At 44.7% G+C, this 72,089-nt stretch overlaps 2 protein-coding genes and 1 pseudogene across 2 annotated transcripts in view; all 3 read right to left on the bottom strand.

Annotated features, from left to right (window-relative positions):
* Positions 1-4,506, bottom strand: part of LOC139007077 (UDP-glucuronosyltransferase 2B31-like) — a 17,473-nt gene extending 12,967 nt beyond the window's left edge. The window contains exons 1-2 of the mRNA XM_070410099.1: positions 3,767-4,506; positions 2,966-3,114 (exon numbers count right to left, since the gene is read on the bottom strand). Coding sequence (XP_070266200.1) covers positions 2,966-3,114; positions 3,767-4,484 — 867 coding nt within the window. The 5' untranslated portion in view covers positions 4,485-4,506. The remainder of the gene's footprint in view (positions 1-2,965; positions 3,115-3,766) is intronic.
* Positions 4,507-15,913: 11,407 nt separating this feature from the next.
* On the bottom strand, positions 15,914-38,830 carry LOC138994575 (UDP-glucuronosyltransferase 2B31-like; annotated as a pseudogene).
* A 1,683-nt stretch (positions 38,831-40,513) lies between these two features.
* On the bottom strand, positions 40,514-67,577 carry LOC139007070 (UDP-glucuronosyltransferase 2B31-like). The gene is made up of 6 exons (XM_070410087.1): positions 66,860-67,577; positions 63,658-63,806; positions 52,508-52,639; positions 43,877-43,964; positions 42,495-42,714; positions 40,514-41,098 (listed from the first exon to the last, which is right to left on the bottom strand). Exons 1-6 carry the CDS (start codon positions 67,575-67,577, stop codon positions 40,819-40,821), a joined length of 1,587 nt encoding a protein of 528 aa, XP_070266188.1. The 3' UTR covers positions 40,514-40,818.
* Between the last annotated feature and the right edge of the window lie 4,512 nt (positions 67,578-72,089).

Genomic DNA, 72,089 nt, shown 5'->3' with positions numbered 1-72,089 from the left:
GGGGTCCCCACTGGGGTGCCTGGCCAGTCTGGGTGAGGTGCTGATGGCTGTTTCAGGCTGCCCGCACCCCCTTAGGGTGGGGATCCCCACTGGGGTGCTTGGCCAGTCTGGGTGAGGGGCTGAGGGCTGTTTTCAGCTGGCCTGTGACTGAAGCTCCCAGCCTCTCTTTTTTTCTTTTTCTTTTTATTCTGGGATTTATTTATCTTCTATAATTGAAACTTTGTTGCCTTCACTGGCGCTCCCAGCTCTGAGGCCGCAGCTGGCTGAAAGCAGGTATCTGGGGTTTGTTTAGCTTCTATAATTAAAACTTTGTTGCTTTTGGAGCTGTTGCCTTTGGAGCTTAGAGCAGGCCGCAGCAGGCGGGGAACCTTGGCTTCCTCCATGACTGGAGCAAGCAAACCTCCTGCTCGCTTCAGCTGCGTGGCTGCCGGCCACCATCTTTGTTGGCAGTTAATTTGCATATCTCGCTGATTAGCCAATGGGAAGCGTAGCAGAGGTATGGTCAATTACCCTTTTTGTCTTTTATTAGATAGGATTACTACCTAACATTAGTGAACACCTCTGTTAGGACACATAATTAACTTTTTATGTGTGTGGTGAGAACATTTAAGATCTAGTCTCTAGAAATTTTCAAGTATATAAAGAGTATTGTTGGCTATAATCACTATATGTCCTGAACTTAATCATCTTTGAGTTGCAAGTCTGTACCCTTGACCAACTTCTTCTTACCCACTAATCTCCCTTTCACCAGTCCATGGTAATCACCATTGTACTTCTGTATCTAGCGGGTTTGGCATTTTTAGATTCCACATATAAGTGATATCCTATACTATTTGTCTTTTTCAGTGTGCCTTATGTCACTTAACATAATACCTTTGTGGTCCATCTATGTTGTCCCAAATAGTAGTATTTCCTCCTTTCTTATGGCTGAATAATATTGTAGTGTGTGTGTGTGTATTTCACTTCTCTTAAGTTGTTTCCATTTATTGGCTCTTGTTTATAATGGTGCAATAAACATGGGATTATGGATATATTTTTGATATCCTATTTTTCTTACTTTTAGAAGTATACCCAGAAGTAGATTTGTGGGTCATGTGGGAGCTCTATTTAACTTCTTAAAAAACCTCCATACTGTTTTTCATAGTGGTTGCACTGGTTTTACATTCCCACCAACAGTGCACAAGATTCAGTGTTATCTTGTAGATCAGCAAGTTTCCTTAGCACAGCTATTTTCACTTTTTTATTGGGAGAATCATATATCTCCATGTCTGTATTTGTTTGCTGGAGGATTGTTGTAGAATTTGGTGACCTAATGTTTCCTTGATTTTTCATGTTCTTTGGAATTTTGCATTGCTGTTTTTGCATTTGAATTAGCAGTTACCCACTTATGTTTACTACTTTCAGGGTAGAAATACCTTTTGTCAGTACTGCTATAGGTAAAAGGCTTTTTCAGTTCTTGTATGAATATGCCTGCTCTGTGCTTTATGTTCCCTCTTGTGGGAGGATTCTGTTTGTCCTGTTTGTCCTCCCTCCATATAAAGCACCAGGCCAGATGCTGATCGCCTCCTTTTTCTTTTCCTGAAGGTGGTGCTACAGCTCAAGTTTGTGGTTCTCTCTTGTCTGCAAACTCTTGTCTGTAATTCTGCTCTTGCTCCCTAGCCTTTTATCAAATTTTACTCTTGCTGCTGCCCTTGACAGCTTCTACATAGAGCTGGCCACAGAGGGGAGGAGATATGGGTTGGAATGCAGGTCACTGTTGTTGCCCACATGCCAGTATGTGGGGATCTGTAAAAAAGGTTTTCTTAATGGTTTGTGGTCAGGCTTCCTGATGGAGTACAAAATGCAGTCAGGAGGAACCCTGTCTCTTTAACATGCTCTCTACTAATCTTCTTTGCCAGATCTGCTCCCTCTCACCAGTCACTGAGCTCCTAATTCAACACTCTGGATGCTGTGAGAGAGAAATGAGCTCTTTGGAAGCATCCTGCAAACCAGGGGAAGCTCGGCATCCACTCACCGGCTCTCTATCCCTGTGAGAGAAATCATGGGCACGGATGGGCCTTCTTTTAGCCTTACACTGAGCTCCCTTGGAGGAGGAATGATGCTGGCAAAATCACGCTTCCTCTTGCCCACACCAATGCATTCAAATTCATCTATTTTGTGTTCCAACAGAGTGCTGGAACTTCTCTTTTGGAAATCTGGACTTCCACAAACGTTCTCTACTCCATAGGTGACTGCCCAAGTCAGGGCTGTAGGTGCTCCTGGACTGCAGCTAAGAGGGGCTGGAACAATTCACAATATCCTGTAGGTGTCACAGCCAGTACTGGAGTCTCTCTGCCTATTACCTGATGCGTAGGTGGGAAAGACTCTTTCCATGTCCTTTTGCATTGGCACTTTTGTTCGTGGATAGATAACGAATTTTGTTGTTGCAAGAAGAAAATAACAAGGGATATCTCATGTTCACTTACACCAGATTGCTATTGTCACTCCTGAGGTATTCTGATCCACTCCCCTGGGATGCTCTGCAGCATTATTTTAGCATTATGCTTTTTCTTTATTATAATACTTTTCACACCATTTTTATTACTTGCTTATATGATCTCTTTCCAAGTAAAATATCTGGTGTGGGGAGTAAAACCTGTGTCTACATTGATGCTCTGTATATCCCCCCCTTGCACTGTGCTAGTCACTTAAAAATTAGTTTTTGAATTAATGGCTGATACTTTTTTATGTGTTGAATAATGAAGGCCTTAATTTAACTGACCCTATTTCCAAAGTCTCCCAAGTATAGTTTTTTATTTTGTAATGATAGTGACATTCAAATTCTTGAAATAGTATGAGTTTCTAATTGGCAGGTCACTTTACCCAGATTCCCATATCTCTCTCAGTGTGACCAGACCTTCTGAATGAAGAGCACAGAATCATTCCTACTGAAAATGCAAAGTAGAACAAACATGAATAGTTTTACCTTAGGCAGAGGCTTAGCAGGTTTGCAGTGGAGGCCTCCAACAAATTGAAAATGTGGCAAGAGTGGGCGAGGGAATTCAAAATCCCAATAGGTTCGAATAAGCCATATATCTGCTTTTTTTATTAACTCGAATAATGTAGTGGGTCTTCCTGAAGGGGAAAAAAAGAGAAAATAAGGATATTGTAATATGAATATACCATTTTGTTTTCTTAAAAAAACACACACAAAAAAACAAACAAAACTTGGAATAATGAGCCAAAGATGTTTAAAAGATCTGTGCTTTGATAGTGCAGACAACCTATCTAATAAAGAAGTAATATACAAACTGACCATCACTCCAACACACAAGATGGCCGCCCCCATGTGGTCAAAGACGGCTGGCAGTGGAGGGCAGTTGGGGGGAACCAGGCCTGTGGGGGAGGGCAGTTGTGGGGGACCAGGCCTGCAGGGGAGGGCAGTTGGGGGGAACCAGGCCTGCAGGGGAGGGCAGTTAGGCATCAATCATTCTGGCAGGGAAGTGGTTAGGAGCAATTAGGCAGGCGGGCAGTCAAGCGGTTGGGAGCCAGCAGTCACGGATTGTGAGAGGAATGTCCAACTGCCGGTTTAGGCCCTGTGGGATTGGAGAGGGTGCAGGCTGGGCTGAGGGACACCCTCCCTCCCCCAGTGCATGAATTTTGTGCACTGGGCCTCTAGTTTTACTTATAAAAGACAAATTTCTCTGAATTAAGATTTATACAAATTCACCTTTTAGAGCACTCACAAAGATAGGATTTCATGCTACCAAGTAAGCACATGACTTACCTAGTGCTTTGCTGCAAAGCTGATCCCACTTCTCACTAAATGCTTGGAACCAGAAATCAAAATAAAGCACATACATCATATTTTTTACTCGCTCCATGAATGTCATTTGATCACTTAATTCTGATAAGACAATAGGTACGTAGGATGGAGGGAATGGAAGTCCTCCACTGTACTTTTCAATTGTATAGCCAAAAGAGAAGCGGAGACTGTACACAAAAGGTATTTTAAGTAGCTCAGCCAGCAGCTCACCACAGGGTCCAGCAGGATCTGCAAGAACGACATCAAACCTTGATTCCTGTAGTTTGGTCATAAGTTTCTTGTTCAAAACTACATCTTTACATAGTGTTTGAACACAATCAGTATATTCCCAAATGATATCTTGCATTAGTGAAAAATAAGTCCAAAATGTATCTTTTGGCATATATGTCCAGTTAGAGATGATCCGCTTGAAAAGATCCTCAAAATCATCTTTTGTTAAAGATGTAGGAAAAACCTCAAATTGAATAGCAGATGGCTTATTGGGATCAACAAGAATTGAAGCTGAAGATGTCAGAACGGTCACTTCATGACCTCTCTGGACAAGTGCATCCAGGATGGTCTTCATGTTGATCCAGTGGCTGTATTCTGTGGGCCACACCAGCACCTTTCCACAACTCCCAGGGCTGAAGTGACCACTCAGCTGTAGCAGCAGCAGAACTGAAATCCACTTCATAGGCATCCTGGTGGCACACAGGCTTCTTTTCAAATGGCTGAACTCTTACCATGGCTCATGCTTACGTGCAAAGGGAAATCAATCAGGAAGTTAAAATATAACTTCTACACCCAAAGTAAAAACATTTGATAAACAGAGCATTTTATAGCGTCAGAAAATTATAAAGTAATGATCTTTTTTAAAAATACAAATCTGTGTAATATCTAAAAGTGCTATTATTTAGCTGAATCAACTTGGCAGTTTTCCTGTGATTTGTAATTTATTATAGATGAATGTCATAATTATAGGAAGTTAGAAGTAATTGTGTTTGTAATGACTTTTTGTGAAGAAAGGGAGGTAAAGCTGCCAGAAGCCAGTTCCAGCATGTCATAATTGCAAGAGTTTCATCAAAATGTTCATAGAACTTGAGGACTCAACAAGGGCTGAGTCACATATGTTATCACCTGTTGGGAATGGCTGAGGGCATTTCCCCAAACCTGAAAAGACAGCTCAGGGCATCTTAATCTACATGTTATTGCCTCCTACTGGCCAAACACCTGAACAGCCGTAGGCTAATTCTCCCCATTCTGACAATGGACTCTGTATACGAAACCCTGACCCTGTGAAGTGTATATCTCTGCCTGGCCTCAGGACAATTTGTGCTAATAAAAAGCATGGGGTACTGAGATGAGGAGATCTTAGCTCCTTTTGGTTAGGCTCCTCTGACCCCCAATGCCTTTCAAAATTATATTTTGTCACTGGACTCTTACTTAAGTTACACACAGCCTTCTCCAGATTGCTGAACCCTTCTAGATGCTGGAACAAGAATCCCGGCAAAACTATTATGCAGCTGACAAAGAATTACCTGGATGACAGTTCCAGATTTTTTATTTTATTTGTTTATTTATTTTTTAAATTTATCTTTATTGCTGAAAGTATTACAGGTGTCTGCTTTGTGTTTTTTTTTCCCTCCATTGACCACCTCCTCCCCATACTTGCCCTCCCAAGCCTTTACCACGCTACTGTCTGTGTACATGGGCTATGCATGTATGCATATCAATTCCCCGATTAATCTCTACCGCACCCCCCGCCCCCCCTCGCACACACACACACACACACACACACACACACTATCCACCCCACCGTTCCTCTGAAATTCATCAGTCTGTTCATGGTTTTGTCTCTAAATCTATTTTGTTCTTCAGTTTATTTTGTTCATTACATTCTACATAGAGTAGGTCATGTGATACTTACCTTTTTCTGACTGGCTTATTTCGCTTAGCATAATACTCTCCAGGTCCATCCATACTGTTGCAAATGGAAAGAGTTACTTCATTTTCACTCCCGTGTAGTATTCCATTGTGTAAATGTACCACAGTTTTTGTTATTCACTAAACAGCTAATGGGCACTTGGGCTGGTTCCAAATCTTAACTATTGCAAATTGTGTTGCTATGAACATAGGGGTGCATATATATATCCTTTCTGATTGGTGTTTCTGGTTTCTTAGGATATATTCCTAGAAGTGGGATCTCTGGGTCAAACGGGAGTTCCATTTTAAATTTTTTGAGGAATCTCCATAATGTTTTACACAGTGGCTGCGCCCACCAATCTGCATTCCCACCAGCAGTGTACTAGGGTTCCCCTTTATCCACATTGTCACCAACACGTCATTTGTTGATTTGTATCACCTACCCTGTGTGAGGTGATACCTAATTGTTGTTTTAATTTGCATCTCTCAGATGATTAGTGACTTTGAGCATTTTTTAATATATCTCTTGGCCTTCTGTATGTCCTTTCTACTTTGGAGACGTGTCTATTTAGGTCCTTTGCCCATTTTTTAAACATGCTAATATATATTTTTAAATAATTTGTTATTGTTGAAAGTATTACATATGTCCCCTTTTGCCCCCATTAACACCCACTAGCCTGCCCTCACTTTCACCCTAGGCTCTCACCATCCCATTGTCTAGGCCCATGGGCCATTCATATATGCATATAAGGTCCTTGTTTAATTACCTTCCACCCACCCACACTCTCCCTCCTTCCCTCTGAGATTCCACTCTCCATTCCATGTTTCCATGTCTCTAGATCCACTCCACTCGTAGATTCCACATAGGAGTGAGATCATGTGATACTTGTCTTTCTCTGACTGACTTATTTCACTTAGCATGATACTCTCCAGGTCCCTCCATGCAGTCTCAAAGGGTAAAATATTTTTTTTTTTTTACTGCTGCATAGTATTCAATTGTATAAATGTATCACATCCACTCATCTGCTGATGTGCACTTGGGTTGTTTCCATGTCTTAGGTATTGTAAATTGTGCTGCTGTGAACATAAGGGTGCATACATTCTTTCTGATTGGTGTTTCGGGTTTCTTAGGATATATTCCTCGAAATGGAAAGACTGGGTCAAATGGCAGTTCCATATTTTTTTGAGGAAAATCCATACTGTTTTCCATAATGGCTGCACCAGCCTACATTCCCACCAGTGGTGTACTAGGGTCCACTTTTCTCTGTATCCTCACTAGCACTTGTTTGTTGCCCTGTGGCTGCTGGGAGCAGGTAGCTCCTCTCTGGAAAAATGGCAGTTTTGGTTTGGATGCATCCAAACGACCAAATATAGGATTCCTGACTACTGCTTTCCCATGTCTCCCTGCACTGCTTCCCACGCCAGCCTCTCTGTAGGCACCTCAGTCTGTGCCTCCCTCCCTGCACCAAAGCCTCAGGTGAGTAGTTGCAAATGAAAACTCATATGCTCTGGGTTTCTCTCCAACTGGCTCCAGTCTGCGAGACTCCACAGTGGCCAGTACGTCTGCCACCTTTCACAGATGTATGTTACATGGGCTGCAGGTCTCGGCTCCGGTGTCGAGCCTGGGTTCTGGGCCTCTGTCTTCAGAGGGAACAGACCCTCCTGTGGCCCAGAACTCCCTCCTCTCTGTGCCTGCTGCCCCTGGGAGCTGGGTCAGCTCCTCTCCTGACCTGGCCCTTCCTACCAGTTTCCAGGTGCTTTCTGTCCTTCTTTGATGTACGTCTCTTCCTTAGCTGGACCTCAGTAATTCCGGGTGAATGTTCTCCAATTTAGTTGTATTTCCAGTCTGGCCCTGGGATAAGGTGCAGGACACGTTGCCTATTTGGCTGCCACTTTCTCCTCTGAGATTTTAATTTTTAAATAAAACTTTGTGAACATGTAATTTACCCATAGTTCAATTGATTCGTTTAAAATGTACATTTCAGGAGCCGGAGACGCCGTCGCTGCCAGAGCGGGGTGCGCAGCCGGTCAGGAGGCGAGCGGCGGCCGAGGTGTCTTTCTATTAAGTTTAAAGATTTTTATGGAGGGAGTCACCAAGATGGCGGCATAGGTAAACACCGGAGACTGCTGCCGCAAACAACCACCTCAAAAATACAACTAAAAGACAGAACAGACATCACCCAGAACCACAGGAATGCTGGCTGAGGAGAGACTCTTCAACTAGAAGGAAAAAGAACAGCAAACCGAGGCTCAGAGGCGGCGCAGTGTGGAAAATACAAAGGTACCGAGGTGCGCGCGCAAAGCCGGCTGGTGGCTGAGGGCGCAGTTGTCGTTTTCAGTCAGGAGGGAGTCTCAGACTCTGGGCTCCAGATCCAGGCGAGTCTCTAGGGACTCAGACTCAGACGGGAGAAGCGGGATTGTCCGGCATCAGTTGGAATCTGAGGGCAGCTTTCTCTCCGAGGTTTGCAGCGGCTGCTGGGGTTCTGAGAAGCAGAGCCTCTGGGAATGGGACTGAGAGCAGGCATAACTGCTCCCTCCACCCGCCCTGTTGATCCCACCCCGCCCAAGCCCTGCGCAGAGCCATTTGCCGAATCCCCTCAGGCAAAGGCTAGATTAGCACCTCCCCAGAGGACAGAAGTTTTCCACACAGCTGATTCTCACAGCCAGTCAGCCTAGTGGTCAAATCCCTCAGTAGTAACTAAAAAAATCAAGGCTTAACTAGAACAAGACTGCGCACAAAGACCACAAGGGGGTGCAACAAGAAAGCATAAAAAATGCGGAGACAAAAAAACATGACAGAAATGGAGGATATGGAGCTAAAAAACGCAATTTTGAGGGCTTGCAAGAAACTTGTGGAGAGCCTCACAAAAACTAATGAGAACCTCGATGCTACAATAAAGAAACTAGAAATTAAGCATACACTGACTGAAATAAAGAATATTATACCCAATAGCAGACCAGAGGAGCGCAAGAATCAAGCCAAAGATTTGAAATTCGAAGAAGCAAAAAACACCCAACCAGAAAAGTAAAATGAAAAAAGAATCCGAAAATACGAAGATAGTGTAAGGAGCCTCTGGGACAGCTTCAAGCGCACTAATATCAGAATTATTGGGGTGCCAGAAGATGAGAGACAGCAAGATATTGAAAACCTATTTGAAGAAATAATGGCAGAGAACTTCCCCCACCTGGTGAAAGAAATGGACTTACAGGTCCAAGAAGCGCAGAGAACCCCAAACAAAAGGAATCCAAAGAGGACCAGACCAAGACACATCATAATTAAAATGCCAAGAGCAAAAGACAAACAGAGAATCTTAAAAGCAGCAAGAGAAAGAGACTCAGTTACCTACAAGGGAATACCCATACGACTGTCAGCTGACTTCTCAATGTTATGCCCAGATTTCAGGATCCCCAAGAAACCACATCAGGGAGCCAGCCAGTCTGATGCAAAAGCATAAGAGTCTTTATTCGAGCTAGCTCGGCTCCCCCACCTTGCCGACACAGCGACAGGAAGCAGAGAGAGATAACTCTGTGTGGAGACGGGTTATATAGGGGGAGTTGGAGGAAGGGGAGGAGAAAGGACTGTGCTCTGCCGATTGGCCAGGCACAAGTCTGTGTCTTGTTCCGGGGTGTGGCTAGCAGAGGCTTAGACTTCTGGGAAGAAGCTCCTTGCCAAGCACGTGGCCAAGGTAAGATGGAGCACTTACCCTGGGGCAAGGTGGAGGGTGTAGCCCTTACCCTGGGGCAAGGTGGAGGGCCTAGCCCTTACCCTGGGGCAAGGTGGAGGGCCTAGCCCTCGCCCTTTCATTCCCCCCTTTGTCTTGGAACTTCCGGCTCAATCATGAGACGGACTGCTTTTCTATTCCACTGTTGCTAGAGGCCCGTACTGGGCATATCTTAACAAATGATCTGGTGGAAGGGAAAGAAATCATTTTAGCTTTAACAACTTCTATTGAAATAGGATTTTTCTTCTTAAAATTCCTCCATGGCTATCAAAAAGCCAAATCAAGATTAATTTATCTACTGTCCTGGTGTTTGCATAAACACAACAAGAATGGTAACTGACTACCTTTGCTGGAATCTCATGGTTGAATCTTAATGTGCCCCGTAGGGCCAGGAAGCTGCGCCACCCAGCTGCCATCAGGCCCGCCTGCAGTATCTGCTGAGTTAGGTGAATCCCTCACCTGTAGCAACTCCACCTGAGCCCACGCTCTAGGCTTTAAGCCCATCTCAGTAGCCCTCCTACTTGTTGCGGCCCAGAGTGTGTGCGGGTTCCGCAGGAACGCAGAGGCATTCCTACTGCTCCCCTTCTACTCTTACCAACCGCCAATAACGGTAGGGCATGGGCCTGACGCTCCAGCGCCAGCCATCTTCAGGGCTTCCAAGCAGGATATCAGGCTTTCTTCGTGGCATTTTTACTGGCTTCAAGTCTTTAGAGCTCAGACAGGGCTCTTTAAAACATGATACTCCAGTCAAAGTTTTCCATTAATAAAACCACTATTAGGAACCAGTCTTATTGAATCTATGCAAAGAAATGTATTGCCATTACTTATTTAGCATTGCCAATATTTCAGAGGAATTATGTAAGGAGAAAAACATACTGATCTGCTCTAAGATTTTCTGATTTTTCCTTGCCAATTCCTTTTCATGGAGTTATAACAAAACAGTAACTGTTGGCATTAAACTTTCTTTCTATGCATAACCATGCCTTAGACCTTCTATTCCAAACAGGCCTTTCCCAGCTTTCTACAGTTGAGGTACTACCCCTGACATGGGCATGGTTACGCAGGCCTGCAAGACAATATACAGGCTGCCAACCATCAACTGTCTCTCAACAGAGACCAAAACCTGATGGGCACCCTTCCCTGCCCAGTTGGGCACCTGCCCTCTTGGCAGCCAGACACCCTCTACTCTTGGGGTTCACCCCACACAGTCCCCTTCCAGGACAGTCAACATACATTCAAACCTGCAAGAGAATCAAAGGTCAATATAACATATCAATACAATGAAACATAATATTGGCATCATGGCCGCTTCAGGCAGCCAAATCCTACTAAAGTCTATTCTTGACCTTCCTATAAATTGTCCTTGTCTCTTTGGAGCCATGTCCATGAAGATGCAGGCATCATCTAAGTCTATTACACAGTATTGTGGGGGCTCCCGGCAGCAGGAGTGATCGCAATCAATGTTACCAGCATCAGGCAGGTTGAGCACGCCGTAGCTTGAGCTTGAGCGGGTGTCGTTGATCTCGATCGACGCTCCATTTGGTGACGAAGTCTTCCCGGATCACGGATGGGTCCACTGACCGGATGTGAGTGTGATGGACCCAGGTCGCTACGCCGTTTACCTTGAGAGCGGTGGGGGTCGTCAGCACCACAGTGTAGGGACCCTTCCAACGTGGTTCGAGGGTCTCCTGGCGGTGCCTTCTGTCGTAGACCCAATCTCCTGGTCTGTGCTGATGAGGAGTTGGGGTTGGGCTGGTCTCGTACAGATTCTAGGGCCCGTTGCCTTCCTTTCACAGGCCGGGGGAAGGGCCCATGAAATCTCTGCCCTGAGGAACTGTGAGCCCCACCCTTAAATGTCCCAATCAGACTAGAAAATCCACAAATACCTTTTAAATCTACCCCAGAATTTCAAAATCCCAACCCAGCACAGAATATCACATAGCAAATCAAAGTTCTCAGCAAACAAACAGACAGAGATGTTTACTAGTTAGGCGGGCCGATTCCACCTCTGACAGAGAGCAAGCGCCCTTAGGGAAAGATCCCAGCGGCCGCTCAGGGTACTTTGCTATCGGTCAGAGCACTCAACCTCAAAGAAATCAAGCCTGTGGTTGTTGTTTTTTTTAGACACAAACAGAAATTTCACTAGCTAAACAATTTTCAATAAAGACAGATAACATTTCCCATTAAAAACTTTGAATCACCACAGGAGAAAACAAAACAAAACAGGAATAAACAAAAACACTTTTACACAGGCGCATGCCACATTTACAGCACAAAATACCAACAGATAACCTAGTTTGATTAACATATTATCTAGAGCCCAAGGGTAACCTGGGTTAAACTTAGGCATGTTATCTAAATTACAGTCCTGGGTCTCCAGAACACTGAGTTGATAAGTTAACTGGAGCTCTCTGATCCTGGGACAGCTATGCTGTCCCTCCCAGGCAAAGGAAAAATGTGCCCTCTAAGCCCAGTATGAAACCAGTTTCTACCTGAAATAATACTTTAGAAATTGGATTACTGCTATCAGTCCCTTTTAAGACTTTGACATAAGCTATTTAACTTTTGTTTAGGGAGGGAACATATAACCTTTAATTGCCCTTAGTTTAAGGAAAGCAGGGTTTTCTAGATTTAAGAGATGAGCTTAAAAATAGTATTAAATAAATCCATGAGGCAAGCACACTTCCTGCCCCATAAAACTCCACCTTAAAGCTCCACCCTTGACTAAATCAGAGGGAGGGGCCTTTGCTGTTTCAAGATGGCGGCCCCCAGGGGAGCAGCAAGTCATGTGGCTGACATGGCGGCTGCCAAGTCATGCAGCCCAAAATGGTGGCTGTCTACACTTTTTTTTTGCAAATCAGGATCAATAAGCAAAGGCATTTAGTTACCAGAATTACACAAATTTTCCCAATTCAATCCGAACCTTAAACTTTTAGCTGGCAAGTCAAAATATTCAGCATTTCTCAATCAGTCTAGAATCTAGCTAGCATCCTTTTTTTTTACTTTGGGTAAATGATCAGTCTTGGGCTCCATCCTGCACATCTGCAAAGAGACTCTAGCTCAAAACTCTATCCAAAATCGGACAGTGCGCGCATTAGTTTTAAGCCAGCTTTTCTCTCTACACGTGCACAGAAATCCCAGACGTATTTACTTGGGGAGGGGGTGACCTGTTTTCACAGATCCTCACTCAGATGCCCACCTGACCAAAGTCGTGGAGCCACACAAAGGAGGGGAGAGGGCAGGCCCCCTCCCTCCACACTCACACACTTTCACCAGACATTCACTCGGAGTTTAAACAATAACAACTTCCCAACTCCTGAGGGAGCTCTACAGCCTCCCCCAATCTCCTTGAAATGATCAATCACAATACCCAAAGGAGCAATCTGAGTCCGTCCCATAACATCCGTCCAGTAAGTCCACAGAAAACAGAAAAACACAGACACAGACAAACAGAGGGCCCCAAAGAACAGCCTTCCAACTCCATGGAAGCAACTAGACGATGGCCTTATGCCAAACCGGCGGGAGCGACCCGCCTCGTCTCAGATTGAGGGGGTTCCTACAGACTTTCCGACTCCGCGGAAGCAAAACTACACCCCTCCAGATGGAGGGTCGAGGCGTCCCCCGACTCCTCCCGCCCTTGATCCCCCTGTGCGTCCACTTAGATCATTGTGGGCAATTACAGATTTCAGAAGTGAGCTCACACAGAACAGATACAGAACAAGTCCCTGAACAGAGGCGGTAGAAAACTGCCTAGGAATGCTTCTCTTCTACCTTTTTTAAAAGATAGGCCAGATTCGAACCCTTAGCCAGTCCGAGTTTTGACGGTGAGTACCATCTAGAAGCCATTCCTCCAGATACAGGAAAAGTCCCTTAGAGATAACATATATCACACAGAACAGAATACACAACACACAGACACTTACCGCGGCCAGTCAGACTCTACGGATTGGGGGGGTCCCTCAATGGTTTTGGGGATCCCGGACGAGCCCCCAAATGTTATGCCCAGATTTCAGGATCCCCAAGAAACCACATCAGGGAGCCAGCCAGTCCGATGCAAAAGCATAAGAGTCTTTATTTGAGCTAGCTCGGCTCCCCCACCTTGCCAACACAGCGACAGGAAGCAGAGAGAGATAACTCTGTGTGGAGACGGGTTATATAGGGGGAGTTGAAGGAAGAGGAGGAGAAAGGACTGTGCTCTGCCGATTGGCCAGGCACAAGTCTGTGTCTTGTTCCGGGGTGTGGCTAGCAGAGGCTTAGACTTCCGGGAAGAAGCTCCTTGCCAAGCACGTGGCCAAGGTAAGATGGAGCACTTACCCTGGGGCAAGGTGGAGGGTGTAGTCCTTACCCTGGGGCAAGGTGGAGGGCCTAGCCCTTACCCTGGGGCAAGGTGGAGGGCCTAGCCCTCGCCCTTTCACTCAACAGAAACTTTGCAGGCCAGAAGGGAATGGCAAGAAATATTCAAAGTGCTGAATACCAAGAACCTACAACCAAGAGTACTTTATCCAGCAAAGCTATCATTCAGAAGTGAAGGTCAGATAAAGAGCTTCACAGATAAGGAAAACCTAAAGGAGTTCATCACCACTAAACCAGTATTATACGAAATGCTGAAAGGTATCCTTTAAGAAGAAGAAGAAGAAAAAGGTAAAGATACAAATTGTGAACAACAAACATGCATCTATCAAGTGAATCTAAGAATCAAGTGAATAAATAATCTGATGTACAGAATGAACTGGTGATTATAATGAATCAGGGGCATAGAAAGGGAATGGACAGACTATTCTTGGGGGGGAAAGGGGAATGGGAGATGAGGGAAGAGACTGGACAAAAATCATGCACCTAAGGATGAGGACAGTGGGTGGGGAGTGAGGGCGGAGGGTGGGGCGGGAACTGGGAGGAGGGAAGTTATGGGGGGGGGGGGGGAAGAGGAACAAATGTAATCTGAACAATAAAGATTTAATTTAAAAAAATAAATAAAATGTACATTTCGATAGTTCATACTGTATTCACAGAATTGTGCTACCACCATGGTGATTATATGAAGAGCATTTTCTGCCCCAGTGAAACCTTTATCCTTTACAAGGAACTCCCTAATGTCTTCCTCCCTAAACCCTATCTGACCATCAATCTGGTTTGTGTCTCTATGGAAGTAGAGGATTTCTTGTAAACAGAATAATGTAATATGTGTCCTTTTGTGATTGGCTTCTTTTACTTAGCATAATAATTTAAAGATTCATTCATATTACAGCATGCATCCTTTTTACTGCCAGATAATATTTCATAATACAGACACACCACATGTATTAGTTGATAGACATCCCTGCCCCCAATTTTGGCCACTATGAATAATGGTTTTTTTTTAATATTTATGAGCCAGTTATGAATGAACAAGTTTTCCTTGGGCATAAATGTGTCTGTAAATAGGTAAGTGATGCTGTGCCTTGTTTTGAAGGAAGTGGGTGTATATATGTACACACGCTATAAGAAAATTCAATAGTCCCTTTAGAGTATGGGTTCTACATTATCCAACCTACAATTGAGACCATATGCCCATTATCAAAGGCTGCAAGAAGAGTGAAAGCAGCCAGGTGAGTCTTTTTAAGGGGCTGTGAGGTAAAGAGAATTAGTTACTGAAACCAAAGTCTATCACAAACAGCTCAATTTTATATTAGGAAACAACTAGCTGTTGTTATATTTCTAAATTAACATACATTTTATTTATTTTTTGTTGTTAATCCTCACCCAAGGATATTTTTTCCATTGATATTTTTGGAGAGAGTGGGAGGGAGAGAGAGAGAGAGAGGGAGACAGAGACACATAGACTGGTTGCCTCTAGCACAAGCCCCAACTGGGGTGGGGAAAGAACCTACAACCAAGGTATGTGCCCTTGACTTGAATCGAACCCACAACCCTTCAGTCTGCCGGGCGACGCTCTAACCACTGAGCCCTGGCTATGGCTCCACATACACTTTAATCAGAAATGACTGAACCTGGATGAGGGCAAATGACTTGCCATATTTTTAGGTAAGAAATGATGCTGAGGCTGGATATACAGTAAAACCAAGGAGCAGGAGGGGGCAGGAGTGGGGAGAAGAAGGTAAGTGAGGGTTAAAAGGGGGGACATCTGTAATACTTTCAACAACAAAGATAAAATATATATAAAACAGCCTTCCCCCCAAAAGAAGCATTAGTGGTCTCCCAAAATGAAATGGAAGGATGAATCATTTCACACAATTCTAACTATTGAATGGTTTCTTTAGCAAAAATAAACCACAGAATTTTGCACCAGAATAAAGTTAAAATATTCTGAGCATTTGCACAGTAATACTAATATTGTGAATAAACTATTTAATGTTCTTGTATTTATGCCCAGTGTTGGAAACATAATTAAGCTTAATCATTTTTTGGTATAACTTTGGAATTCATATAATAAAATTCAATAAATACCCACATTGTTTTATTGTTATTTTATTTTTGCCCAGTTTTTTCTCTTTGGCATGAATATTTTTAACTCTTAAACAGACAACAAATCACTTGAAAACAAATTTTGATTTGAGAAGCTAAATTGTGAAAAGTCATTTTGTCACAGGAAGAAGGGATCCTTATGTTCCAACTTCATTGTGCTGAATAAACCCAAGGAGGCATATCAGCTTCAGGCCTCTGAAACAACTACTCCCTTTTCTTCTTCTTTCCTGGTTTAGCAAACTTCTGGTAACACAACAGACAACATTTTGTGATGACAAATGTAGCACTTGCCACACAGGCCAGCAGGAACCCAATCACATCCAAAGAGTGGTACTGGACCCAGGTGAGGTCATGGGAGGCTGGCCGCAGGTGTTTGGCTCCTTTGTGGCGCATGACAAACTCGATCCAGAAGACCGCTCGATCTAGGGGTTTCATAGGCTGGTCATGATGAATTCTTGATAATCTCATTGCATTCTCTTTATATGTGAAGGAGAAACACAAAGATTACACATTGAATGAAATTTAACTTACCTAAGCATATCATGCCCATGAAAGGTTTTTGAAAATGTCATAAATATGATTCAAAATAATATCATTCATTGAATTTACTTCTTCATAGATAGTTTGTCCTTTAAGTTGGGATTTTCTGATGACATGTAGTTTTAAAAGTGAAGATGGAAGTTGGACAGTTCAGTCTTTTCTAGCAGAGTAAATGGTAGGAGCCATTGTTAGTGCTATCAATGAGATGGTGGAAATTCACTTGCAGAGTGATGCTCATGAAGTGTTTAATGGGAGTAGTGTCATTGTGAGTGAAATGTCTCCCCAGTAGTCCCTGGACGTCCACTCTTCTCTTTGACCCTCTACTTTTTAATTGCCATCAGTTAGCCAGTATGGTTTTTGAAACAGATATCAGATATGACACTTCCCTGCTCAAAATTTCCATCTGGCTTCTCATCACATTTGAATAAAGTCCAAATGATTTTAGGACTAAAGGACTCCACATCCTCATACCCCTGGCAACCTCTTCTTTCACTTGGTCTCATGCACACTTTGTTGTAGGCACACTGGCCTTCTAGCTGTTCCTTGAAGTTGTCTGACAGGTTTTTGTTTGTTTGTTTTTAATTGCAAGTGCATTGCTTAAGCCTCCATTGGTGAGGTATCCATTTCAAAGAGGCATTTACTTTCAAGAGGACTATCTTTGTCAGCCACTTGACTAGATAACGAGCTAGGCTGCCTCCCTCCAGTGAGGTTCCTTTGTTTTAGAGATTTATTTCACTTCAATAACTGGCTATTTGGACTATATTTTTTTCTTGTTCCAGCTTAAGTTCCTGCTCTTATATTTTAAATTCATGAATAAAGAGTGAGTTTGCCAAACTCTTGGCCTTCATTCCAATAAAAGCAGTGTGTGTCTGATTTGCTCTCTCTCTCTCTCTCTCTCTCTCTCTCTCTCTCTCTCTCTCTCTCTCTCCCTGTGACTGTTTTGTGGCCCCAGGTAATTTCTGGGTTTTTAAAGTAATAAACTTTTATTTTTCATAATTTTTTTATGGTTATTGCTCAATGACATCTTGCAATCATAATAGGAACCACAAGGGCTGATCCAGACACCACATTGGTTATTAAGAGCCCTGACCAGAACAAAATAATATCAAACAGGTTACATTTTAAAATTTTATTCTTTAAAACTTGTAGGTATTTTTCCATTATTTTGGGGATGAAGCTTACAAGCATGTGGCCTGGTTGTGTGTTTAAAACTCTCTATTATGACTACAGATATGCATATATTTTTCTTTATCCATTTTGTTTTGAGTTTTTATTAGTAGATGTTACCAATTGATGTTGTTTTCAAAAATTGTTGTATTAATTATTATGAGATATTTGTTTTTTGCAGGCTTTTGAACCACTGTGTCTGATATTAGCATAAGTAAAACATCTCTCTAGGTTATGTTTAAATAGATCTTTTCCTATCTTGTTACTTACAATCTTCTTAGGTATTACTATTCAAACATTTCTTGTAAAAAGTATGTTAGTTAGTTTTTAAAATGCAGTCTAACAATCTTTGTCTTTAAACATTGAGTTTGTTTAGATTTGATGTAAGTATTGGCATATTTATATTTGTATCTACCATCTTATTCTAGTCTCAGGGCACGAAATTCGTGCACAGGTAGGGTCCCTAGTGGCTTCTGGCTGCCAGCCAGGGCCTTCTTTCGTTTGGTGCCCTGACCTGGTGGTCAGCGCATGTCAAAGCGAGCAATCAAACTTTTGGTCAGTTCAAACTCCCGAAGGGACACTTTGCATGTTAGGCTTTTATATATATATAGATTTTCTTTTCTATTTGTCCAACCTGTTTTATATTTTTTTCCTATTCTTTCATATTTTAAGGTATTTTCTTCTCATTCAATTGTTCTAACATTTTATTCTAAATAATACATTTTGAGAGAATTCCTTTTTGTTATACTCTATTAATATAATAATAATGCAAATAGTAGTAATAAATACTGAATTGATGGTTGCCATGCTAGGCACTATAAATTGTACTACACTATTTTACTCTTTAATATGGAAAATTTTAATGACTATTTTATCACATTTGAAAAATTTTATGCTTCAAAGGACATAATTAAGAAAGTGAAAAATCAACCTTCCAGAAGGGGAGAAAATATTAATATATTATATATCTGATAGTGTACTTGTATTCATAATACATTAAAATATCTTTATATTTATATATATAAAAAGCCATCGATCAGAATGCCATAAGGCTGGAACAACTGGTTGCTAGGACGTCCACTGTGGCCAGTGAACATGCCCAATCATGGGACAGGGCTGGCCAGCCAACTTCCTGCATCCCCTCTCCCAACCCAGCTCCACCCCAGATTGGCCCCCGCACCCGGATTAGGGTCAGGGGGGCTGGCCAGCCACCTTCAGACCCTCCCCTGAGCCAGCCCCATCCCTGATCGCTGCCCCCCCCCCACCCCATAGGGGGAAAGGCTGGCTGGCCAACTTCCTGGAGCCATTCCCCTGGGTCGGCCCCACGGCTGATGGTTCTCCACCACCCCAATCAGCCCGCAGCCCCTCCCCCCAGCCGTCTCCGCCCCTGATGGCTCCCCCATCCCAATAGGGGCCAGGGCTGGCCAGCCAACCTTCTTCAGCCCCTCCCCCATCCAGCCCCACCCCAGATCGGACCCTGCACCCCGATCTGGGGCAGGGTTGACCAGCCAACAGCCTGTGGCCCCTTGCCCTGGTCAGCCCTGCTCCCAATGGGCCCCCACCATCCTGATTGGTCCAAGGCTTCTGCCCCCAGCCAGCTCCACTCCAGATCGGCCCCCAACTCTAATCACGAGCAGGGCCAGCCAGCCAACCACCCATGTCCCCTCCCCCAGGCTGCTGGCCCATGATCGGCCCTCCCATCCCATTTCGAGGTGGGGGCCCTCTGGCCCACCACCCACAGCTCCGCTCCACAGCCAACCCCACCCCTGATCAGCCCTCACCACCCTGATCAGCCTGCAGCCCCTCCCCCTAGCCATCTCTATCCCTGATGGCTCCCCCACACCAATTGAGGGTGGGGCTGGCCTGCCAATATCCCATGGCCTCTCACCAGGCTGCTGACACCCGATTGGCCCACCTACCCCATTTGGGGGTGGGACTGGTCAGCCCACTGCCCACAGCCCCTCCCCACTGTCAGCCCTACCCCCAGTTGGCCTCCCACCCCAATTGGGGGTGGGGCCCATGAGCCAATCGCCCATGGCCCCTCCCCCCAGCTGGCCCAGCCATTATTGGGCCCCTATCGGGGTGGTTTGGCTGGCCAACCTCCCATAGTCTCCTCTTCCTAACAGACCTGGCCCCAATACACCCCAATTTCGGCTGGGCTGGCTGGACCCCACCCATACACGAATTTGTGCACTGGGCCTCTTGTTCAATAATAAAACAAATAACCAAATTTTAAAGTTGTCAAAATATTGCTATACACATTTATCTAGTCAGGCTATATGCATGCTTAATAACATATGAAATTAGGCTAATATGAAAAATATGCTCTGGCTCTAAGGGAAGTACAAATCAAGTTGACAAGGAGAAACCACTTCATACCTCTTAGGATGGTTATTAAAAAGACAGATGAGTATGGCTGGATGAGTATTGACCTATGAACCAGGAGGTCACGGTTTGATTCCTGGTCAGGACACATGCCGGGGTTGCTGGATTGATTCCCAGTAGGGGGCATGCAGGAGGCAGCTGATCAATGATTCTCTCTCATCATTGATGCTTTTATCTCTCCTTCTCCCTTCCTAGCTGAAATAAATAAATAAATATTATTTAAAAAAGCGACAGATGATAAGAAGTGTTAGTAATGTGGAGAACTTGGATCTCTCATATATGGCTGATGGGGATGTAAAATGGTGGAACTTCTTTGAATATCAGTTTGCAGTTCCTCATAGAGTTACCATATAACTCAACAATTCTATTTCTAGACTTATGCTTGAAAAGAAATTAAAACATATTCACACAAACATGTGTGGCAATGTTCACAATAGCAAAATGTGTAAACAACCAAAATGTTCATGAACTGATCAATGGGAAAATCAATGAAGTATATCCATACATAGACTGTTGGGGACAACAAAGGGGCTCTGTAATAAATCAAACCAAAAATAACCTCACAGGATGATCTTAACTGGTAAGGTTATGGTGGACAGTCATGCCTCATGCTTGTAAAAAGGTTTATCTGTGACTTAAGCAATCCCAGTCTGTTGTTTTTGTGCATCTATGTTAATAGACCTTTAAAATGTCAGATTAGTCCACTTTTCAGACTCCTCAGAGGCATAACTACCCTCAAGAGAGCACATAATCTTCCTTATGCTACCTTCTTAATTCCAAATGTATAAAAGAAACTGCAAAACAGCCATTCTTAGAAGCATTTGCTTCCTGACATGCTGACTGTTTTGTTCAAATAACCTCATACAAAAATTGAGGTTAGTTGCTGTGGTTCAGTTGGTTGGCTATCATCCTCTGCACTGGGGAGTTGCTGGTTCAATTCCCAGTCATGTCACCTGCTCAGGTTGTGTCCTTGATCCCCATAGGGATCAGCAGGAGGCAGCTGATCAATGTTGCTCTCATATTGATGGCTCTCCTTCTTTTCCTCTCTCTCTTAAAAATAAATCTTTAAAATTCTCTATGGGTTTGAACATTTTTATGTTGACACTATTACTCATCAATACAAAGCTATCACATGCATGAAACTCAAAATTATGCTAAGTGAAAGAAGCCACTTGCAAATATCGTATGATTCTATTTGTCTGAAATATCCAGAATATGGTAATTTATAGGATAGAGAGTAGATTAATGGTTGCATAGGGTGGGGTGGGGGGTGAGTGGAACAGGGGGTCCCCTGGGGGTGAGGATGACGGAGCCCAACACGCTGGAGCATCTGCATGCAGGACTCCGGATACCAGGTTCAGAGACACAGATCTAAGTTTATTGGGGAAGTACAGCTGTATACAAAGGGGTAAGCAGCCAATGCAATAGGGACATGCTTGCTATGCTATCCAATGGGCGTGAGGGTCGGGGCTAAGAGTAGGTGGCTCTTGGAGATTTGTCAGGCGGGTGTTGCCACTTCCTGGTGTACCAAGGAAGCATGTTCGCTGGAGTGTGCTCACAGTGTTGCTTTGGCTGCAGCACTGAGATAAACCTCTTGAGCTGTGCCCACATCTCCCCCTTCCCTTTTTATAAGCGCCTGCTGGATGTGGATAACCATAGCTTGCTGTGCATCTATTCTTTGGATCATGGAGTAAAAGCAACAAAACAAGCAGAATGCAAGAAGGCCTCCTGCTGCTGGGACGGCCCATATGAATATGTTAGCAGGATTTAACCAGGAGGTTAGACGGCTGAGGGCATCACTTAAGAAACTAAACTCAATGGGTTTTACTCGGGTATTATTGATTCTTAGGATTTCTCGCTGGAGCTGATAGGTGCTGTTTAGGAATGCCTGGCTGAATGGACCTTTAAGGAGATTTGCTAATTTTTGGCGCTCCCAGGAGGCATTTCTCACTGGAATGGGCATTACACAGATGGCACACATTAATAGGAATAATGTCCCTGCCAACAGATTGCCTTCTGGTGCCAGGCGTGCAGCTTGGTCCTGTAGATTCTTGATGTCTCCCCAGGTAATGTTGTGGGCCTGTCAGTGTCTTGGTCGTCTCTGCCACCGGGGCTGGTTGTCCTCTATGGTCAGGTCCTTCATTTCCTCTCTCTGGGGTGATGGTGATGGTGATGGTGGTCTACGGCTCATCGCTGGTGGTGCAGGGTTTGATGTTACAGTCAGGAATCCATGCGGGATTTTTCTCACCTTCTGGAAAAATACAAGCAAACCCTCTCCCTTGGGTTAAGAGTGGGTCGGGGCCCTTCCAAGCCCCGGTTAGTGGATCTCTCCACCGGACAAGGGGAGAGGTGTTGGTATGTCTCTGAGACCTCCCCAGTGTTTGAAAATGGGAGGAAGACCGTCGGGGGCAAAATGAAAATAATTGAGGGTTATGAGAGCCTGTAATAGTTGCTGTTGAGGTGTTAATCTTTGTTCTACCTTTTCCCCCCTTTTTTCTTTAGTAAGCTGGATTTTTTAACTCTTTATTTTGTCTTTCTATTATGGCTTGCCCTTGTGGGTTGTATGATATGCCAGTAACGTGCTTGATGTTATGTTTCGTGAGGAATTGCTGAAAAGCCTTGGTAGTGTAGCAGGGGCTGTTATCTGTTTTAATTTCCCAGGGGAAGCCTAATGTTAGAAATGCTCCCTTAAGGGTTGCTATTGCGTGGCGAGTCTTTTCACCTGTGTGAGCTTGAACATATGTGGCCCCAGAGCAAGTGTCAATGATTACATGTACATATTTGAGCCTACTGAAGCTGGGAATATGGGTTACATCTGCTTGCCATAAGGCATTGGGTTGGAGCCCCTAGGGGCTGACCCTTGGTGGCTGGAGGGGGCTTAAAGGCAATAGGGGGCCACAGGTTTTGCATGCCTGTATGAGATGCTTGCAGCCAGAGAGGGTTAAATGAGGAAATAGCTTGTGCAAGCTAGCTGCCTCTATCTCTGGCCTATTTATTTTTGCTTAAATGAATTTCCTTTGGATTATTTTGACACCACGTATGTTTTTCATGGGTGTCTTCTGTTAGCATTACAAATGAAAAAATTTTTCTAGATGTAAATTAGTTACAGGATATTTTTCCTTACATGGTATTTTTCCACTATCCCCTCTTTTTTGATTTAATTATTAGGAGAATTTTTGGAAAATTTATAATGCAGTTTAGATAACTTTAATTTTTTATACAAAAATATGACTGCTTTAGGTTCATTGCATGTTAAGCAATTTTTCCATGAAATGAAAATTTTGGTTAATACTTCTTGAACCAATTTTAATTAATCTGAAAACTTGATTACTATTTTACTGTCAAATTTAATACTCTAACAACAATCTTAGTTTACACTGTAAATATTAATGGAAAGGATTATTTTGCATCCTTGAGAAGGCCCTGAGCATTCCTGGTGTTAAGCTGGATTTAGATATAGGGTAGCCACTGTTAGCCAAGTTTCTGTTATCTGGGTACCGATCTGGGCTGGGCATGGGAATCTGGAAGCAGCCATGGGAGCAGGAGACCTCCCTCAGAAGGGGCGAGTGTTCAAGCCCCTGCATAATTGGGGGAGGGGGGTGAAGATCTGTGCCCCACCTCTGTTGGCCCCCAAGTTCTCTTTTGAGGCCCCTCTGCAACTGTGCCTGTCTTAGGTCTGGCTAACCAGCCATCCTCCGGGGCCAAGCAGGGTGATGTGAGGTTTAGTTCTGTCTCCTTGGTAGCCTATGTCCCTATGGCCTCCACGCCTAGTAACTGCCTTGGGATCCCCTCACCTGCTGGCGGGGGTCCCGACATTGATCATGGGGAACCCAAGTTTCTTCTCCAGAGAGGGCCCAGCTCATGCCATTGGGCAAGAGACAGATCTATGGTACCAGCCACTATGAGGCTTTAATCTTAGAATGAACAGAGTTCAGGCAACAGCTGTGGGCAATTGGAAGAGGAACCCCCTTGGCAAAACGGGCAAGAGAGGTCAATATAGAATGCTTAATTGTCTTCCCAGGGGGCCTTTCACACAGTGAAAGAGATTAAATCCTTTCATGTCCTTAAATTATATTGTTGCCAAACATTTAAAGAATTAGTTTGTAAGCTTGTTTGGAATAAATGTATAATATGCTGTTGTAAAATATTAAAAATTATTAATGAGCTTCTGTTATTTTAAATTATATCTTAAAATTCTACTGGTGTATTTTAAGAAATATTAAACAAAATAACTTGTTTTGCCCTTTCTTAGAGGCAAAAACCTAAAATATATATTCATTAGTCCTCATTTGACAAAGCTTTCCATGTGATTTCAAGTACATCAAATTGGCTTTATTAAAAATCCTTTAAGAAGAGAGAATAAACTTTTGAAAACATCTCAGGGCCCATGAAATGTCTCAAAGTCATTCCTTGGTTATAGTTTTGAAATCTAACTTGAAGGACCACCAAATATATATGTGTATATATGATTTAAAGATTACATACTTTCCATAATTATCAAGAGACACCAATCAAACCAAAAGTGATCCCTGTATACAAAAATTTCGGTTGTGATTATAGAATTTATTCTCTTTTCTAATCAGACCAATGAGTAACATATTTTGAATTCTGAATTTTTCAGAGAAAGTACAAGATTTTCTTAAAAATGAATTTCTATACTTTAGGCATTTAGTTACCACAATTATGATTTTTCCCAATTTACTTTAACTAGAACTTTAAACTCTTAGCTGGCAAGTTAAAAATTCAGCATTTCTTTAGACTAATAAGAGCAGGTGCTTCCTTCCTTATGTAATTTTTAAGTATATTGTGTTAGTCTAATTTAGTATTGGAAGGGTTAAAGAGAAGAAAACTGGACAGAGAAATTTGTTTTGCTTACTAGCAGCTTGCGTCCTTGAGTCCAGCATAGTTTAGATAAGTAAAAATTAACAAAGAACTCTCTCCCCCTGCTCTCCCTGCCAATGGCTCCTTTTTTTTTTTTCTGCATTAACCATTTGGATATTGGGGATATTGTTGCACATCCGATGGCATTTGCTGCAGCTGTGGGGTTAACATTCACAGGAAAGAGTCCAGGGGTCTCCAGCCCTAAAGATGTCTTTGCTCTATCTCTCTGGCTACACATGGATTGATATAGCCCTGTCCATGGATTATCATCCGTGTCCCCCATGAAAGGATTACTTGAGGGCCGCTGGGCAGTTAAACTTTTGGTTTGCTCTGCGAGGGGAGTGGGGGAGTGTCCCCGGCAGGAAGCCTCTTGGTAAGACTCCCCTGCTTTTGCCTTGCTTTTTTCTGTCTCAGTTTCAGCCTTCCTTGAGCTTTGAGAAACTACTTTTGGCTTGTCGAAAACAGCCCAGGGATCTGCGGGGGCAGAGGGCTCTGGAGGGGAATAGGGAGGCAGAGAGTCTTCTGTTCCCCCGCCCGCACCGACGGTGGTGGAGAGCCAGGGATTAAATGCTATTAGAACATCCCAGAGCTTTTGTAGCTCCTTTTCTGTTACTTTTACTTGCATCCTCTGTAACAACGCATGAAGCACGCGAGCCTGATGGGCTCGGGCTGAGGGGGGAAGGTTTCCCATCGTTACAGAGGGTCACTCACCCATCCTGGTGTTTGCCATGCCGGGGTCCCTGTTCGAGGCACCAGATGGAACAGGGGGTCCCCGAGGGTGAAGACGACGGAGCCCAACGTGCTGGGGCGTCTGCATGCAGGACTCCGGATACCAGGTTCAGAGACACAGATCTAAGTTTATTGGGGAAGTACAGCTGTATATAAAGGGGTAAACAGCCAATGCAATAGGGACACGCTTGCTATGTTATCCAATGGGCGTGAGGGTCGGGGCTAAGAGTAGGTGGCTCTTGGAGATTTGTCAGGCGGGTGTTGCCACTTCCTGGTGTACCAAGGAAGCATGTTCGCTGGAGTGTGCTCACAGCGTTGCTTTGGCTGCAGCACTGAGATAAACCTCTTGAGCTCTGCCCACAGGTGGGGAGATGGGGAATGATTTCTAAGGCATATGAGATTTCTTTTTGGTCTGATGAAAAATTCCTAAATTTAGATTATATTGACATTTTCATAACTCTATAACATACTACTTATATTTGATGTTTATATATTAATCATTGAATTTCGTCATATGTAAAACATATATTACTAGAGGCCCTGTGCACGAATTCGTGCATGGGTGGTGTCCCTTGGCCTGGCCGGGGATTGAGGCCAATGGGAGCCCTCTCTACCAGTTCTGATCAGGGCGGTGCTGGCCGGGGGAGGAACCACAGGAGGTTGGCTGGCCATGGAAGGTTGGCTGTAGGAGTGTACTGACCACCAGGGGGCAGCTCCTGCATTTAGTGTCTGCCCCTTGATGGTCAGTGTGCATCATAGCGACCAGCCGACAGGTCGTTGGGTCAACTGGTCATAACAGTTGCTGAGGCTTTTATATATATAGATTGTAAAATATGTTAAAATAATGATAATAAAAATCATTTAATCATTTTTTTTTTAAATAGAAAGTTATTGTCAATGTAAGAACATCCAAACCTGCAGAGAATTTTTATGAGTTTATTTGAACCAAACTAATGACTAATGCTGGGAGCAAGATAACAAATGCCCCTAAGAATAACAGTTTTGCAGCTTCTTTTATGCATTTGAGATTAAGGGGAAAACAAAGTAACATTACATGAAGTTGGAGGAAGCAAAGCAGGGATTGGATTACAGGATACAGTTAATAAGATTTTGTGCTCTCTTGAGAGTTAATGCCCCCCCCCTTCTTTTTAAATATATTTTTATTGATTTCAGAGAGGATGGGAGAGGGAGAGAGATAGAAACATCAATGACAAGAGAGAATTATCTATCAGCTGCCTCCTGCATGTCCCGCACTGGGGACCAAGCTCAAAACTGCAACCTGGGCATGTGCCTCACTGGGAATTGAACTGTGATTTCCTGGTTCACAGGTCGATGCTCAACCACTGAGCCACCCCAGCCAGGCAGTGCAGATTTTGAGGGGTATTATTTCTGGTATTGGAAAGGAGTATTAACCTAGATGCACAAGATCAATGGGCAGGGCTGGTGTAAAAACTTTCAATAAATAAGTTACAGGCCTGGAGCATGTCTACTCATCATGACCTTCCCAGTTAGGAATTTATGATCAGATCACCCTGTGAGGTACTTTCCATGGAACCCCCTTTTTTGTCCACAAGATTTATACTTTCAGAAATGTTTTTTCACTAAATTGAAATACTTTATGCAACTTCTTGAGTTCTTCATTCTTTCATTCTATGGGTTCTATTATATTTTAAAAAACGTGTCCTTGTAGTGACCAATATAGCTTTGGGTACCTTGTGTAGAAAATTGTTGCAGTATTTGGTTACCTGTACAATCAGGTTAAATGCAACTTTGAAATTAATGTCTGGTTAAAAATAAAAGCAGATTTAAGATTGGTAAAATCATGTTAATAATTTTAAAGTTAATCTTTCAATATGGGATGAAAATTGTACTCTTTATAGACAAAACAATCTATAAATACAGTTAAAATTGTGATACTCGAGATGGGACATTAATGACTGTTTTCAATGCATTGAGCAAATCTGCACTAGACGTGGTGTTGAAGTCCATTCTGATAGCTGCTCCCTTGGTCTTCATGTGAGCAATGTTATCAGGTTGATCCACAAACATAGGGATGTCCCCCATAGGGATCCCATGATAGATCGCCTCATAGATGCCATTGGTTCCACCATGAGTTATAAAGGCTTTGGTTTTTGGATGACCTAGGATTGGGTGAATTTCAGTAAATTACTAATTATAAGCCTTAGAAATAAAATGAGAGTTGGGCAAGAAAAGCAATCAGGCACTGTATTCTAGATGAAACTGCATTAAAATAGATTTTAGATCTCAGAGAAAGAAGAACTTCAGTTGCTGAAGAGGTAAATAGATACTGGTATGGCATTGTGACTTGAAAAATGAATACAAGATTGCTGGGTAGACAAGTTGAAAGAGAACGTTCTGTGAGGGGTAGGTGCTGGGGGAGGGGGTCAATGGGAAAAAAAGGACATCTGTAATACTTTCAACAATAAAGATAAATTTGGAAAAAAGAAAGAGAACATTATGGATGAAAAATAGCATGTGCAGAAAAAAAGGAAAAGAGAAAAGGAAGTGGCATGTTAGAACATATTCTCTTAAATAAATAGTGTAGCCACGTGTGGGGTATTATGTGTGGGGTGTCCAGGCAGCAGGAAATGTGAGTGTGGTGACTCTGGAATCAGAAGAAGAACAGACCACACTTTATCACTTCATGAAAAAGATTATGGCTATTTTTCTATTGAAAATGGAGTCACTGGTAATGAATGAGGTGTTCTTATTTTTTAATGGCAGTGAATTAATAGCCATACAGAAGCGTAAAAAATAGAAATAAGAAGGGAGAAGTAGGAGGCAGAGTGGTAGTTATTGAAAAATTCTTCATGAGAAGTAATTACACCTGAAATAAAGATATTTGATTTCAGTCATAAGGGAAGAGATGGTCTATAATAACATGTTAGCTTTTATATGTTAACCTTTTTTTCCCAGGACTGGCAAACAAATACAAGGAAATTAAGTTTGTTTTGAGTTTTTGTAAAATAAATGTTCAATAAATTTATTTCTTTTTGAAGTATTATCACTCTCTTTGGAGTTATTGTTATTTTAGTGTTTGTTTTTCAGTCTCACCAAGAAGGTCATTCTGGGGGATCCACTTATCGAGCTGAGTATTTGGCCCTAAGGTATCTGATTTCTTGCCTTCAAATCTCCATAGAACCTGTTAAAATAAAGAAAATATTTTATTCCATGAGTTGAACTAAAGGTATAGCATGTTCAGATTATAAAGAAATTTAGAGCCGAAACCGGTTTGGCTCAGTGGATAGAGCTTCGGCCTGCGGACTGAAAGGTCCCAGGTTCGATTCCAGTCAAGGGCATGTACCTGGGTTGCGGGCACATCCCCAGTAGGAGATGTGCAGGAGGCAGCTGATCGATGTTTCTCTCTCATCGATGTTTCTAACTCTCTATCTCTCTCCCTTCCTGTCTGTAAAAAATCAATAAAATATATATATATATAAAAAAGAAATTTAGAGATAATCTAGTTAAAGCCCTTCATAGACAGATAAAAAATGACAAGAAATTAAAAATGAGAACTATTATAACACTGGTATGATAGAAATACCCACATTTTATGTATTTTTTTTACATTCAATCAAGTATGAATGCAATCATGATGTCCAACACATACAGGTATACTAATGAGATTATCAATGATGAATTGAAGTATTTAAAAAATCTTAGTCCTGGCCAGCATGGCTCAGTGATTGAGCTTGGACCCATGAACTGGGAGGTCACAGTTTCATTCCCAGTCAGGGCACATGCCGGGGTTGTTGGTATGTGGAAGGTAGCCAATCAATGATTCTCTCTCATCATTGATGTTTCTATCTCTCTCTCTCCCTTTCCCTTCCTCTCTAAAATCAATAAAAATGTATTTTAAAAAATTTGGTTCTAGTCATTTTAGTTCTAGTACAAAAAAGTAGGTATTTATTACACATCCTATGTAATAAAACCCTAATATGCAAATTGACCAAATGGTGGAACAACTGGCGGAACAACTGGTGCCATGATGTACACTGACCACCACAGGGCAGACACTAATTGCAGGAGCTGCCCCTTGGTGGTCAGTGCACTCCCACAGGGGAAGCGCTGCTCAGCCAGAAGCCAGGATCATGGCTGGCCAGCGCAGCGGTGGTGGCAGAGCTGCTTCTGCCCCCACAGCTATGCTAAGGTGCTGCTAGCCAAGTGGTAAGGAGTGTCATGCAGTTTGGAAGTAAGGAGTGAGGGGTCCTGGATTGTGAGAGGAGTGGCCCTAACCCAGCAGTCGGACATCCCCCAAGGGCTCCCAGACTGCAAGAGGGTGCAGGCCAGGCTGAGGGACCCCCTCACACTGCAGGAATTTCGTGCACTGACCCTCTAGTTTATTTAAAATTTCCTTCATTTTGCAATGTAATATTAACCTGTATTTTTAAGTATTACAGAAGGGAATTTTCTTATATCCACTTGTCTCATAAGTTATTTTTTTACATCAAAGATTTACCTTTATTTTCACATTTTTCTCTTTTATTTGTCTATTTATTTATTAATTAATAATTTTTTAAAAAATATATTTTATTGATTTTTTACAGAAAGGAAGGGAGAGGGATAGAGAGGTAGAAACATCAATGAGACAGAAACATCGACCAGCTGCCTCCTGCACACCCCCTACTGGGGATGTGCCCGAAACCCAGGTACATGCCCTTGACCGGAATCGCACCTGGGACCCTTCAGTCTGCAGGCCAATGCTCTATCCACTGAGCCAAACCAGCCATGGCTATTTGTCTATTTAAAGTCACTAAATATTTTTATTTTTATATTTTTCTTTTTTATTGAATTTATTGGGTGACACTGATTAACAAAATTATACAGGTTTTAGGTGTACAATTCTATAACACATCATCTGTACACTGTATTGTGTGTTTCCCACCCAAAGTCAAGTTTCTGCCCATTACCATTTATCCACCCTATATCCTCCTCCACCGCTCTTCATCCACTTCCCCTCTGAAATCATCACACTGTTGTCTGTGTCCATGAGATTTCCCCCTTTTTTTTTCTCAATCCCGCCACTCCCCTCTTCCCACTAGATTAAGGGATCTTCTTTGTCAGTTTGCCCTTAGAATAAATGAGCTATTCTGTGATGGGTAACTTGTGGAAAGTCAGGATGGAAAACTGACTGTTCAAAGAGTCTATTTGTAGCATTATTTACCTAAAATGTTTTCTAAGCTTCTTTGTTACTTTGGATTATTTGTTTAGTTTTGTATTCCCACAGACCTGCTAGCCCAACCACCTACTCCTTTGCCATTTGATGCCCCCTTTTCCCCACATTACAGTGCATGTGCTTACTATGATATCTCATCTAAGACCTTGTTTTCTATGACCTATGATTACTGATTAATTTTAGCAGATCCACTAATAACTTTGTTCTTGGATTATTTGCTTAGTCATTCATTTGCCACATACCTACCCACCCTCCAACTCTTACTTGCTCTCCAGCTTTCTACTTTGATTGTTTGGCAGTTGATGCCTAGTTTTCTTCATGTTACCTTGCATGCCCTTTGCTATGGCATCTCTTCTAAGAGCTTATTCTCTATGAGCTATCACTTCTGATTAATTATTAGCATTATTATCTTAGAAACTTTGGTCTTCGGGTCATTTGTTTAATCTTATTCTGGACAGACCTATTCACCCTCTCACTTCACTCACCAACCAGCTTTCAACTTTGACTGTTTGCCATTTGATGCTTGGTTTTTCCTCCCCATTGCTTTGAATGCCTCAATTAAGAGCTTATTTTCTATGACCTGTTATTCCTGGTTAATTTTTAGCAAATTTGTTTTTGAGACTTTGGTCTTGATTCAAGCTACTTTTCCTGTATCTTATTCTATCTATCTATATCTATCTATCTATCTATCTATCTATCTATCAACTATCAATCTATACTTTTCTATATAATCTCTATATAACAATCTTTATAATATATATTTGTATATATATATGAATGTATAAAGATTAATGCTTTTATAACTCCAATATTTATTTCCCCTATAATCTTGTTTTTTTATTCTTTATTATTTAAAGTATTATATATATCTTCTTTTTCCCCCATTGGCCTCTCCCTGGTCACCCCCCCCCCCCACTCCCGCCACCTCACAAGCCCTCAACCCCCTAGTGTCTGTGTCCATTGGTTATGCAGACTGGTGCCAACACTGTGGAAAACAGTATGGCGTTTCCTCAAAAAATTAAAATGGAACTCCCATTTGACCCAGTAATACCACTTCTAGGATTATATCCCAAGAAATCAACAACACCAATCAGAAAGGACATATGAACCCCTATGTTCATTTTATAATAGCTAAGATTTGGAAACAGCCTAAGTGCCCTTCAGCAGATGAGTGAATTTAAAAATGGTGGTACATCTACACAATGGAATACTACGCTGCTGTAAAAAAGAAAGAACTCTTACCACTTGCAACAGCATGGATGGATCTGGAAAGCATTACGCCAAGTGAAATAAGTCAGTTGGAGAAAGATAAATATCACATGATTTCACTCATTTGTGGAATATAATGGACAACATAAACTGGTGATCAAAAATAGATCCAGAGACAGGGAAGCATCAAACAGACTATCAAACTTCAGAAGGGAAGGTGGGGGATGGGGGGTGGGGGAAGTAAGAGATCAACCTAAGGATTTGTATGCATGCATATAAGCATAACCAATGGACACAGACACTAGGAGGGGTGAGGGCATGTTCTGAAGGTTGGGGTGGCCGGGGAGAGGTTAATGCAGGAAAAAGGAGACATATGTATAAACAATAAAGAATTTTAAAAAATTTTTCTTATGACCCCCTGTACCATATATGCTTGCACGATATTTATGTTAATAAAATTAAAGAAAAAATTATTTTTAAAAAAAATGATTGTCTTAGCCCTGGCCAGTGTGGCTCAGTTGGTTGAGGGTCGTACTGTGCTCTGAAAGGTTCCTATTAGATTCCCGGTGAGAACACATGTCCTTGCACAAGAGGCAACTGATCAATGTTTCTCTCTCATACAAAATTTTTCTCTCTCCCTGTCCATCCTCTCTCTTTGAAATTAATAAACACATATTTAAAAAATAAATATAAATAAATAAAAATAAAAATACAAATAAAAGTGATTGGCTTGAAAATACAGTATATGCACACACACATTATGTATATAGACTTTTATCTCTAATATCACATCAGTACATTCAGAATCATAAACATTTATTTAAGCACTAAAGAATTAAGTATGCATTTGTTTATTCTATAAAGCTTCAAATTTAACAAATGCAAATGTGAACAGTGATTTCAACTCTTTAGTCAATCAACCCTACTATACACACAGAAATGCCTTTCCCTAGAATATTCAGCCTATATTCTACAATTTAGCAAGCTTTTCCCTTATTTCTAGATTTTACAAGTAAATTGTGAGATCTTTGACAGTATGGCCACTATTGCATTTGGTTCATGTTCAGAGCTTAACAATATTTGTATGTGAAATAAAAATATTTGCCAAAAAAACTGGAAAGCTTTCATAAAGTATGGAAATAGATGTGCTCACCCTTAATTTTGTCTGTAATGGAGAAATATAGTTTTCAAAAACTATAGACTTTTAATTTGATTATCTACCCTTCAACAGATTTTAGGCCTTTAAAACAGATGATTTATAAGCCCTTAGTGAAGCAATGTAATCATTAAAATCTTCGAGTTATAGGTTCCTATCTGCGACAGACTCATATTTCTCCATTGTCAAAGACTCCTTCAGGTAGTATGGCAAAACAGTTTAATTTTTAAATAAGAAAACTGAAGAGAAACAAATGGAAACAATTTCCCCAATGGTCTATAGACATTGTGCTAAAAATATGTAACTCCTCAATTTACATTTGTGCTTTGATGAAAATATTTAGTGAAATTTCTAATGCATTTATTGAAGAAAAAAATTATAGTAAAATTGATATGTAGGATAAATGGACAGAGCCACTGCCCAGAGGATTTTTAGGGCAGTTAAACTACTCTTTACAATACTATAATGGTGGATACATACATTATAAATTTGTCCAAAAATCACAGAATATACAATGCCAAGAGTGAACCATATTATAAACTATGGACTTTACATAATAATAATAATTCAGTATATTTTCATCAATTGTAACAAATATACTTCTCTGCTGGGGAATGTTGACAATAAGGAGGCAGGGCATATATGGGGAATCTCTACTTAATATTGCTGTGGACCTAATACTCTTCTAAAAAATGAAGCCTATTACAAAAAAACAAAGAAGAATGGGTATGTGATTGCTGAAGGAACTCCTCAGTGCTTTAATTTGGGTTCTCTAACTTCCTGCAGTATCCCATACTAGTGTGCCCTAGGGTTGAAACTAACCTTATAATTAAAGCATTTCTGTAATATAGGGTGTCCCACAAATATAGACACACTTTGAATCATTATTAACTCCAATGGGATAAATCTGAAAAGAAAGAAACATCAATTGAGCTATCAGAAAAAAGTTTGTATACATTTTTTGGGGGGGAACACCCTCTCTGTGTTTGTGAGATTAAAAGGTCATTATATATTACTAGAGGCCCGATGCATGAAATTTGTGCAAGGTGCTTGGCCCTCACAGCCCCGACTTTGTTTGGAAGGTCGTCTGGAAGGACATCCAGAAGGTCATTTGGCTGTCCGGTCTAATTAGCATATTATGCCTTTATTATTAGAGAATATTTAATCATTTCACTTATAAAAGACAAATTCCTCTCAATATTTATACCAACTCATCTTCCAAAGCACTGGGAAAATTAGGAATTCATGCTACCAAGGAAAAACATAGCTTACTTAGTACTTCGTTCAGAAATTGGTCCCACTTCTTCTGGGACCAATTGCAGGCAAAAGTCAAAATAGAGCACATAGACCATATTTTTTACCCTCTCCATGAATGTCATTTGATCACTTAATTCTGAAAAGACAACAGGTACGTGGGATGGAGGGAATGGAAGTCCTCCACTGTACTTTTCAGTTTTATAGCCAGGAGAGAAGCACGGACTGTACACAAAAGGTATTTTAAGTAGCTCAGCCAGCAGCTCACCACATGCTCCAACGGCATCTGCAAGAACGACATCAAACCTTGATTCCTGTAGTTTTGTCATAAGTTTCTTATTAAAAACAGCATCTTTACAGAGCTTTTCAACAAAGTCAGAACCTTCCCAAAACATTTCTTGCATTATTGAAAAATGTGTCCAAAACGTATCTCTTGGCAGATCATATGTCCATTTATTGATCAACTGCATGAAAAAAGAAACCATATCATCTTTTGTTAAAGATGTAGGAAAAACCTCAAATTGAATAGCAGATGGTTTATTCGGATCAACAAGAATTGAAGCTGAAGATGTCAGAACGGTCACTTCATGACCTCTCTGGACAAGTGCATCCAGGATGGTCTTCATGTTGATCCAGTGGCTGTATTCTGGGGGCCACACCAGCACCTTTCCACAACTCCCAGGGCTGAAGTGACCACTCAGCTGTGGCAGCAGCAGAACTGAAATCACTTCATAGGCATCCTGGTGGGAACATGATTCTTTTATCTTTTTTTTTTAAATTTAATTTTATTGTTTAAAGTATTACAAATAGTAGTGCATATGTCTCCTTCCCCCTCCCCCCCATTTATCTCCTCCTGGCCTCCCCTACAGCCCGGCACATGTCCTCACCCCCACCCCTAGTGTCTTCCGTCCATTGGTTATGCTTATATGCATGCATACAAGTTGATCTCTTACCCCCCCACCCTCCCCTACCTTCCCGCTGTAGTTTGACAGTCTGTTCGATGCTTCTTTGCCTCTGTATCTATTTTTGTTCATCAGTTTATAATATTCTTTGTATTCCACAAATGAGTAAGATCATGTGTATTTATCTTTCACTGATTGGCTTATTTCACTTAGCATAATGCTCTCTAGTTCCATCCATGCTGTTGAAAATGGTAAGAATTCCTTCTTTTTTACAGCGGTGTAGTATTCCATTGTGCAGATGTACCACAGTTTTCTAATCCTCTCATCTGCTGATGGACATTTAGACTGTTTCCAAATCTTAGCTATGGTAAATTGTGCTGCTATGATCATAGGGATGCATAGATCCTTTTGATTGGTGTTCTGGGTCAAATGGCAGTTCCATTTTTAATTTTTTTGAGGAAACACCATACTGTTTTCCATAGCATTCCTTTTTCTCTGCATCCTCTTGTCGTTTGTTGATTTGTTGATGATAGCCATTCTGGCAGGTGTGAGATGATACCTCATTGTTGTTTTGATTTGCATCTCTCAGATGATTAGTGACTTTGAGCATGTTTTCATATGTCTCTTGGCTTTCTGTATGTCCTTTTCTTTTCAAATGGCTGATCTCTTTTACCATAGCTCATGCTTATGTCCAAAGAGAAATCAGTCAGGAAGCTAAAATATAAATCCTCCACCTGAAAGGAAAAAGTCATAGCATTTGGAGCACAAGTGGAAAAAGAAAAAGGTAGATGACTAATTAGGCAATGATGATGACACAAAGACATGTCATACTGTTCTTGTCATAGTTATTAGACTCCACATGAAGATACACAAACAATATTTATTGATTGATAGATAGATTGATTGAAACTAGCTCATGTTTAATTGTGACATTTTAAAATTGAACAAGTGTCCTAGCTGGTTTGTCTCCATGGATAGAGCATTAGCTTATGGACTAAAGGTATCAAGTTTACTTCAGGTCAAAGGCACATGCCTGGGATATAGGCTCGATCCCCAGTAAGGGATGTGTAGGAGGCTGCTGACCAATGTCGTTTCTATCTCTCTCTTTCCCTTCCTCTCTGAAATAAATAAAAATATATTTCAAAATATAAAATTGGACAAGTGTTTTGACATCTGCCCCTTCCCCCATTTTTAGTTTCTTTAAAGTTGCAAGAAAACAGTAACCAATCACAGGTTTAATGGATTTAATAAATTTACCCCTTTGGTTCCTATTTGCAGCACCCAATATTCCCTTGAAACCCCAGACAGATTTGATGGTGGCCAACAGTAAGTTGCAGACCAATAAGTTTCAGCTGAGCATTCTGTATTGCAGTGGCACTCATCCCAAATGGTACCTCTTGTAGTTGGGAACTTCAAATGTACCAGTTGAAAAGCTTTTTCCCTTCAAGGGGAAGAAAAATCACTCCTCAAAACCCTGCAGATATGGCTGTGTGGTCTTTCCTCCTGTTCCATGTCTTCAGGATTTATTTTGTGTTATTTTTTTGCAGTGGAGCAAGAGACCAAAACCTAACCTGAGTGACAAGAACCAAGATAGTAATGGCTATAAAGGCAGTGACCAGGAAAAACTGAGGTGCTTCTTTACTTCCCACATCCAATATATGTGCCTCACAGAAAACAACAAAAATAACAGGGACACAAATTAGAAAACCTTGAATTACAACATCCATTCATCCAAGAGTGGTGTAAGGCAGGACAGTGAGGTGGGATGGAAAATGGCGCAGGGAGAAAAAGTATTCAAATCAGTCCGTGGGGGTTGGCAAATGCTAGTAAAGAGCTGCAGAAGAGCTTGTGGTCCTTTCAGACTTACAGGCTAAAAATCCACATAGTGGTGTCAGGAAGATTGTACCTTATGTGCACCAGAGACAAAAAATCCAATTCCTTAGAAGGGAAGATGCAGACGGCCCTTGGCCGAATGGGTCCTGCCTTCCTTGGTGGGGGAGATGAACAAGGAAAGAGCTGCAAAGCCTCCAAACCCACTCATCCCGTCTGGATGGCAGGTAGCTCCGTGTCCTGCAGACGCCTTCAGTTTGGTAGGCGATGGATGCGGTGAAGGGAACTCTTCTGCAGAGGCTGAGCCACTCGGGGAAGACTGCAGGCAGCCACGGCTAATGTGCCAGGAGGCCCCATAACATGCTGGACCGTTAAAGAGTCTAACTCTTGGGCTGCTGACAAAGACAGCAGTATCTTCACAGCTTTCTGGGATTTCCTGTCCTAAGGGTTTTGTGCTCTCTGCATCTCTTAGTTCCAAACGTTTCAAAGGGATGTGTAGGGCAGGAGGCACACAACACATGCTCACCTCCACTTGAGGCCTCTCGGGGTGGGGTGATCCAGAATCCGGAAATCGCTTATTGTGGTTTAGTCGGTGACAGACACTAGCTCTCCTGTGCTCAGTAACTACAGGGAGTGGTGCTTAAGGTGGCTGAGAAGCCAGGGAAAACTTTGCTTCAAGTTTTGCAAGTCTGAAGGCTTCCAAGGGCAACAGGCTGCCAGTGTCCGAGAGGCCCAGCCCTGCAGCGATCTTCAACACTTTCGGCCTCTGCAGGCAGCCAGGACCCCGGTTAGGACCCAGAACGCTGCCAACCGCGCAGCTGGAGGGAGCAGAGCTAAGACCCAGCCATGGCAAGACCCAGTGTCATAGTGGTAGACTGCGTTTTGGCCCTTGAAGCATGTGACCCTGGCCAACACGAGAGGCTGGTGGGCCAGCACCAGCCCTGAGGGAGGCATCTTGACCAGGTAGCAAATGGGCACGTTGTCTGAGCCACAGGCAGCTGGCCAGGGAGCAACCTGGGTCTAGAGGGCGTGGCTGACGTCAGGGGGGATCATGGGGCACTAGCTCCAGTCAGAACCGAGTAGGCGCAGGTGCAGGCGCGAGAGCAGGTGCTGGGAGGTGCCCCCCGCAACCCTCCTCCCATGTTAAGACCCTGGCCTGGAGGACTCATGGGTCACGCAGTGCCTAGCGGACCAATTAGCTGCTTTCTACTGCGTCGTAGTCCACAAGGCCAAGGCGGCCTGCACAGGCTGCTGTCAGGTGCAGAACAATGGGCAGTGGAGCCCACTGCAGCCAAGGACTAACAAGGACGCCATTGTCGGCTGCAGCTGTGGGTGCTCGCCCAGCTCAGAAGCACCACGGCCTGCTGAGCGCGGAGTCTCACCTGGGGACCTGGAGGCTTGGGCGCCAGGTGGCCCAGGAAGCAGCTGCTCTGGCTCCTGCTGCTTTGGAAGGCCGCTGCCAGCCTCTGTGTCCAGGGACGCAGTGCCTCCTCCCCCTGGGCCGCTTTGGCCCTTTAGGTGAGTACTTTCTGACAGCCAAGGCGGCTTCTTCCCGCATAGATTCCTATGCTTGGTAAATATTCCGTGGGTAACAATTTACTGACTCAGTTTACCTTTACCTGAATTCAGGGCCATTGCCATCCTTGATATGTTATTGGCCATTTCTACTTCTGTGAAGTGGCTGTTCATATCCTCCGTGTATTTCCATCCTGGGATATTTGTCCTTTTTGTTGTGTTTTGTAAGGTTTCTCACTCTACAATGATTACCAACCTTTATCAGTTATCCGTGTTACATAGTAGATCTGAGGGAAATTAAGCTTATATGTATGATTTAACATTATTACCTACAATGATGATGTGTATTTATGTTTTCCCTTTGAAATGATTTCAAATATCTAGAAGAGTTCTGTGGAAATTCAGTGAGAAATGTGCCCTGTAATTCCCCAGCAATAAAGTTTTCATTTGTTTCTAAAATGAATTCATGCCATAGGCTGGACAATATTTACTATGAGACTCTGATGATGGTCTTCTTGACCAACAAAGTCAGGAATGATTTTCTCATCTGGACCCCTGCAATCCTGGTGTGTATGTTTTAGGACAGCCTTGAGAATTCTTGTGACTTGATTTTCCTATTCCATAAAATTTTCATGATTTTTGTTTTCTTTGCATTGCTATTGATAATGGTCAGTCATAGTGTGCCTAGATTGAAAAGAAAGAGATGATTTTATTTTTTATTTTTGTCATGCTGAAGGTTGTAATGCTTTTATATAAGGTTAATGGGAGGGATGGAACAATAGACTTGTGAGGAAAGAAAGAAGTAATGACACACTGATATAGTATGAGTTATCCTATATAATAAAAGGCTAATATGCAAATAGATCAAAGGGCATTGGCCACTGCGGGATGGTGTAGAAGCTTAGTGGGGGCACAAGACTAAGGCGGGGCGCTGGTTGCTGTCATTGGGGTGAGCCTCTGGTGGTTACTGAAAATTCTTTGCTCCCATGTGCTGAGGTCCCGTCCGGTGCTTACACCTGCTGGTAGCACCTGGCGCTGGCTCCAATCACTCCACACTGTCAGCACTTGGAAGTGGGGTGGTGAGAGCGGGGCTACTGGCAGAGAGCAGACTGGGGGCTGTGGCTGGAGGGACCAGGCTGGGGCATGGAGGATGGGCCAAGACTCGCCTCTGTGCCCACTGTTCCTTTCAAGGTGCAGGAATTTGTGCACTAGGACCCTAGTATGAAATAATCACTATTTGAACTGCCTTCAACAAACACATTGAATTGTTCACTGTGTCTGAAAGTAGCTAAGTGATTCTGTGCCTTGTTTTACAAGAAGTGGGCATATATATGTGCACATATATTTGAAGAGAATGAAAATTCAATAAGTCCCTTTAGAGTATGAATTCTACATTATCAAACTTATAATTGGAACCATATACCCATTATCAAAGACTAAAAGGAGAGTGAAAAAACCCAGTGAATCTTTTTAGGGGGCTGTGAGGTAAACAGAATTAGCTACTGAAACTAAAGTCTTTCATAAATAGCTCAGTGTACAATAGGAAGCAATTAGCTGTTGTTATATTTTTCAATCCACATAAGTTTTGATGATGAATTAACTTAAACTGAATGAAAGCATATGACTTCCATGTCTGTAGGTAAGAAGTGATGCTGAGGCTGGATGTACAGTAAAACAAAGGAGCATTGATGGTCTTCCAAAATGAAATAGAAGGATGAATTATTTTGCACAATTCTAACTTTTGATTAGCAAAAGATAAAACTACAGATTTTTGCACCAAAATAATATTAAAATATTCTGAGTATTTTCAAAATAATATTAATATGTGAATAGACTACTTAATGTTCTTATGTTCATGTGTAATATTTGAAACACAGTTAAGCTAATATTTTGGTATAACTTTGCAATTAGAATAACAAATTTAAAAATATATTCATATGGCTTTATTTTTGGTTTACTTTTTATAAGTCTTTATGTTTGGCATGACATATTTATAATTCTTAACTAGGTAGTCACTTGAAAACAAATTTGGATCTGAGAAGCTAAATTGTGAAAAGTAAAATTGTCACAGGAGATAGTGACCCTTACGTCGCAACTTCTTGGTGGAATAAAGTGGAGGAGTCCTATCTACGAGGCATATCAGCTTCAGACCTCTGAAAGAACTACTCTCTTTTTTTCTTCTTTCCTGTTTTAAAAAACTTCCAGAAACAAAACAGAACACATTTTGTGATGACAAATGTAGCAGTTGCCACACAGGCCAGCAGGAACCCAATCACATCCAAAGAGTGGTACTGGACCCAGGTGAGGTCAAGGGCGGCTGGCCGAAGATGTTTGGCTCCTTTGTGGCGCATGACAAACTCTATCCAGAAGACTGTTCGATCTAGAGGTTTCATAGGCTGGTCATGATGAATTCTTGATAACTTCATAGTGTTCTCCTTATATCTAAAGGGGAAACACAAAGATATCAACATTGAAAGAAAGTTAATTTCCTTAAGCCAATCATTCCCATTCAAAGTTGTATTTTTTTAATTAAAAAATATTTTTATTGACAGGTCAGCATGGCTAAGTGGTTGAGCCTTGACCCATGAACCAGGAGGTCACCATTTGATTCTGAGTCAGGGCACATGCCCAGGTTGCTGGCTCGATCCCCAGTGTGGGGTGTGCAAGAAGCAGCTGATCAATGTTTCTCTCTCATTATTGACTAGAGGCCTGGTGCACAAAATTTATGCAGTTGAGCGGGGTCCCTTAGCCAGGCCTGCACAATCTCTCTAAGTCTGGGAGCCCTTGGGGGATGTCCGACTGCTGGCTTAGTTCCAGTCCCCACGTGGAGCGGGCCTAAGCTAGTTGTCGGACATCCTTAGTGCTGCTGCGTAGGTGGGAGAGGCTCCCACCACTGCCTCTGTGCTCACCAGTCATAAGGTTGGCCCACAGGGGGAGCACACTGACCACCAGGGGGCAGCTCCTGCATTGAATGTCTGTCCTTGGTGGTCAGTGCACATCATAGCAACTGGTTGTTCCACTGTTCGGTCTATTTGCATATTAGCCTTTTATTATATAGGATGTTTGTATCTCTCTCTCCCTCTTCCTTCTTTTCTGAAATCAATAAAAATATATTTAAACAATATACACAAAAAACATTATGCCATGTGAAAGAAGCCAGTTCCAAAAGATCATATATTGTATGATTCTGTTATTATGTAATGTTCAGAAAGACTAATCTATAGAGACAGCAAGTTGATCAATGGTTGCTTTGGTGAGGGAGATGGGAAGTGACTTCTAAGGCATATGATATGTCTTTTTGGGATGACAAGAATACCCTAAGTTTATATTATGGTGATAGTTTCATAGCTTTGTAAGCATACTACATATATTTGAAATATATAATTTTAACATGTGAATTTTATGGTATGTAAATAATATCTCATAAAATCTGTTAAAATGATTATAATAAAATTTTGGGGAATAAAGATATTTATAGTTTCAGAAATTTTAGATATTGAATTTATTTAGATAAAGAATTTATTATTTTATTCTAGTTTATCACTCTTCCTTCTATGTGTTTGATCATATTAAAAAAAATGTGTCCTTCTAATTACCTACATAACTTTATATTATTGGAGGAGAAAATTGTTGCATTAGATGGCTCCCCATTAAATACATGGGATTAAAATACAACTTTGAAGTAAATGTGTGGTCAAAAATAAAAGTAGATTAGGATGGGTTAACTCATGTTAATAATGTCAAAATTAGCCTCTTAAAATTGGGATGAAATTAAGATGCACTATTGACAAAATAATCTATGTATAAATACTATCTATAAAATATATGTGATACTTACGAAGGGTCATTAATAACAGTCTTCAATGCATTGAGCAAATCTGCACTAGACATGGTGTTGAAGTCCAATCTGACAGCTGCTCCCTTTGTCTTCATGTGAGCAATGTTATCAGGTTGATCCCCAAACATAGGAAGGCCCACCATAGGGATCCCATGGTAGATCGCCTCATAGATGCCATTGGTTCCACCATGAGTTATAAAGGCTTTGGTTTTTGGATGACCTAGGATTGGGTGAATTTCAGCAAATTATGAATTATAAGTCTTGGAAATAAAATGAGAGTTGGGCAATAAAGGCACTGACAAAGACAATATATTTAGTAACAGATTGGTCTACCCTTCAGACTGTATTAAAATGTATTTCAGAACTCATAGGAAGAGAAACATTAGTCTGCTGGAGAAACAGTGAAGGCTTACATAGAAGATTAGTGTGTTTCTTTTGACTTGAAATGAATACAAGTTGCCAGTGGACAAATGGAAAGAGAGTATTCTGGATTTTAAAAAGTGTATGCTAAAAAAAAAAAGTGGTGGTGCATGTTGAAATATATTCTCTTAATAAAATAGTGAAGTCAGAGTGTGATATGTTGGTGCCAAGGCAACAGACAATGGGATGGTGGTGGCACCGGAATCAGAGGAAGGAAAAGCTACAAATTATAATGAAATATGTTCTTACTTCAGAAAGAGATATTAATTTTTTCCCCAATGGATAATGGAGAGTTACTGGTAATAAGAGAAGAGCTGATATTTTTCAGGGGCACCTGTACACCCTTACCATGGATTAAACCATTGGTGTAAGGAGAGAATTAGGAGGCAGAGTGATCAATGGTTGCTTTGGTGAGGGAGATGGGAAGTGAGATGGGAGGCTTGCTTGCTCCAGTGATGGAGGAAGGCAAGGTTCCCCGCCTGCCGCTGCCGGCCTCTGAAACTATGTTGCAAATATTTAGATGAACTAAATATCTTTTGTTTGTGGCCATAAGGAATGTGACTATGTAAGATAAGATGCCAACTGTTACAGCTTATCCCAGGGGTCCTCAAACTACGGTCCGCGGGCCACATGCAAATACAAATACTGTATTTGTTCCCGTTTTGTTTTTTTACTTCAAAATAAGATATGTGCAGTGTGCATAGGAATTTGTTCATAGTTTTTTTTTTTAAACTATAGTCCGGCCCTCCAACGGTCTGAGGGACAGTGAACTGGCCCCCTGTTTAAAAAGTTTGAGGACCCCTGGCTTATCCTTTTCCCCTAGGACTGGGAAAGAAATATAAGGAAGTTCATTTTTATTTTTGAGGTTTTCAGTAACAAATGTTCAATGCACTTTTATCCTAGTGAACTGTTTATCATTCTGGTTGACTTGATTCTGATTTCAGGGTTTTCCAGAATCTTACCAAGAAGGTCATTCTGGGGGATCCATTTATAGAGCCGGGTATTTGGCCCTAAGGTATCTGGTTTTTTGCCATCATATCTCCATATAACCTGTTAGGGTAAAGAAGGTAATGTATTACGTGAGTCAAACTGCAGAGTTATATCATGTTAGAATTCTAAATAGGTTAGGAGACATCTAGTTAAACCCCTGACATATTACAGGTAAGGAAATGAGGAAAAGACATTCTGATAATGAGAACCAATAAAAGGCTGATGTAACAGGCGCACATACTTATATTGTGTGTTACTTATTTTTATATTCAGTCAGGTATGAGTGCAATCATGATGTTTCACACTTTGGGATAGACAAATGAGATTATCAATGACCAATTCAAGCATATAAAAATTTTTAGGTAGTCATATAATTGTAGGGCAAAACCCAGCAAATTAATGGTTTATGCATTTATTTTAATTATTTATTATTCTAGCTGTCATCATCTAGATTTAATGTTAACCTGTTTATTTCTTTTTGAATTATGGGGAAGTGGTTTTCTTATATTCATTAATTTCATAAAGTATCTTAGAGTTTTACATAATTTGATTTACAAAATCAAGGCAATCAGCTATTTATGAGAATTAAATCATTTTGATGTTTAAGTTTATTATTAATAATAAATAATATCTGCTTAATGAGTATGTTTAGCTTCTTTTAGTTTTCTACTTACTAATCACCACTTCCAAGTGGTAATTTTTACCCGAATCCTGTATTATCACTCTAGCTAGGATGGAAAATTTTCTTAAAAAGTAGAAAAGAAAAGCCATTGGCACTTTATAAATAATAGTTTACCTGTTGAAAAGATAAAATATGATGATGATGGTAAATTTAATTAATTTGACTGTTAATATTTCAAAACATTATACAGTTCACTGACAGCATTGATTAATATGGTTAATCTATATCCTATCTAATAAAAGAGAAACATGCAATTTGACCATAACCCCGACACCCTTCCCATTGGCTAATCAGCATATCCTTATGCAAATTAACTGTCAACCAAGATGGCGGCCGGCAGCCAGGCACTGAAGCGAACAGGAGGCTTGCTTGCTCCAGTGATGGAGGAAGGCAAGGTTCCCCGCCTGCCGCTGCCGGCCTCTGAAACTATGTTGCAAATATAGAATTAAACAAAACCCCAGAAACCTGCTTTCAGTCAGCCAGGATCTCAGAGCTGGAGTCACAACAAAGTTTCAAATACAAAAGGTAAACAAAGGCCAGAAACCCGCTTTCACCAGCCGAGCCTCAGAGAGAAAGCCGACTCTCAGCTCCAGTGACAGCCATAGAAGGTAAATAAATCCCAGAAGAAAAAGGAAAAAAAGGAGAGGTTGGGAGGAGCTTCAGTCACCCAGCAGCCTGAAAACGGCCCTCAGCCCGTCACCCAGACTGGCCAGGCACCCCAGTGAGGACCCCGACCCTGAAGGGGGTGTGAGCAGCTGCAAACAGCCATCATCCCCTCACCCAGGCTGGCCAGGTACCCAAGCGGGACCCGCACCCTGATTCGGGACACCCTTTAGGGCAAACCAGCCGGCCCCCACCCGTGCACCAGGCCTCTATTCTGTATAGTGAAAGGGTAATATGCCTCCTAGCACCAGGATCAGCAGAGCAGTGAGGCCTCCTGGCCCCTGGAGCAGCGTGACAGGAGGCAGTGCCCAAACCCCCTGATTGCCCTGCAGCTCTGTGTGTGACAGGGGGCGGGGCCACAACCTCCCTATCCGCCCTGCTCTGTTCATAAAAGGTGAAGGCTCCCCAACCCCCTGATCGGCCCTGCTCTGTGCTTGATAGGGGGGAGCTCCCCAACCCCCTGCTCGGCCGTGCTCTGTGTGTGACAGGGTTGGGTGCCCCATCCCCCCCATGGGCCCTGCTCTGTGTGTGACAGGGTGGAGCCGCAACCTCCCCATCGAACCTGCCTTGAGTGTGACATGGGGCGGCGCCCCAACTCCCCAATTGGCCCTACCCTGAGTATGACTGAGGGTGGCATCGCAACCTCTTGATTGGCCCTGCTCTATGCATGACAGAGGGGAGCTCCCCAACCCCTTGATCGGCCCTCCTCTGTGGGTGACAGGGGGGAGCTCCCCAACCCCCTGATCCGCCCTGCTCTGTGCATGAAAGGGGGCAGCGCCCCAACTCCCCAATTGGCCCTGCTCTGAGCCCAACCAGGGGCTGCGGGGCAGGCACCTAGGGATTGGGCCTGCCCTCTGCCACCCGGGAGCACGCCTAAGCCAGCAGGTCATTATCTCCCGAGGGGTCCCAGACTGTGAGAGGGTACAATTGGGGCTGAGGGACAAACCCGCCCCCCCGCCAGTGCACACATTTTTGTGCACCGGGCCTCTAGTATATATATACATATATATATAATAGAGAAATATGCAAATTAGCCTGGATGCTCTAAGGGGAAGACCAAACAACAGGGACCAGAGCAGCCACAGGCTCCCAGCCTCACCAGCCCCAGAGCACCAGCACACCCTTGGGCCTGGAATAAGGACACATTCACAATTAGCCCAGAGTTACTGCACTGGGGCTGCAGATCAGGAGGGCTGTGGATGGGGGGACTGCAGATTGGGGGGAGTTGCAGATAAGGGCGCTGCAGATCAAGTGGGCTGCATATTGGGGCGGCTTGCAGATTTGGGGGACTATGGACCAGGGGGGCTGCAGATGGGGGGAAACTGCAGATCAGGTGGGCTTCAGATGCTGGGGCTGTGGCTGGGGGGGCTGTGGATCAGGGGAGCTGCAGATCAGGGGGCTGCGGCACTGGGGACCCCAGCTCCAAGCCCAGAGCCTGGCCTCAGGGCTGCAGCTGTGACTGCACTGCCCAGTGGGGAGCCACATAATGTGCCCCCACTGACTCAGGAGAGCCGACGGGTCCATGGGGATGGCCAAAAAGAGGCTTCGCCTGGCGTCCTTTACTCTGTGAGGAGGGCCCGGTGGATGGGAGTTGTGGGCCAGACTGTGACCAGCGATCAGTGTTTGAAGAGGGAGCCTTCAGCCCCGTGGACTTTCTCTCCCAAAAAAGCTCCGGCTCCTCCCTGCACTCAGGCCCTGCCAGAGGGCCATGCCGGGGCCACATGCTGGAGTTGCAACAGTGTTTCAATTATAGAAGCCAAACAAACCGAGGTCTCAGAGCTGGAGCCGAGCCTCAGAGCTAAAGCTGGCTCTCAGTTCCAGTGACAGCCATAGAAGGTACAGAAATCCCAGAATAAAAAAAAAAGAAAAAAAGGAGAGGTTGGGAGCTACAGTCACCCGCCAGCCTGAAAACGGTCCTCAGCCCCTCACCCAGACTGGCCAGGCACCCCAGTGGGGACCCCCACCCTGAAAAGAACTAGATGTGAAGGGGGCACGGAGTTTCTTCTAGAAGCAATACAACATTCTAAAAGTGATTGGTGATGTCCTGGCTGGTTTGGCTCAGTGGATAGAGCATCAGCCTGCAGACTACAGGGTTCTGAGTTCAATTCTGGTCAAGGGCACATGCCCGGGTTGCGGGCTCTATCCCCAGTAGGGGGTGTGCAGGAAGCAGCCGATCCATGATTCTCTATCATTGATGTGTCTCTCTCCCCCTCTCCCTCCTCTCTGTAATATATGTCAGTATATCTACACTAATAAAAGAGAAACATGGTAATTGGCGTACAACCGCTACCCTTCCCATTGGCTAATTAGCGAGATATGCAAATTAACCACCAGCCAAGATGGCGGCTAATTTGCATACTGCAGGCAGGGCCCGACAGTGCCAACCGCCAGCTTGCCTCCATCCAGGGCTGGCAGCAGAGGTCCCTGCCCTCATCCGGGCCTCGGTGGAGACCTGGGGCTGGCAAGTGAGACCGAGGTGTTCAGCACCCACTCCGCCCTCATCCAGGACTCCGGCAGGGAACCTGGGGCTGGCGGGTGGGACCGCAGTGTTGACACCGGCTCCACCCTCATCCGGGCCTCCCACGGGAACCCGGAGCTGGCCTTCCGCGGGGGACCGGGGCTGGCGGGTGGGACCCGGGTGCTGGGCACCCGCTCCACCCTCATCCGGGCCTCCCGCAGGGAACCCGGGGCTGGCGGGTGGGACCCCGGTGTTCGGCACCCGCTCCACCCTCATCCGGGCCTCCCGCAGGGAACCCGGGGCTGGCGGGTGGGACCCTGGTGCTCCGCACCCGCTCCGCCTTCATCCAGGCCTCCCGCAGGGAACCCGGGGCTGGCGGGTGGGACCCCGGTGTTCGGCCCCGCTCCGCCCTCATCCGGGCCTCCCGCAGGGAACCCGGGGCTGGCGGGTGGGACCCCTGTGCTCCGCACCCGCTCCGCCCTCATCCGGGCCTCCCTCAGGGATCCCGGGGCTGGCGGGTGGGACCCCTGTGCTCCGCACCCGCTCCGCCTTCATCCGGGCCTCCCCCAGGGAACCCGGGGCTGGCGGGTGGGACCCCGGTGCTCCGCACCCGCTCCACCCTCATCCGGGCCTCCCTCGGGGGACCCGGGGCTGGCGGGTGGGACCCTGGCAATCGGGCACCCGCTCCACCCTCATCCGGGCCTCCCGCAGGGAACCTGGGGCTGGCGGGTGGAACCCCAGTTTTCGGCACCCGCTCCGCCCTCATCCGGGCCTCCGGCGGGGAACCCCGGGGCTGGCAGGTGGGACCGCGGTGTTCAGCACCCACTCCACCCTCATCCGGGCCTACCGCGGGATCCTGGGGTTGGCGGTGGGGCAGCAGCTATCAGGTACCCGCCTGGGTATCCCCTGTGCTACCGGCCGGGCGGCAGCAGTGATCTGCCCGCTGGCGCATCCCATGTGCTACCCAACTCGGGTGGGCAGGTCACGGGCATGCCTGGCAGCCTCAGTCAGTGCCTCAAGCCCCAGCAGCAGCAGCGGCAGTGGCAATAGCAGTGGCGGCAGTGCCCCCGACCTGCCCGCCCAGGTTTGAGAGGCCCCAAGCTGCAGTGCTTTCCATCAGTCCACGGCTGGCGCACACGCATCCAGGTGAAATCACCAGCGCCTGCTTTCCCACAGGCCTGAGGGGCTCAGGCCTGTGGGAAAGCAGGCGCCCTGAGCTGGTGATCCCAAAGGCCTGATAGCCGGGCAGTGGAGGCTGTGTTGGGACTGGGGAGTGGTGAGCAGGCAGAACATGGCCCTGATTGGGCCAGTCGCTATGATGCCCACTGTAGCCAGCACACCGCCTGATCAGGGGGCCAGCAGCCAACCTCGCAGCCCCTCCTCCCTACAGGCCTTCCCCTGATCAGACTCTCCCATCCACATCGAGAGCAGGGTGCTCAGAGCCTGGACCCTTCCTGGCAGCCCCGAGTCTCTGGGGTTAAGAATTCTGATGGCCCTGCCCAGAGAGTAGAGGTGCCTGAGGGGCAGGGACTGGGACCACAGGCCTCCAGGGAGCACTGCAGAGTTGGCAATGAGAGGAGAGGGCCTGTGAAGGGGGAGAAGGTGAAGCCAGTGGACATCAGCCCAGAATCCAGCCCTTCCCCTCCAGAGGCAGCAGGACCTAAACCCCAAACCCCAGCCAAAATTGGAAGAGCCTGAGGGAGCTTCAGGAAACTCTACGAAAAGCTGCACATGGAGAATGAGAGATTTCGTGAGGCCCTGACCCAGACCATGCTGCGGCTGGAGCAGCTCAAGGTGGAGCTGGAGCACGCCATGCAGAGGCAAGAGCACTTTGCAAAGAGGCCGGCCATCCTGGAGCTGGTGAGATTTGAGTGCAGGGCCCTGGAGTGCAAGGCCACTGAGCTGGAAGAGGAGCTGAAGGGCCTGTCCAATCTCCGAGCTGACAACCAGCGCCTCAAGGATGAGAATGTGGCCCTGATCTGCATCATCAGCAAACTGTCCAAGTGACCCCGGAGGACTTGCTCCTGCACCCGCATTTATACAGCTGCTTTTGCCACATGCACCCCTTCCCTGTGTGAACATGAGTGATAGGGCTGTCGAGGAGTCTCTGAGAAGCCATAACCTTCCTTGAGATCTCCAGGTTAGGAGGGGAGGACAGAGCCCCCAGGAGCCAAGGGGGCCATCTGAGGCCAGGTAGGGGGACCAAGGCTGCAGGCAGGAACAGAAAGGAACTGGGGACCAGGAAGTGCCAAAACCAGTAGCCAGGACCAGAGTGGTCACCCAGAGGTCCCCTCTCACGTGTGCTGCCACCAGTCACCCCTCCAGGCCCTGAGCAGGGATCCGAGAATGTGCCAAGCATCCCGCCGGCCTGGGCCAGGTGAGCCTGTAAATAGGGTCTGTGTGCAATAGGGAGGGATGTCTTCTATTTTTTTGCTGCCCCCTCCCCATCGCTCTCATGGGCAGGGGGAGAAGGTCTTTTTCAGACATAGCATAGACACCACAAATTAAAATTGTGGAGTTGCCAAAAAAAAAAAAAAAAGAGCAGGCTGGCTGGCCAAATACCCCCTCTCTTCCCCCCCACCCCCCGCCAACCACATCCTTGACCAACCTGCCCCACCACAATAGGCCCATAGCCCCTCCCCTTGGATATCTGCCCCTGATTGCACCCCCCCACCCCAAGAGGGGGCAGGGTTGGGCTGCCAATGTCCTGCAGCCCCTCCCCAGGTTGGCCCCACCCTTGATCCCCCCACTCCAAAAGGGGGCAGGGCTGGCCAGCCAATCTCCTGCAGCCTCTCCCCTTGCCCAGCCCCACCCCAGATTGCCCGCCCCCCCCCCCCACCGCAATCAGGGGCAGGGCTGGCTGGCCAACCACCCATGGCTCTTCCCCCAGGCCACTGGCCCTGATCGTCACCCCCCAACCCATTTGGGGGGGGTGGTTGCCCAGCCCACCAACCAAAGCCCCTCCCCATGGCCAGCCCCACCCCTAATCGGCCCCCCAACCCCAATCAGGCTGGTGGGGGGGGGGGGCAGTTGGGAGCAATCAGGCCGGTGGCAGGGGGTAGTTGGGGGCAAACAGGCTGGCAGGGGAGGCAGTTGGGGGTGATAAGGCCAGCAGTTGGGGGTGATCAGGCTGGCAAACAGAGTGGTTAGGGGCAATCAGGCAGGCACGTAGGCAGGTGAGTGGTTAAGAGCCAGCGGTCCTGAATTGTGAGAGGGATGTCCGACTGCTGGTAAAGGATCGGGCCTAAACGGGCAGTCTGACATCCCCCAAGGAGTCCAAGATTGGAGAGGGTGCAGGCCAGGCTGAGGGCCCCCCCCCCCCCCCCCCGTGCACGAATTTTGTGCACCGGGCCTCTAGTATATACTGATAAAAACATAATATGCTAATTAGACCGGGAGACCTTCTGGATAAAGCCATGGTGGCGGGGCCGAGGCAGAAGTGGTTAGGGGCAATCAGGCCAGGGGGGGAGGGCAGTTGGAAGCGAGCAAGCCGGCAGGGGGGCAGTTGTGGGTGAGCAGGCTGAGTGGTTAGGGGAGATCAGGCAGGAGGCAGGTGAGCGGTTAGGAGCCAGCAGTCCCGGATTGCGAGAGTGATGTCCGACTGCTGGTTTAGGTGGGATCAGGCCTAAACCGGCAGTCGGACATCCCCCGAGGGGTCCCAGATTGGAGAAGGTGCAGGTCAGCTGAGGGACGCCCCCCCAACCAGTGCATGAATTTCGTGCACCAAGCCACTAGTTAGTTATAAATAGCCAAGCAATTTATAAGTCCACCAGTAAGCTGGATTCTAGGTTATATGTGGTTAAAATCTTTTTGCTATGTGAGTGTTAAAGTTACTTTAAGTTCTCAGCAAATTTGCATAGGTGATAAGGAGGAAGTTACATTAGTTAGGAAACTAAAAGTAGTTCACAATTATCCAGAGACTTCAAGTGTATTTTATGTATTAGAATAATTCACTACCATAATTCATGGAGACGGAGGAGCAGCTGAAACTGTCCCACGATAGGCTTGCTTCTGGTTGACTCTTTTTTATCTCCTCATATTCCTCCTCCTCCCCTCTATCAGAAGTTATTATTCTGATGGGTTGTTTTGGGGCCTCATTTTATAAAACACTGGGTCACCTTGAGGGCTGGACCCACCTCCACCTTTCTTTTATGTCTTCCTGCTTCAGAATTTAGCAGGGCCCAGCCCATCAGGGAGGTTCTCTTCACGTTTTACAGACCATTTTTTCACTTTCTCTAAGTCATTGTTTCTGGCTTAGGTACCTGGATGCAGCTTGGTGAGTCCTAGATATCCTTTCTCTGAATATCACCTTGCAACTGAATAGGCCTAATCCAAATTCCTGGGAAAGTAGGAGAGGCCTGGATTACCTGGCAAGTGTAAACTGTATGATGCCTTTCAGATTGTTATTCCCTGGTTAATGTTAAAATTTAACTCTATTCTGAGAACATTGGTAGTGTGTTCAGTACTCTAGGAATCCTGCAAGGAAATGTAGCAAATGACAGGATAGGATTTGGTGATATCTGTTCCTGCCCTATAATACTATTATCAAACCAAAATTCACACTGTACTTTTAAAATATACTTCTTTGTGACCAGAATGTTAATGGCAAAGTTATTATCCATCAAAAACACCCTCTGTACTACTTTAGCACCTGCCATGTGTATTTTGTTTTTCAAATTGTTATCTGAGATAATTGGAGCTACCCTAATAGTTTACCTTTCATGTAGAAATTTCTTAACCAGACATTTTACAGAGTTTAACACACTCATTAGTTTTCTGTTCTAAGGTAGTTTATCTAACCTTTTGAGGAACCTGGGCAAGGGCTGATGCAATCACATTGGCTCTTTCTTCTGTCATGATATTGGCCATCGACCCCAGGGAAAACACCACAATACCATTTTCTCCAGAACTCTGGACAAAATCTTCCATTTCCTGTGAAGGAAGAATTATTTTTTCCATTACAAAAGACAATAGCATAGTGAACACTATTGAAGGGATTACTACAAACGGCCAAAGAGAAAATTAAGTATCATAAGGAATTATTAGTGTAGTTCTTGTTATTTTAAATTGTGTTAAAATACACATATTATACTTAACATCTTATCCATTTCTAAGTGTATAGTACAGTAGTATATATATTCTTATTATTGTATAATTCATCTCCAGAACTTTTTCATCTTGTAAATTTTTACTATATATTTCTTAAACTGTAATTCTCCACTTGCCACTTTAATAGTCCCTGACAACTATCATTCTTCTTTCTGTTTCTATGAATTTGACTAGTTAATGTTATTAATTAATATATATTCTTGTAATGAGGTTACACAACAGGATCTTAACTCACCTTTATTTCTTTATTGTAGTTCTACTAAATTACTTGCATTTATGCTTGTCAGGTTTTCTGGAGAATTATTGTAGTACTAGGGGCCCGGTGCACAAAAATTTGTGTACTCGGGGCGGGAGGGGGCGTCCCTCAGCCCGGCCTGTGCCCTCTCCCAGTCTGGGACCCCTCGGGAGATAACAACCTGCTGGCTTAGGCCTGCTCCCGGGTGGCAGAGGGCAGGCCCAATCCCTAGGTGCCTGCCCCGCAGCCCCTGGTCAAGCTCAGAGCAGGGCCAATTGGGGAGTTGGGGCGCCACCCCCTGTCATGCACAGAGCAGGGCAGATTGGGAGGTTGCGATGCCACCCTCAGTCATGCTCAGGGTCGGGCTGATTGGGGGGTTGGGGCACCGCTCCCTGTCACACTCAAGGCAGGGTCGATGGGGAGGTTGCGGTGCCACCCCCTGTCACTCACAGAGCAGGGCCAATCAGGGGGTTGGGGTACTGCCCCCTGTCACGCACAGAGCAGGGCCCATCAGGGGTTTGGGCGTTGCCCCCTGTCATGCTGATCCCGGTGCCGGGAGGCCTCGCAGCTCCGCTGATCCTTCTGCTGGGAGGCATATTACCCTTTTACTATATAGGATAGAGGCCTGGTGCATGGGTAGGGGCTGGCTGGTTTGCCCTGAAGGGTGTCCTGGATCAGGGTGGGGGTCCCCACTGGGGTGCCTGGCCAGTCTGGGAGAGGGGCTGAGGGCTGTTTTCAGGATGGTGGGTGACTGAAGCTCCCAACCGCTCCTTATTTATTTATTTTTTATTCTGGGCCAAGGCCTCTGCTGCTGAAAGCAGGTATCTGGTTTGTTTCAGTTCTCTAATTGAAACACTGTATCATCTCCAGCTCTGAGATCCCACTGGCTGAAAGCTGGTTTCTGGGGTTTTGTTTAGCTTCTATATTTGTTACAATGTTTCAAACTGCCTGTTCAGAGGCCGGCAAGGCAGGTGGGGAACGTTGGAGTCCTCCTTCACTGAAGCAAGCAAGCCTCATGTTCGCTTCCAGCTGCCTGGCTGCAGGCCGCCATCTTGGCTGGCAGTTAATTTGCATATCGCCCTGTTTAGCCAATGGGAAGGGTAGCGGTCGTATGCTAATTACCATGTTTCTCTTTTATTAGATAGGATATTCATTAGTATTTTATTTCTTTGACTATGAATACTAAGAAAAAGTTCATTATGATTAGAATGACTATCTTATTTATCATCTCTATAATAATTTATATCTCATCTTAACTCTTGTCAGATTCTCCCAAACTTTCCCCCCATATCATTAAAATAATTTATTCAAGTATAGTTGGCATACTATATTATATTTGTGTCAGTGTGCAATGTAGTAATTTGACATTTATATATGTTACTATGTGGTAAGTCTAGTAACCATCTCACTACACAAAGTTAAGTGTTATTGACAATATTCCTTATGCTGTACATGAAATTCCTGTGATTCATTTATTTTATAACTAGAAGTTTGTACCTCTTATCTCTCTTCTTCCTTTCCTCCATTACCAACCCCTCCCCCTCTGGCAATCATCCTATCTAATAAAAGACAAAAAGGGTAATTTAGCGTACCTCTGCTACACTTCCCATTGGCTAATCAGGGCAATATGCAAATTAACCACCAACAAAGATGGCGGTTAATTTGCATACGCAGGCTCCAAGTGGTGGAGTGAAGCCAAACAGCCCCTGAAGCTGCGGAGCAGCAAGGCCTCACTGCCCCGGGATCAGCGGAGCCCCAAGGCCCCCCAACACCGGGATCAGCGGAGCCACAAGGCATACTGGCACCAGGATCAGCAGAGCCGTGAGGCCTCCCAGTCCTGGAGTCAAGCAGAGCAGCGAGACCTCCCAGCACTGGGATCAGTGGAGACACGAGGCCTCATGCCCCTAGGATCAGCAGAGCCGCGAGGCCGTCCAGCACCTGGATCAGCCGAGCTGCAAGGCCTCACTCCCTGGGATCAATGGAGCAGCGAGGCCTCCCAGCACCTGGATCAGCGGAGCCACGAGGCTTCCCAGCCCCTGGAGCATGTGACAGGGGGCGGTGCCGCAACCCTTGATTGGCCCTGCTCTGTATCTGACAGGGGGCAGCGCCCCAACCCCTGATCAGCTGGCTCTGTGTGTGACAGGGGAAGGCATCCCAACTGCCTGATCTGCCCTGCTCTGTGCGTGACAGTGGGGAGCTCCCCAACCCCCTGATCGGCCCTGCTCTGTGCATGACAGGGGGAACTCCCCAACCCCCTGATCGGCCCTGCTCTGTGTGTGAGAGGGTGTGGCGCCCCAACCCCCGATGGGCCCTGCTCTGTGTGTGACAGGGTGTGTCTTCATGACAGGGAGCAGCACTCCAAACCTCTGATCAGCTGGCTCTCTGCGTGACAGGGGGGAGCACCCCAACCCCATGATCGACCCTGCTCTGTGTGTGACAGGGTGTGGCGCCCCAACCACCTGATGGGACCTGCTCTGTGTGTGACAGGGGGTGGAGCCACAACCTCCTGATCGGCCCTGCTCTGTGTGTGACAGGGTGCGTCTTCATGACAGGGGGCAGCACCCCAAACCCCTGATCAGCCGGCTCTGTGCGTGACAGGGGGCAGCACCCCAACACCTCCTCATCGGCCCTGCTCTGTGTGTGACAGGGGGCGGTGCCACAACCCCTTGGTCGGCCCCACTCTGTGCGTGACAGGGGGGAGCTCCCCAACCCCATGATCGACCCTGCTCTGTGTGTGACAGGGTGTGGCGCCCCAACTCCCCAATCGGCCCTGCTCTGAGTCCGACCAGGGGCTGCAGGGCAGGCACTTATGGATTGGGCCTGCCCTCTGTCACCTGGGAGCGGGCTTAAGCCAGCAGGTCGTTATCTCTCGAGGGGTCCCAGACTGTGAGAGGGCATAAGTGGGGCTGAGGGACAACCCCCACCCCCCGCCAGTGGACAAATTTTTGTGCACCAGGCCTCTAGTCTCTATATATAAAAGTCTATATGCTAAATGTCCAACTGTATGAGTAATGAGGTCATGTAGCAATGCCCAGCTTCCTCTCCCTAGCGACTAGCCTCCTTGAAGTTTCTTCTGCCCAGGGACATGACTTGCTTTATAGCCAGGTGTGAACATTTCACCCTTGTCTAATCTCATATGACATTCACAGAAGTCCTGGAGTAGGTAGATAGGAGACTTGGTAGCATCCTATTTTCTTTTCATTAGCAGAAAAACAGAGATTTAGAAAGCTTAGAAAGTTAACCCGACTGAAAAGAAGTAAGAAATGGTGAAACTTGGAAATGACTTCAGGTTTTCTCACTGCACTGAATATAGTCAAACACTGCTGCAGTTAAATATTTTACCCTTTCTTCTCCCTGTGTGATCTACAATAATAATCTGCTTCATGTTGATATTTACTGCTGTGTTGCTGACAATTACCTGAAAGAGAAGTTGAGGTGCTTCACTGGGCTGGAAGAAGTTTAGCTATATCAGAAAGCAGGTCTAATTAAGCAAGTTTATTCTATATATATATATAAAAGGCTAAGTTGACTAATGCATGTGCAGTATATGCTAGTGCCAATCACACGCATGTGTTTCTAGATGTCATTGTCGATTGGATTGTGAATTTGGTTGACACTTCTAATATAGAGAAAGGGCGAATAGCAATATTAAAATATTTCTTCTAATTGATTTCCTTTCAATATGCATGAATTTGTGCAGTGGGCCACTAGTTAGAATATAATTTGTATCTATACGTCTATTTCTGCTTTTTTGTTTGTTTTGTAGATTATACATATAAGTAAAATCATATAATATTTGTCTTTTTCTGCCTGAATTATTTAACTTAACATAATACCCTCTAGGTCCTTCCATGTTGTTGCATTTAGCAAGAGGTAATCCTTTGATATTGGTGAGTAATTTTCCATGGTGTGCATAGACCTCATGGATTTTACCCATTTATCTACTGATGGACACCAAGGTTGCTTCCATATCTTGGTTATTATAGTAAATGCAGTAATGAACATGGGGGTGTATATATCTTTTCAAATTAGTGTTTTTGTTTACCTCTGTTAAATACCCAGAAGTGGAATTGCTGGATTGTATGCTATTTTTCATTTTTTGAGGAACCTCCACAGTGTTTTCCACCAATTTACAACCTTACTCCATGTACAGGAGTTCACTTTTCTCTGCCTTCTTGAAAACACTTTTTACTTGTTGACTGATTTCTGGATATTCATTTTGTATCCTGCTACTTTACTTAATTCATTTATCAGTTCTAGTAGTTTCTGTGTGGAAACTTTAGGATCCTCTAGATACAGTATCATGTCATCTGCAAATGGTGACAGTTTTACTTCTTCATGTCCAATATCAATGCCTTTTATTTCTATTTCTTCTGTGATTGCTGTAGCTAGGACTTCCAATACTATATTGAATAAAGGTGGCAATAGTGGGCATCACTGTGTGTGAGTTGTTGTTTTTTATCGTAGAAGAAAAGCTTTTACATTTTCACCATTAAATACGATATTAGCTGTGGGTTTTATTGGTCATATATGGTCTTTATCATGTTGATGTATTTTCTCTCTGTACCCACTTTGTTGAGAGTTTTTATCATGAATGGATGTTGGATTTGTCAAATACTTTTGTATGTATCTATTAAGATGATCATATGATTTTTATCCTTGGTTTTGTTGATGTTGTCTATCACATTGATTTTTTTTGGTGTGGGGATATAGAACCAACCTTGCATTCCTAGAATACATTCCACTTGAGCATGATGTATAATCCTTTAACATATTGTTGAATTCAGTTTGATAATATTTTGTTGAAAATATTCACATCTATTTTCATCAGAGATATTGGCTTGTGATTTTTTTGTATTGTCTTTGTCTGGTTTTGCTATCAGGGTACTGCTGACTGCTTTCATAGAATGAGTTTGTGAGTGTTATTTCCTTTTCAATATCTCTGGAATATTTTGAGAAGGATAGGTATTAATTGTTTGGTAGAATTAAATGTTCAGTAGAATTTACTTGTGAAATTATCTGGTCCTGAACTTTGTCTTTTGTTTGTTGGGAGTTTTCTTTTTTTTTTTTTTAAATACTATTTCAATTTTCTTGCTTGTAACGGATATGTTCAGTTTTTATGCTTCTTCCTGTTTCATTCATTGAAGGTTTTATGTTTCTTGTATAGATCTTTTTCTGGAGATTTCTTCTATTCTTTCATTTGGGACCCGTTCCTTTGTCTGCCTATACTTGCTGTCTCTTTGTGCTTGTTTCTGTGTATTAGATCAATTTGCTTTTACTCCGAGTCTTCTGTATTCCCTCATTTATTTTACTTTCTGTGTTTATTTCCAAGAATTAGATGAAATGGCCACCTCTCCTGAACTTGATGAAGTGGCTTTGTGTAGGAATGATCTTTGTGTAGTCTGTGTGTGCTGTGGGGCTTCAGCAGCCTGGCTGGAATGGAAGTGGTTGTATGAGGTACCAGGGGTTCCCTGACATGCAGGCTAGCCACAGTTGAGGCAAACATGACCAATTTTCCCAGTGTGCCCAGCTCCGTGGGCACCCTGGTAGGCTGGATGGCTGGGTTTAATGAAGCCAGTGGCATATGGCTGCAGAATTGCCATGGCAGTTTGTCTGTCTGAGCCTGAGGTGGGTGTGGGGTGAGTGGCCTAGGGCACGCTATGGTGGCCTTGCAGGTGAGCTACAGCACTTGAATTGAATTCTTGCCCATGCTATCAGTGGAAGAGAATGTAAACATTGGCACTCACAGGCACCTCCAATCCCAAAGAGTATCCACAGAGCCTGGAGAGTTCTCACAGTTTCTCAACCTTCTCTACGCAGTCTCTCTCTCACAGTCTCTCTCTCATTTGTTTTGCAGAAGCTGTTCAGTCAACCCTCAGATGTTTTTTAGGAGGAAATGCTCTTCATGTAGGTTTATATTCTGAGTGTTCATGGGAAGGTGTCAGTTCAGGGTCTTCCTATGCTGAAATCTTGGACCTCTCTCCCTAAATCACTTCTTACAGGCTGGACAATTACTGTAATTCATGAGTCTGGTATTATTGTCCAGAATATCCATGAAATAGCCTTAAGATTCCTATTTATAATCCAGAATTAACCTAATATAGTTACTTATATGAGTGTCCATGTTTCTGACATGTATGTGTATGACAACTTTTGCTCTGAAATCATATTGTATGTTCTTGTAGAATATGCTATGTGTAACCGGCTGTGAGAGACTCTCATCATCACCTCGCTGACTCTCCCAGGGAGAACCTGCCCCACAGTGGGAGAAGTACAACTGGGCTTTCTGCAGCAAAGATCTGGTCACCCTCTTGAGTAGCTCATGTTGATGTATTTAATGTTGCTGGTGAAGTCACGTTCACCTGGAATTGTTTGAGATTTATTCTGATTGTGGTCCCTGATTTTTTATCAGTTTTCAAATTTTATTACTTTCAGTGTTAGAAAAATTCCTGATTTCTCAATGTGCTTTCTAGCTCCTTACCCCCAAAGGTGTAAGGAGACAACATTTTATGGATATCTGGTCCAAACTTCATACTCATCTATCCGCTCTTCCCCCTCCCTCACCCCTCTGATTTTTCTGTTTTAAATTGTTTACTTGTTTTTTCTCTCTGAAAAATAAATACCTAACCCTTCTAACATAAAAAGTTTACTTTCCCATTCTAATAATTGCTTCAAGCTTTTGTTTAAAACAATTGATATATAATTGAAATATAACATTCTGTAAGTTTATAGTGTATACTGTGTTAAATTGATTCATTTATATATTATGACTAGAGGCCTGGTGAATGAAATTCATGCGGGGTGGGGGGGTGGCCCCTCAGCCCAGCCTGCACCCTCTCAAACCCGGGACCCCTCGGGGGATGTCCGACTGCCGGTTTAGGCCCGATCCCTGATCCCTGAGATTGGCCTAAACCGGCAGTCGGACATCCCTCTCACAATCCGGGACTGCTGGTTCTTATCTGCCTGCCTGCCTGATTGCCCCTAACTGCCCCCCGCTGCTAGGCTGATAAACTCTAACTGCTTCTGCCTGTTGGCCTGATTGCCCCTAACCGCTCCCCCGGCAGGCTTGGTTGCCCCACACATCCTGCTGTTCAGTCGTTTGGTCGTCCCTCACTAACCCCCTGCCAGCCTGGTCGCCCTACACAGCCTGCTGTTTGGTCATTACTGTTATTGTGACGGCATCCTAGACAATTTGTATATTCCTCTATTATTAGTATAGATATAACTACGGGCCCAGTCCATGAATTCATGCACCTCGAAAGGAACTGTGGGCCATGAGGCTGCAGTGGGCACAGGGGCAGGTCTCAGTCCATCCTCTACACCGCCCCCCCTCGGCCCCTCACACTGTGGCCCTAGGTCCCCTGTCTGCCGGCAGCCCTGCTCCCGCCACCACAGCTCCCATGTGCTGATGGTGCCAGTAGCGGGTATGAATGGGGCTGGCGCCATCAGTGGGTTTGAGTGGCGGCTGCTGGCCCAATTGCCCCTCAGAAGCAGGGAGATGAGGAGAAGCCCTCAGGGACTATTGGGACTGGTGCCGGGCGCCAGCAGCGCATGTGACTGGTGGCTCTGGCTCCAGCTGCAGGTGTGAGCGGGGCTGGCACCGGAAGTGGGTTTGAGCAGCAGCTACAGTGCCGGCCACGGGTGTGAGCAGGGCCATTACTGACAGCAGGTGCAAGTGGCGGCTGTTGGACTGGATCGCTCCTCAAGAGCAGGGGAAGGTGGAGAAGCCCTGAGGGGTGTTTGGGGCCAGCAGCCACCGCTCGCAACTACTAACGGCGCTGAGCAATCGGACTGGCACTGGGTGCTGGCAGTGGGTGTGAGCAGTGGCTCTGGCTCTGGCAGTGGGTGAGAGTGGGGCCTGTGCCAGCAGCAGGTGTGAGCACCCTGTGGGACCGTGGCGTGCGGGAGCACAGAATTTTCGGTAACCACCAGAGTCTTGCCCTGATGACAGCGACCAGCACCCCTCCATGGTCTGCTGCCCCTGCTCACCGGATCCACCATCCCGCCACTGCCAATGCCTGCATTGTTCTGCACTCCGCTGCCTGCAGCCAATGCCCACCATGTTCCACGCTAGCCCCCTGGTGATCAGTGCACGTCATAGCGACTGGTTATTCGGTTGTTCGGTTGTTCCGCCACTAGGTCTATTTGCACATTAGGATTTTATATATATAGATTACTACCTAACATTAGTGAACACCTCTATTAGGTCACATAATTATCTTTTTATGTGTGTGGTGAGAACATTTAAGATCTAGTCTCTAGAAACTTTCAAGTATATAAAGAGTATTGTTGGCTATAATCACTACAGATCCCAAACTTAATCATCGTCGAGTTGCAAGTCTGTACCCTTGACCAACTTCTTCTTACCCACTAATCTTTCTTTCACCAGTCCATGGTAATCACCATTATACTTCTGTTTCTAATGGGTTTGTCATTTTTAGATTCTACATATAAGTGATATCCTCTATTATTTGTCTTTTTCAGTGTGCCTTATGTCACTTAACATAATACCTTTGTGGTCCATCTATGTTGTCCCAAATGGTAGTATTTCCTCCTTTCTTATGGCTGAATAATATTGTAGTGTGTGTGTGTGTGTGTGTGTATTTCGCATCTCTTAAGTTGTTTCCATTTATTGGCTCTTGTTTATAATGGTGCAATAAATGTGGGATTATGGATATATTTTTGATATCCTATTTTTCTTACTTTTAGAAGTATACCCAGAAGTGGATTTGTCGATCAAATGGCAGCTCTGTTTAACTTCTTAGAAAACCTCCATACTGTTTTTCATAGTGGTTGCACCGGTTTTACATTCCCACCAACAGTGCACAAGATTCTGTGTTATCTTGTAGATCAGCAAGTTTCCTTAGCACAGCTATTTTGACTTTCTATTGGGTGAATCATATATCTCCATGTCTGTATTTGTTTGCTGGGGGATTGTTGTAGAATTTCGTGACCTAATGTTTCCTTGATTTTTCATGTTCTTTGGAATTTTGCATTGCTGTTTTTGCATTTGAATTAGCAGTCACCCACTTATGTTTACTACTCTCAGGGTAGAAATACCTTTCCTCAGTCTTCTATAGATAAGGCTTTTCCAGTTCTTGTATGAATGTGCCTGCTCTGTGCTTCATGCTCCGTCTTGTGGGAGGATTCTGTTTGTCCTGTTTGTCCTCCCTCCATATAAACCACCAGGCCAGATGCTGATCACCTCCTTTTTCTTTTCCTGAAGGTGGTGCTACAGCTCAAGTTTCTGGTTCTCTCTTGTCTGCAATCCCTTGACTGTATTCTGCTCTTGCTCCCTAGCTTTTTATCAAATTTTGCTCTTGCTGCTGCCCTTGGCAGCTTCTACATGGAGCTGGCCACAGAGGGGAGGAGATATGGGTTGGAATGCAGGTCACTGTTGTTGCCCACATGCCAGTATGTGGGGATCTGTAAAAAAGGTTTTCTTAATGGTTTGTGGTCAGGCTTCCTGATGGAGTACAGAATGCAGTCAGGAGGAACCCTGTCTCTTTAACATGCTCTCCACTAATCTTCTTTTTCAGATCTGCTCCCTCTCACCAGACACTGAGCTCCTAATTCAACACTCTGGATGCTGTGAGAGAGAAATGAGCTCTTTGGAAGCATCCTGCAAACCAGGGGAAGCTCGGCATCCACTCACCGGCTCTCTATCCCTGTGAGAGAAATCATGGGCACGGACGGGCCTTCTTTCAGCCTCACACTGAGCTCCCTTGGAGGAGGAATGATGCTGGCAAAATCACGCTTCCTCTTGCCCACACCAATGCATTCAAATTCATCTATTTTGTGCTCCTACAGAGTGCTGGAACTTCTCCTTTGGAAATCTGGACTTCCACAAACGTTCTCTACTCCATAGGTGACTGCCCAAGTCAGGGCTGTAGGTGCTCCTGGAGTGTAGCTAAGAGGGGCTGGAACAATTCACAATATCCTGTAGGTGTCACAGCCAGTACTGGAGTCTCTCTGCCTATTGCCTGATGCGTAGGTGGGAAAGACTCTTTCCATGTCCTTTTGCATTGGCACTTTTGTTCGTGGATAGATAACGAATTTTGTTGTTGAAGGAGGAAAATAACAAGGGATATCTCATGTTCACTTACACCAGATTGCTATTGTCACTCCTGAGGTATTCTGATCCACTCCCCTGGGATGCTCTGCAGCATTATTTTAGCATTATGCTTTTTTTTATTATAATACTTTTCACACCATTTTTATTACTTGCTTATATGATCTCTTTCCAAGTAAAATATCTGGTGTGGGGAGTAAAACCTGTGTCTACATTGCTGCTCTGTATATCCCCCCCTTGCACTGTGCTAGTCACTTTAAAATTAGTTTTTGAATTAATATCTGATACTTTTTTTATATGTTGAATAATGAAGGCCTTAATTTAACTGACACTAGTTCCAAAGTCTCTGAAGTATACTTCTTTATTTTGTAATAATAGTGTCATTCAAATTCTTGAAATAGTATGAATATCTAATTGGCAGGTCACATTACCCAGATTCCCATATCTCTCTCAGTGTGATCAGACCTTCTGAATGAAGAATACATCATCATTCCTACTGAAAATGCAAAGTAGGACAAACATGAATAGTTTTACCTTAGGCAGAGGCTTAGCAGGTTTGCAGTGGAGGCCTCCAACAAATTGAAAATGTGGCAAGAGTGGGCGAGGAAACTCAAAATCCCAATAGGTTCGAATAAACCATATTTCTGCTTTTCTCATTAACTCGAATAATGTAGTGGGTCTTCCTGAAAAGGAAAAAGAAAAAAAAAAAAGGTAGAGAAAATAATAATATTGTAATGTAAATATACCTTGTTGCTTTCTTAAAGGAAAAAAAAGAAAAGCTTAGAATAATGTAGCCAAAGATATTTAAAGTGTCTGTGATTTGATAGTGCAAACATCTACATATATAAAAGCCTAAATGACAATTTGGACCATTTGGTTGACCAAAAAAATGGTAGATCAGTCGCTATGATTCACACTGACAACCAGTGGGCAGATGCTCAACACAGGAGCTGCCGCCTGGTGGTCAATGCACTCCCACAGCAAACCTCCCATGATCAGCCAACCTATTATGGTCCATCCCCTCAGTGCTGGGAGGTTCCGCTGAACCCAGGCCAGGAGGTCTCGCAGCTCCACTGATCCCAGTGCCTGGAGGTCTTGCGGCTCCGCTGATCCCAGTGCTGGGAGGCATACTACCATTTTACTATATAGGTAAAGGCCTGGTCCAAGGGTGGAGGCCGGCTGGTTTGCCCTGAAGGGTGTCCTGCATCAGTCTGCTCCTACAGCCAACCTTCCATGGTCCCTCCCCCTGCCAGACGGCCCATATCAGGCCCAATCTCTGGCCACACTGAGGGACTCCACCCATGCACAAATTCGTGCACAGGACCTCTAGGATTTATATCATGTACATTTTTTATATTATGACTGGCAGGGGGTGGTATCCCTCAGCCCCACTTGTGCCCTCTCACAGTCTGGGACCCCTTGGGAGATAACGACCTGCTGGCTTAGGCCCGCTCCCGGGTGGCAGAGGGCAGGCCCAATCCCTAGGTGCCTGCCCCGCAGCCCCTGGTTGGGCTCAGAGCAGGACCGATTGGGGAGTTGGGACTCCGCCCCCTATCATGCACAGAGCAGGGTGGATCAGGAGGTTGCAATGCCACTCTCAGTCACACTCAGGGTAGGGCCGATTGGGGGGTTGGGGTGCTGCCCCCTGTCACACTCAAGGCAGGGTCGATTGGGAGGTTGCGGCGCCACCCCCTGTCACACACAGAGCAGGGCGGATCAGGGGGTTGGGGTGCTGCCCCCTGTCACCCACAGAGCAGGGCCGATCACGGGGTTGGGCACTCCCCCCGTCACACTCAGGGCAGGGCCGATGGGGAGGTTGCGGATCCACCCCATCACAAACAGAGCAGGGCCCTTGGGGGGTTTGGGGCACCGCACCCTGTCACACACAGAGCAGGGCCGATCAGGGGTTTTGGGAGCTTCCCCCTATCAGGCACAGAGCAGGGCCTATCAGGGGGTTGGGGTGCCTTCCCCTGTCACAAACAGAGCAGGGCAGATAGGGAGGTTGTGGCCCCGCCCCCATCACACACAGAGCCTCAGTGCGATCAGGGGATTTGGGCACTGCCCCCTGTCAAGCTGCTCCGCTGATCCCAGTGCTGGGAGGCTCCGCTGAACCCAGGCCAGGAGGTCTCGCAGCTCCACTAATCCCAGTGCCTGGAGGTCTTGCGGTTCCGCTGATCCCGGTGCTGGGAGGCATACTACCATTTTACTATATAGGTAAAGGCCTGGTCCAAGGGTGGAGGCCGGCTGGTTTGCCCTGAAGGGTGTCCTGCATCAGGGTGGAGGTCCTGCTTGGGTGCATGGCCAGCCTGGGTGAGGGGATGATGGCTGCTTGCAGCTGGTCACACCCCCTTCAGGGTGGGGGTCCCCACTGGGGTGCCTGGCCAGTCTGGGTGAGGGGCTGAGGGCTGTTTTCAGGCTGGCGGTTGACTGAAGCTCCCAACCTCTCTTTTTTTTTTGGGGATTTTTTTACCTTCTGTGGCTGTCACTGGAACTGAGAGCCAGTTTTAGCTCTGAGGCTCAGCTCCAGGTCTGAGACCTCGGTTTGTTTGGCTTCTATAATTGAAACACTGTTGCAACTCCAGCTCAGCCGGCTGGCTGAAAGCATGGGGTTTGTTTAGCTTCTATAATTGCAACATTGTTTCTTAGAGTGCAAGCTCAGAGCCCAGCAGTGGCAGGCGGGGAACCTTGGCTTCCTTCTTCACTGGAGCAAGCAAGCCTCCTGTTTGCTTCAGCTGCATGGCTGCCGGCTGCCATCTTGGTTGGCAGTTAATTGCATATCTTGCTGATTAGCCAATGGGAAGGGTAGCGAAGTTACAGTTAATTACCATGTTTCTCTATTATTAGATAGGATGTTTATATATATTAACAATACATATAAAATTTAACAGTTTTTCTTCTCTAACATCACATCAGGACATTCACAATCCTAGAAAATGGTTAAACCTAAGCCACTACAGAATTAAACATGCATTTGGTACTCTGTAAAGCTGCAGAAGTAATAGATGCAAATGTAAACAATGATTTTAATACCTCAATCAATTAAATATACCATATCCATGGAAACACATTTCCCTAAATTATTTCGTCTATTTTCTGCAATTTAGCAAGCTATTGCCTTTATCTGTGATTTCCCAAAAATGGAGGTTTTGAGAGTATGGCTCATTTCCTAGTACTATAATTACATGTGGTTCAATTTAGGAGCTTAATAATACTTGTACATTAATAAAAACATTTACAAATAACAGCAGGAATATATTCATAATGTATTGTAATTGATGTGCTCACTCCTAATTTTGACTCATTTTGTCTTTAATGAAGGGAGAGATTTCACAAAATATAGTTTACTGACTTACATATCTAGCCATCAACAAAAGTTTAGTGTTTAAGCAGATGAGTTGTAAGTGCTTAGTGAAGGAATGTGAAGTCATTAGAAACCTGAAATTATAAGTTCCTGAGTCTGGGATAGAGCACTCTAGTGTGAAGGAATCCTTCAGGTAATATGGCTAAATAATTCAGTTTTTAAATCAAACTAAACTACACAAGAGGAAGGAATTACTTAATGACATAATTTAAGCATTTCCATAATATTTGTGAGAATGAAAGATTATTTCACAATGTTATTTTATCATTTTACTTGTAAAAGACAAATTTGTCTCAATTAATATTTATACAAATCCACCTTTTAGGGCACTAGGAAAGTTAGGAGTTCTTGCTATCAAGTAAGGACATGACTTACCTAGTGCTTCGCTGTAAAGCTGATCCCACTTCTCACTAAATGCTTGGAACCAGAAATCAAAATAAAGCACATACATCATATTTTTTACTCGCTCCATGAATGTCATTTGATCACTTAATTCTGATAAGACAATAGGTACGTAGGATGGAGGGAATGGAAGTCCTCCACTGTACTTTTCAATTGTACAGCCAAAAGAGAAGCGGAGACTGTACACAAAAGGTATTTTAAGTAGCTCGGCCAGCAGCTCACCACAGGGTCCAGCAGGATCTGCAAGAACAACATCAAAGCTTGATTCCTGTAGTTTTGTCATAAGGTTATTGTTCAAAACAGCATCTTTACAGAGCTTTTGAATACAATCAAAATATTCGCAAGTGTTATCTTGCAATAGTGAAAAATAAGTCCAAAATGTATATTTTGGCGTATAGGTCCACTTAGAGGTCAGCCGCTTGAAAAGATCCTCAAAATCATCTTTTGTCAAAGATGTAGGAAAAACCTCAAATTGAATAGCAGATGGTTTATTGGGATCAACAAGAATTGAAGCTGAAGATGTCAGAACGGTCACTTCATGACCTCTCTGGACAAGAGCATCCACGATTGTCTTCATGTTGATCCAGTGGCTGTATTCTGTGGGCCACACCAGCACCTTTCCACAACCCCCAGGGCTGAAGTGACCACTCAGCTGTAGCAGCAGCAGAACTGAAATCCACTTCATAGGCATCCTGGTGGCACACAGGCTTCTTTTCAAATGGCTGATCCCTTTTACCTTGGCTCATGCTTATGTGCATAGGGAAATCAACCAGGAAGTTAAAATATAACTTCTACACCCAAAGTAAATACATTTGATAAATAGAGCATTTTATGGAAGTCAGAAAATGATAAAGTAATGCCATTTTTAAAAACACAAATCTGTGTAATATCTAAAAGTGCTGTCATCCAGCTGAGTCAACTTGGCAGTTTTCTTGTGATTTGTAACTTATTATAGATGAATGTCATAATTATAGAAAGTTAGAGGTAATTGGGTCTGTAATGATTTTTTGTAAAGAAAGGGAGATAAAGCTATTATACAGCTGACAAAGAATTACCTGGATGACAGTTCCTGAGATTTTATTTTAATGTTCATTTATTTTTTAAATTTGTCTTTATTGCTGAAAGTATTACAGGTGTCTGCTTTGTGTATTTTTTCCCCATTGACCACCTCCTCCCCATACTCACCCCTCCCAAGTCTTTACCAAGCTAGTGTCTGTGTACATGGGCTATGCATATATGCATATAAATCCCCTGATTAACCTCTACCCACCCCCGCCAACACACACACACAAACTATCCACCCCCACCTTTCCTCTGAAATACATCAGTCTGTTCATGGTTTTGTCTCTGAATCTATTTTGTTTGTCAGTTTATTTTGTTCATTAGATTCTACATATGAGTAGGTCATGTGTTACTTACCTTTTTCTGATTGGCTTATTTCGCTTAGCATAATACCCTCCAGGTCCATCCATACTGTTGCAAATGGAAAGAGTTCCTTCATTTTTACTGCCTGTAGTATTCCATTGTTTAAATGTACCACAGTTTTTGTTATCCACTCATCAGCTAATGGGCACTTGGGCTGTTTCGAAATCTTAACTATTGTAAATTGTGCTGCTATGAATATAGGGGTGCATATATATATATATCCTTTCTGATTGGTGTTTATGGTTTCTTAGGATATATTCCTAGAAGTGGGATCACTGGGTCAAATGAGAGTTCCATTTTTAATTTTTTTGGGAATCTCCATAATGTTTTACACAGTGGCTGCACCCACCAGTCTACATTCCCACCAGCAGTATATAAGGTTCCATTGTCACCACATTCTCACCAACACGACATTTGTTGATTTGTTGATGACAGCCATTCTGAGAGGTGTGAGGTGATACCTAATTGATGTTTTAATTTGCATCTCTCAGATGGTTAGTGACTTTGAGCATTTTTTCATATATTTCTTGACCTTCTCTATGTCCATTTTGGAGAATTGTCTATTTAGGTCCTCTGACCATTTTTTAACATGCTAATATATATTTTAAAATAATTTGTTATTGTTGAAAGTATTACATATGTCCCCTTTACTCTGCAACCCCCCCATTAACACCCACTAACCTGCCCCCCAATTTCACCCCAGGCCCTCACCACCACATTTTCTAGGTCCATGGGCCATTCATATCCTATCTAATAAAAGAGAAACATGGTAATTAGCCATACGGCCGCTACCCTTCCCATTGGCTAATCAGGGAGATATGCAAATTAACTGCCAGCCAAGATGGCCGCCGGCAGCCAGGCAGCTTAAAGCTGACAGGAGGCTTGTTTGCTTCAGTGACGGAGGGCTCCAACGTTCCCCGCCTGCCGCTGCAGGGCTCTGAGCTTGCAGTTTGAAACATTGTAACAAATATAGAAGCTAAACAAAACCCCAGTAACCTGTTTTCAGTCAGCCGGGATCTCAGAGCTGGAGTCACAACAAAGTTTCAAATACAGAAGGTAAACAAAGGCCAGAAACCTGCTTTCAGCAGCTGAGCCTCAGAGAGAAAGCCGGCTCTCAGCTCCAGTGACAGCCATAGAAGGTAAATAAATGCCAGAATTAAAAAAAAGAGAAAAAGGAGAGGTTTGGAGCTTCAGTCGCCCGCCAGCCTGAAAACAGCCCTCAGCCCCTCACCCAGACTGGCCAGGCACCCCAGTGGGGACCCCCACCCTGAAGCAACAAGATGGCGGCTAATTTGCATACTGAAGGCAGGCGGCAGCAGGCAAGGCTGTCTGCCGTCTGGGACCCGGATCTGTGACCCTGCCAGGCGGTAGGCAGTGCTTGAGGCTGTCCTCGGTCTGGGACCTGGATCCATGTCCTCGCGGGTGGGGCGGCAGTGCTTGAGGCTGTCCACGGTCCCAGGACCCAGATCTGTGACCCTGCCAGGTGGGGGGCACCGCGGGAGGCTGTCCGCAGTACAGGACTCGGATCTGTGACCCTGCCAGGCGGGGGGCAGTGCTTGAGGCTGTCCGCTGTCCCAGGACCTGGATCTGTGACCCTGCCAGGCGGGGGGCAGTGCTTGAGGCTGTCCGCTGTCCCAGGACCTGGATCTGTGACCCTGCCAGGCGGGGGGCAGTGCGTGAGGCTGTCCGCTGTCCCAGGACCTGGATCTGTGACCTGGTGGGCAGGGGGGCAGCACAGGAGGCTGTCTGCAGTCCAGGACCTGAATCTGTGACCCTGTCGGGTGGGGGTCAGTGCTTGAGGCTGTGCACGGTCCTGGGACTCGGGTCCGTGACCCTTCACAGCGGGGAGGCAGCCATCAGCGCCCAGAAGTGACTGCGCAAGATCCGCCTCCTGGCCCAGAAGGTGCAGGATCGCAGGGACAGCCACTGTGGCGGGCCAGACAGATGTCCTCCTGGCCGCACCACGGGGGTTTGCGGATCTGCAAAGCCAGAGGCCTCCGGTGTGCGAATATCCCCCAGCACACTGTCACCCTCCCACGCCTGCAACAGTTGCAAACCAAGGTGTGCACAAGTTCACCCCGCCTCTCCACTGCACTTCCATCAACCCGGCATGCCTAACACCCCCACAGGATGTGCACACATCCCCTCTGATGAGCTCACGTCCTTTGGAGAGTGTCTGGGTGTTCTGGGTGCTGAGAGTTGGCACCTGTGAGATGACAGTGAGAGGGCAGAGTGGTGATGCCCTGTTCCCACCGAGGTCAGTGCAGCTACGAGATCACCTCTGGGGAGTTAATGCAGGTGCTGAGGCAGGAGCAGGTGCAGACAGACACACCTGGTGGGCGGGGGCGGCCCTCTCTGAGGAGCCTTCGGTCAGCGTTCAAGGTCAAGAGCCCAGAGGCAGAGAGGAATTCCATCCTCTCAGTGAAACAGTGGGATAGTCGGGGCGACTGTAGAGGAGGAATGTGCACTTTGGGTGCCAGCACCCATGAGTGAAGGCTGCCCTGACTGAGCCTTGCTTGCTTGGGGCCTAGCGCACTCCTGCGGGGCAACGGGTGACCGGACGTGCTTTTCTGAATTAATGAGAGAAAACATTGATTCTTCTGCTGCCCACGAAGGTGGAAAGTGAAGTGGGGAGACATGTGGGGAGTGAGCGAGGTTCCCTCTCTGGGGGTTCCAAATCTGCTGTTGGTTTCTTTCACCACTGACTAGAGATATACAGGGTGTCCCCCCAAAATGTATACACACTTTGAATACCTACTAATTCCAATGGTTTTAAGCATAAGAAGGAAACAACAATGGAGCTGTTATCTGTTAAAAGTGTGGGCACAAACAGGTAGTTGGACATTCCCTGAGGGGTCTCAGATTGGAGAGGGTGAAGGCCAGACTGAGGGGCCCCTTCTCTCCCCCTACCCCAGTGCACGAATTTCATGCACCGGGCTACTAGTATGCATATAAGGTCCCTGGTTGATTACCTCTCACCCACTAACACTCCCCCTCCCTTCCCTTTGAGATTCCACTCTCTGTTCAATGTTTCCATGTCTCTGGATTCACTGCATTGATTAGTTTATTTTGTTACTTAGATTCCACATATGAGTGAGATCATGTGATACTTGTCTTTCTCTGACTGACTTATTTTACTTTGCATGATACTCTCCAGGTCCCTCCATGCTGTCTCAAAGGGTAAGAGATTCTTTTTTTTTTTTTTTAACTGCTGCATAGTATTCAATTGTGTAAATGTATCACATCCACTCATCTGCTGACGTGCACTTAGGTTGTTTCTAGATCTTAGGTATTGTAAATTGTGCTGCTGTGAACATAAGAGTGCATATATTCTTTATGATTGGTGTTTCAGGTTTCTTAGGATATATTCCTCGAAATGGAATCCTGGGTCAAATAGAAGTTCCATATTTTTTTTAGGAAAATCCATACTGTGTTCCATAATGGCTGCACCAGCTTACATTCCCACCAGCGGTGTACTAGGGTCCACTTTTCTCTGCATCTTCGCTTGTTTGTTGCCCTGTGGCTGCTGGGAACAGGTAGCTCCTCTCTAGAAAAATGGCAGTTTTGGTTTGGATGCATCCAAACGACCAAATATAGGATTCCTGACTACTGCTTTCCCATGTCTCCCCGCACTGCTTCCCACGCCAGCCTCTCTGTAGGCATCTCAGTCTGTGCCTCCCTCCCTGCACCAAAGCCTCAGGTGAGTAGTTGCAAATGAAAACTCATATGCTCTGGGTTTCTCTCCAACCGGCTCCAGTCTGCCAGACTCCACAGTGGC

Source organism: Myotis yumanensis, unplaced genomic scaffold (genome assembly GCF_028538775.1).
Source record: "Myotis yumanensis isolate MYYU_CA2020_CCGP unplaced genomic scaffold, mMyoYum1.0.hap1 SCAF_1, whole genome shotgun sequence".
Lineage (NCBI taxonomy): Eukaryota > Metazoa > Chordata > Mammalia > Chiroptera > Vespertilionidae > Myotis > Myotis yumanensis.
This window is presented reverse-complemented; position numbering and strand designations above follow the sequence as displayed.

Coding starts and splice junctions, on each gene's coding strand:
- LOC139007070 (XM_070410087.1), bottom strand. CDS start 67,577: ATGCCTATGAAGTGGATTTCAGTTCTGCTGCTGCTACAGCTGAGTGGT. Junction 63,807..66,859: donor GCTTTACAGCGAAGCACTAG/GTAAGTCATGTC, acceptor TTTCCTTTTCAG/GAAGACCCACTACATTATTC. Junction 43,965..52,507: donor TTGCCCAGGTTCCTCAAAAG/GTTAGATAAACT, acceptor TTACCCTAACAG/GTTATATGGAGATATGATGG.